At 39.8% G+C, this 72,089-nt stretch overlaps 1 protein-coding gene across 2 annotated transcripts; it reads left to right on the forward strand.

Moving 5' to 3' along the window:
* Positions 1-6,113: 6,113 nt before the first annotated feature.
* On the forward strand, positions 6,114-42,855 carry MED10 (mediator complex subunit 10). 2 transcript variants are annotated; one of them, XM_017814900.1, is made up of 5 exons: positions 6,114-6,303; positions 6,459-6,542; positions 7,880-7,982; positions 11,373-11,480; positions 42,718-42,855. In XM_017814900.1, the coding sequence occupies exons 1-4, from the start codon at positions 6,131-6,133 to the stop codon at positions 11,448-11,450; spliced, it is 438 nt and encodes a 145-aa protein (XP_017670389.1). In that variant the 5' UTR covers positions 6,114-6,130; the 3' UTR covers positions 11,451-11,480; positions 42,718-42,855. The 2 variants fall into 2 exon arrangements, with proteins under 2 accessions (XP_017670389.1, XP_017670388.1); XM_017814899.1 differs by lacking the exons at positions 11,373-11,480; positions 42,718-42,855 and adding an exon at positions 9,129-10,067 and having other exon boundaries at positions 6,118-6,303.
* The last annotated feature ends 29,234 nt before the right edge of the window (positions 42,856-72,089 follow it).

Here is a 72,089-nt window from a genome sequence, read left to right on the forward strand (position 1 = left end):
TAAGATTCCTTCCAACCCAAACCATTCTGTCCTTTTCTCTATTCTATCCTTCTGTGATACTCTAGCCCAAAGTCAGCAGTGCCAGTAACTCCATACCAGCTGTGACCAGGGCTCTGCACAACTTGCTTATTTAAATGCTTTTCAGGGGCATAACCCTGAATGCTGAGTAATTCTTCTTATTTTCTGATTTGTCCTGTTTTGAGCCCATGTGGCCATTACTTCATTTTTCTTGTATACCATGAGTAATAGATCTACCTTATAAGAATGAGAAGTGACAGGGAAGGACACAAACACAGGAGCACAGGTATCCACACTGTTTAACAGTGACAAAGGTACCCAGCCGGCTTTTTTATCCGGACCACCCATATTCTTCCAGAATTGCTTTAAGGTACCTTTCAGGAGCTGGAATACAAATAAGGGCTGCTCCATGCCAGCTGGACTCAGTGCTGGAAAATGGTCCCAAGTCCTTTCATTTGCTACCACACATGTGGTCTGGGAGTCTTAGTAAATGTTACTGCCTGGGATATTCCTATGCCTTCTTTCCTACATTTTTGGTAATGAAAAAAGTACTAGTTTTAAATGCAGGGCCCTAGTTATTCTGAGCTACAGGGAAAAAAAAATTGAAAAAAACCAGCAAAAACCACAGCAATAGGCAAATCAGCCTTACTTGTTAGTATTGTATAATCAGAAGAGTATTTTTCTAAAAGTAATATATATATATGTATTTCTCACACCTGTGAAAAAAAATCACGTGAAGCTGCTTGACGAATATTAAAAGCAACTCTGTGCTTCAGAAGAATAGATCTTAATTTTGCTTTAAATGACATATGGCAGCAATATGGATGCAACATAAACTGAGTCTGAAAAACTGCAACATAAACAGACCGAAAAAACCCTAGATAATTCTACTGATTTCTCAGCATATTTTTGAAAAACAAAATTAAGAATCAATTCTTTATGGGATAATAAAGGCACTATGAAATAAAAGTTTTCAGTATTGCAGATCTAGATGAATTATCATTACACTATGGTAATAATATTCCTGTCCTGAAACATATATGTAAGTCCTTCGCTGTGTTGCTGACCTCCAGCATTGTGAGAACAGACTGTCATCCAATGTCCTCTACCATCAATAGAAAGAGTCTCATGGGTCTCAGTTATCTTTGGATCAGGTCCCAGAAAATCCCCACATCTGCAGGACTTAGAAGACCAAAAACTGTCTTATGAACAAAATTCTGATCCTGCTACATCGTAGATAACTAAATTTAGATGATTTCAATAAGACTGAGATCCAACCATGATGCATAAATGCATCATCCTGCTAACTTGTCGTAAGACGTATTATTTCAAGTCATTAATGAGCATATTACTAAACACCAAATCTGTATGGAAACTGTAATTACAGCTCTTATTCAGCTGCATAATTGACTTTAAAAAATTGTTTATTGTATCACATTATTTTTGTGCAGTAAAATGCGAAAATACCACATGCTTCTGAGTCAGTTGAAAAACATTCTAAACAAAAATACCATAAGCCTGACATATCAAGAGCAAGTAAATGGTATCGTCTGTGCTCTTCACATCTATCTCCCCTGCTTCTCTTCTGCTTATTACCTGTTGTAATCAAAACAGTGAAGGGTAGATGGCTCCCAAAATGGAATTCTTAAGTAGGTGATGCTCTCAGTTAATGGTCTAAAATTTCAACCTCCATTTCTTGGTCTGCAGAATGAGGAAGAAGTGATTGGTGCATTAGATACAATCATGCAAAAGAAAAGTGAGAAAGACAGAAGGAGGGAAAACATGAGTGACTGGAACTTGATGTGTTTTGCTTTCTTTACTCATTTTCCTCCACTTTACTGGCTAGCAGTAGAATACAGGAGATCAGAGGAGAGTCACAATTCTAGAGATGGGCAAACAGATTAATTATTTGCCACTTTTTGTATTTCTGAGAAGTTGATTGTATCAGCACTTTCAGTAATGAATCTTAAACACAAGTCATTTATCTGGAGTATATATACCACTAAATAAGAAAACAGTGAGTTGATCTTTTTCCAGACCTGAAGGCTGTTTAAACAGTCTCAAATCAACCTTCTTATGCTCAGCTTGATAAGAAACCACTATGCAATCTGTCGGCATCCTACACAGCACAGGCCATCCTTTGATGTTCCAGGCAGGCAGGACCTCATAGCAGTAACCCCCCAGATGGCTCCTGCTCAGAAGTAACCAGAAGCAAATGCTGAAGAGCAAAGACAAGAAAAACATCTATAAGACCTCTCCTGACTACCCTCCTGGCCTTGAGCTACCTTTGGTTCATGGAATTTCCTGAGCCAGGTGTGGTTTACACACCTCTCTCTGCCTACCAAGCATTTGTCCCATTTTCCCTTCATCCCAGCTAAGCTTTTGCTATATCCATTGGCAAATACTCCTACAAGGATGATGAACTTTGCATGACAAAAATCACTGCTTTTTGCATGTTTTGAAGCTGTCTCTTCTCGTCTTTAATTTGATGCCCCCTAGTTTTTGTGCTGAAAGACAGTTTAGACTCCAGAGCACTCATGGCTTTGTAGATCCAGTAAAATATTGGCCGTGGGCTCTCTCTCAAGCTGAAGAGTCCCTGTCAGTTCATGCTTTCCTATTACAGAAGCCATTTCATATCTACAGCCATCTTGGCAGCCCTGCTCTGACTTCTTTCCAGGTCTACTCCAGGAAACCCGAAGTATTCAAGGTTGGGGCAAACTGTGGATTTATGCGGTAGCACAATGACATTTTCTGCTTTGTTCTCACATTCTTTTCCTAACCATTCCTAACTCTCCACAGGACTTCTGATCACTGCTGAGCTCTGAGCTGATGTTTTCACAGAACTTTCTGTTGCGATCCTCAAGCCTTGCTCCTGTGTGGTAACGGTCAAGAGGTCTTGAATCTTCATGTGAAACTAGGAGGTTTTTGCTCGCTATGTGCATTGCTTTACACGATCTGTCTTAAAGCCTTTTCAGGTCCTTCTACAATTTCCTACAACCTGTATTCATCTTTAGTCTGCCAAATAACTTTCTCAGAAGCCAATTTTCTCATTGTACCATCTGATCTTTTTTCTGGGTCATCTGTGAACATATTAAATGGCACAATTTTCAGCCTAGTTCCCTGTTGAACTCCTCTGGGATCAATTCTCCCCTGAAAGAATTAAATGTTTACTCCTATCCTGCATTTCCTATCTGGCCTTCAGTTCTTTATTTAGTCAAAGACTTCTCCCCTTATTCCACTGCTTTAGTTCCTGTCGTGGTTTAAGCACAGATGGAAATTAAGCACCACGCAGCCACTCACTCAGCTCCCCCTCCTCCCTTCCCTGGGGAGGAGAATCAAGGTTAAACTTGTATGTTAAGAACAGTTTAATAATTGAAAATAAAGTAAAATACAATAGCAATGGTAAATAATAATGATGATAATAAAAAGGAAACAAGAAGTGATGCACAATGCAATTGCTCACCCCCTGCTGAACGATGACAGACCCCCTTCCCAAACCCAGACTGGCCGTGCTTCTGGGTAACTCCCCCCAGTTTATATACCAGGCATGACATTCTATAGTGTGGAATATCCCTTTGGTCAGTTTGGGTCACCTGTCCCAGCTATGATCTCTCCCCCTGACAGAGCATGAGACAAGAAAAAAAGTCCTTGACTTAGGATAAACACGACTTAGCAAAAAATCCAACACATCAGTGTGTTATCAACACCGTTCTCATTCCAAATCCAAAACACAGCACTGTAACAGCTACAGAGAAGAAATTAACTCTTCCCTAGCTAAAACCAGGACAGTTCCATAAAAGATTTTGGTCAAGGATTTCACTAAAAGCTGATGGAAAATCAAGTAGATTGTATCATTTAGATGGCTCTTATGCTGACCCCTCGAAAAACTCATTAGAGGTTTGCAAAATAGGATTTTCTTTTATGTAATCTGTGCTACTCTTCCCAAATGGGTCATATTGATCCATATGGTCTCTCATTCCATCCTTTATCACAAACCCTGCTTAACTGCTAGTGCAGATGTCCAGCTTACAAGCTAGTAATTGCCCACTCTCTGTATGGAAATGAGGGTTTGAGTGCAATATGGTTATTTACATCATGAGCTATGACATTTTCTTTCTAAATCTTTCTGTCTCTATGTACCTATTGATCAATTTATTTATTGGTCGGACTTTTCTTTCTTTCTTTCTTTCTTTCTTTCTTTCTTTTCTTTCTTTCTTTCTCTCTTTCTTTCTTTCTCTCTCTCTCATATTGAAATACAGGTTTCACTTTTTTACTTTTTATCCCCAGAATATGGAAACACTGCCCAAGTTGGTGATCACGAGAAAAATTTAAAAACTGGTAATATATTTATAGCAATCCTTAACCTTAAAAGCACTGCATACATTTATCTAACAAAATTCATTAACAGGATGACAATATTGTCAAGGCCTAGATTTGATAAATTGATTTCTGCATCCTAGGATTGTTTTTTTATTTCACATTTGCAGAGTACTATATCTTCTTTAATATTCAGTGCTCTTTACAATCACTTGCTTTTTAATTTTAGGCATACTTTTTTGCATACTTAATCTTATGAACTCCTAAATACTGGTTTATATTTTTCAAAGACCCAACTTTCTGCTACTGATCTAGCATGGTAACCCAGAACAGAAACTGACCATTTAAGGGTGGTGTTGTTGTTATTGATACCATAAATGGAAAAAAAAGATACATCCAAGAAATAAGGAACTGCTGATTTTGATGGTTCTCATTGTGGAACAGAAACAGCTGCAAGTTATAGCTACAAAATGCATAAAATACATTAAATCTGTTGATTGATTAGAATATCTGTTCTAGTTAGTCCATATTTGATTCAAATGTTCATTTAAACCCTTCATTGTGAATCAAACCATCATCATAGAATCTTAGATTCATAGAATGATTTAGGTTGGAAGGGACTTTAAAGATCATCTAGTTCCAACTCCCCTGCCATGGGCAGGGACACCTTCCACTAGACCAGGTTGCTCAAAGCCCCATCCAGCCTGGCCTTGAACACTTCCAGTGCTGGGACATCCACAACTTCTCTGGGCAACCTCCAGTGCCACTCTCCCAGTAAAGAATTCTTCCTTATATCCGATCTAAATCGCTCCTCTTTCAATTCATAGCCATTACCTTTTAAAAGTCCCTCTCCCTCTTCCTTATAGGCCTCTTCAGGAACTGGAAGGGTGCAGTTAGGTCACCCCAAAGCCTTCTCTTTTCCAGGCTGAACAATCCCAATTCTCTCAGCCTTTCCTCATAGAGAGGTGCTCCATTAGTCTTATGACCTTGGTGGCCCTCCTCTGGACTCGCTCCAACAGGTCCATATCCTTCCTGTGCTGGGAACTCCAGAGCTGGACGAGTTATCTCCTGACATTACTGGACTGATCTGCTCAGATTCAATCAAAACCAGGCATGCTGGAAACAAGCTATTCATAAAAGATACAGTTATTGTGAAGTGCCATGGGATCTTAAGCATGTCAAATAACCTTTCCACAGGGATAAATGACAGCTAGATTACTTACTATAAGCTGATATGAGATAGGACAAGGAGTAACAGGTTCTGACTGAAAGAGGGTGGATTGAGATTGGGTATTATGAAGAAATTCTTCACTGTGAGGGTGGTGAGGCACAGGAACAGGTTGCCCAGAGAACCTGTGGATGCCCCACCCCTGGCAAGTGTTCAAGGCCAGGCTGGATGGAGCTTTGAGCAACCTGGTCTGCTGGAAGGTGTTCCTGCCCGCGGCAGAGGGGTAGGAACTACATGATTTTCAAGGTCTCTTGCAACCCAAACCGCTCTGCGATCCTGCGTTTCTACATTTTGTCACTACCCAGACGATTCCAGTGTAGGCTTTTATTATGAAGCGGAACGTGCTTCTGTTTCCTACACAGACTACAAAAACACCCAGATCCAGCAGACACAGCACAGCCTCGAGCACGCCCAGACGGACGGACGCTGCTCGTGCAGCGTCAGCCCCGCCCTGAGGGGGGGGCGGGGGCGCGGCCTGTGCCAGAGGGGGCGTGGTTTGTGCCAGAGGGGGCGTGGTTTGTGCCAGAGGCGCGCGGTCACAGCCACCTCCCCGCCTCCCTCCTGCGCATGCGCCCGTGGCCGGAAGCAGGGCGGGGTGGGGCAGCGGCGGCCATGGCCATGGCGGAGAAGTTCGACTCCCTCGAGGAGCACCTGGAGAAGTTCGTGGAGAACATCCGGCAGCTCGGCATCATCGTCAGCGACTTCCAGCCCAGCAGCCAGACGGGGCTCAATCAGAAATTGTGAGGGGCCGTTGCCAGGCCAGGCCGCGGGGCCTTTTCCCCTCCCACCCTCCCCAGCCTCAGGCTCTCCCTGGCTGGGGTGTTGTGTCCCTGGCCTCGCACTCGTGCAGTGTCCCCTCAGTCGGCTAACAACGACCCATTTTTCTACCTAACAGGAATTTCATGGTGACGGGCTTGCAGGATATCGACAAATGCCGGCAGCAGCTTCACGATATCAGCGTGCCTTTGGAAGTCTTTGAGTAAGTCGCGCTGCGCCTGGAAGGGGAGCTGCTGCTGTCGGGTGACCCGAGGTAGCGTGTTTTTGCAGCCTGAGTATTTTCCCTGTGGGCTGCTTGTCTCTTAAGCCTGATCCTTCTGAATGCCTCACGAGAACATGAGCAGGCAGAAGAGGGTAAGAGAAGTGATAAATTAGACAAGTGTTTTCACAGAATCACGAGACGGTTTGGATTGGAAGGGACCTTAAAGCTCATCTAGTTCCAACACCCCCCCCCCCACAGGCAGGGATGCCACCTGCTAGATGAGTTGCTCAGGGCCCCGTCCAACCTGGCCTTTCAGATCTTTTTTTTCTTTTTTTTTTTTCTTATGTTGACTTTTACATATGTGGGCAGTGACACAGATTTTGCCGAATCTAGTGATTTCATAACATCACAGAATGGGTTAGGTTGGAAGAGACCTTAAAGAACATCTAGTTCCAACCCCCCTGTCATGGGCAGGGACACTAATTTAGTAAGCAAGCTTTTATTTGGGAAATATACTTTTACAGTGGAATAGAGTCAAGATTTAAAGTTGGAGGTGAAAATAAAGCCAGTACTCGGGTGTTTAGTTTCAGGAGTGGCAGAGAATTAAAACATTAAAAGAAAAATCATAAGTGTAGAGGAAGAGCTACACACGAGAAGTTCGGTGATGTAGTTGACAATTTACTGGTGTGTCTTGTAAGTCTAGATGTCACTGGTCTGCTGTATTCTAGTGTGTTACTGGCTGTACAGGTCTTTTTTGACTTGGGCTTTCACTCCAGCTGTAAATTTGTGGTGACAATCTTAAATGTTGTTTTCTTTACTCAGTGATGGAATTTCCCTTTGCCAGCCCCTTGTATTGCAAAGCAGAAATACACATAGGTTCGCTGATACAGTTGTGTTGATTTTTACTCTTTACTATAGTATGTGCCTCCTCATCCTTGAATTGCCGGGTGCTGTATTTCTGTTGTGCTTATTACTCACCGTGTCCTAAGCTACTTCATGGTTACTGCCCTTTCAGTTGCGTGGAAAAAGACCATCTTTCTTCATTCATCTGTACTTCCTGCCTGTGAGGAGCTGGCAGATACATATTTTTGTTTGCTTTTAATAGTTTCTTCAAAGCTGTCCAGGTTTTCTGGAAACAGAGTTTTAAAGAAGCTGTTTGCTGGCCATAGCCTCGTCCTTCTTGAGCTGTCTTTTGGAAATGGCTGAGTTAAACTGTGGGTTTTAAAATGCACATTTCAGATAGTAGTAGAAAGAAAAAGTAAGGTAAATAATGCTGTACAGTAGAGAGCATCCTAGTAGGAATTTGATCATTTAGGCAGTATCTTTTCTATTTTCAGATACATCGATCAAGGCCGCAACCCTCAGCTCTACACTAAAGAGTGTCTGGAGCGAGCTTTGGCTAAAAATGAGCAAGTAAAAGGAAAAATTGACACAATGAAGGTAAACTAGAATTAATAAAATTATTGATGCAATAATATATTTGATAAGTATTTGATAATTACTCTTCTGTAATTATGTAGGTATTTTTCACTTGTGCCTTTATTAAATTCTGTTAATTATATGATTTGTATTAGAAATTGCTCTGCATCCATGAATCTTAGTTGATACTAATATAGCCTGTTCAGGAAGGGAAACTTGTAGTTCATCCCAGATTTGGGGATGCAGATGTCACTATGATTTTGTTTTGGTTGCAGTTGTATTACCAGTACAGATATTTTATTTGGGTTTTTTTGCAGGTCTGTAATTCTGATGCGTGTAAATTTAGAAATAAACAAAAGAAAAGGGGTATTTTTCCAGTCTTGAATGGATCTTAGAGAGTTAAAATGTTAAACATGCACTGTAAGCATGATTTAATTTTTATAAAAGTAATGAAAATGCCAGTGTTTGGGGTTTTCTGAGCTTGTACTTTCATCTAGTATGAACTTAAGCATTCTTTGATACTGTTTAACTGCTGGAACTACTGCCGAAAAGCACAGAGAAGGGAGCTTAGTGAATTTTGAGAAAGGACTGTTTGTGTTTCAGGATGTTCTTTGGCTGAACTTAATTAGTGTGGAGTACGACAAATTGTACTGCACAGTGTAGACATATCTCCCTATTCCCTAAGCTTCTCTTTCTTTTGATATGCTCTGTGCTTGTAAATGTTGTGGGAAGAATTATGTATTTCTAAGCCAAGTGTGAGTGTCTTTTTGAAGGTGGAGTGGGTTCCATATCAGATCAAGAGGACATATCCTTTATCAGTTTTTCTTAATAAGATTAGGCAGATATTGCTGCACCAGAGTTTACTGGAGAAGCCCAGCTTCTTAGTATTTCTTAGGAGAAAATGCTAGATAGTTTCTGGGAATTTAAGAGCATTTTAGTCTGCCTAGTGCATTGCTAGTGGATTTCACTTGAGCATTTTCTGTGGATTTTGTAAGCATAACTTTCTGTGTTTGTGTGGTTTTGAGAGTTTTTTGGGTACTGTTATCTTAGGTCACTGAAATGTGAGGCTGTGTTGTATACAAACATTTCTGTTCATCAGATAACATTGCTTGATGAAATCTAAATAAATTGTTCAGATGATGTATATACATTTTCTTCTCTTTCCAGAAATTTAAAAGCCTGTTAATTCAAGAACTGACAAAGGTGTTCCCAGAAGACATGGCAAAGTACAAAGCTATTCGAGGAGAAGATCCTCCTCCCTAAGTTGGCCTTTTATAGCTTTAAAAATATCCCATAAACTGACACCACCTTATAAAAACATTGATTGGAGAGAGGGGGAATCCAGGCCCTCATAACAACTGTACTAAAAATGGCAGTGATGGGCTGTAAAGGAGCCTAATGATTGTTGATGGTTGTGGTCTGAAGCTGCTTTATCTTTCTGAAGACTTCTACTCAGACACTGTAGTTGAAACTTTCTGTGGTAATCTGCTTTTCTTTCCTGAAAGGTTTTGGAGATTTGTAAATGCCTACAGGTCATCAATACAGAGCATTTCCCACAAAGTGCATTTCCGGAGCAGAAAAACACGGTTTTTTGGCCTCTGAAAACTGTGCCTCAGGATTGTGCACTTGTCTGTTTTTAAGAGAAATACATTTATTACAGTTGATTATTTTTCATTTGTAAACTTTGGGGTTTTTTTAATTGCAGTACAAACAGTTGGCTGCTTTTGTCTTGCCAAATTCTGTTGAGCAGGAGCCTGTCAAGGGCTGCAGTTTTCATGTGTCATAATTAGTTGCAGCCAGGAAAACCTTCAGATGTTTTCTTTTGTTCTATGAGCTACAGTGCAGGTGGCTGAGGATAAAGTGAGCATACCTGGGGACTGTCTCCTCAGCAACTTTAATGTTTTGTACAGTATTTAATGTAAGCTTTTGTTTATTCATATTCTGCAAACACGTTGAATAAAAATTTGAAAAAATCTAAATCCTGAGTTTTTCTGTTGTATGCTGCTCTTTGGAGTGTGAACTGAAAGCTGTGAAAAAATAGCATATTCCTCAGTTCCACGATTTTAGAAATAAAATGCGTATCAAAACTTGGCTGTTAAAATTTTACATCTGAAGGTAATGTCAATTTGGTATTTTGGTTTTGTAGTGAAAACTTCCATCTTAGTAGCTGAAGCAGGAGATTTTGGGGATCAGCAATTGTCACCTGAAGTCCTTCTGGTTAGCTGCAAGGTCATCCGTGGGATCTGTCGATATGTAAGGTGGTCCCGACAGCACACTGGGCACCTCACCCAGGGCTCTGGTGTGTGTGCAGAACACTGGGTTTGCAGTGGGAGCAAGAGGAGCTCTTTTAGTTTTGGGCATTTGTGAAGCTGGAAGTGTTTGTGGTTACGTTTGTTCTTCCAGATTTACCTTTTTTTTTGCAACAGCAAATTATTACTTTAACTTCTAGTTGCTAAACAGAGTGGTTTTGGGCAGGAGCTCCAAAATAGCACTATATGCATGTGCTCCACAGCAGACCTGTCTAGCCTGCTAAAGACCTTAACAGGGATTTAGGTATGTTTTGAGTTGTTGGTGCCATATTTTGCTTACCTGAAGCACCATCTGTGCTGTTACCTGCCTGAAGCAGAGCCCATCCATGATGCCAAGCACCACTGTGCCTGACCAAACTTTGATACAGCAAAAGAAAACCAGAAAACTAGGTGTTCCTTTTAAAACTTATTACTTGGCAGTCTAAATGAATTCAAGTGCTGCCTGATACTATCCTGCGCACTTCCTTTTTTGTTTGGTCTTTGTTCCGCCGCTAATCACTTTTTCCTTCACAGTTTTACTGTATGAACTTAAAGCATGTTTTATTCAGCCTGGATTGCCCTAGGTCCCTAAGGCTGTTGAAGTCAGTCCTGTGACTGGCAGGTGGGAGGTATATAGGACACAAGAGGGTAAAGTATTTTTCCAGTATGTATAATGTGGGAAAAAGCTTGAGAGCAAAACAGTCAACAGCAGGTAGGTGAAACTGTTTACAAGGTAGTTCAGAGAGAACATGTAGGGGGCAAGAGGCTTGTAGATGCTGGTCTGGATACTGGAGTATTCTGGCTCCTAGCACTGACAGCAGTTTGTGTGTCAGATTTGGTGGAGTAGGACACTTAAAAACTAGAGCTTCCAAGAAGTCTTGTTTTTATCTCTTAGATTCATAGAATCACAGAATCACAGAATGGTTTGCACTGGATCTAAAAGATCATCTAGTTCCAATCCCCCTGCCATGGGCGAGTTGCTCAAAGCTCTCTCCAACCTGGCCTTGAACACTTCGAGGGATGGGGCATCCACAGCTTCTCAGGAAAACCTGTGCCAGTGCCTCACCACACTGACAGTGAAGAATTTCTTCCTAATATCTAATCTAAACCCACCGTCTTTCTGTTTGAAGCCATCAGCTTTGTCCTGCCATCAGCCTGGAGTCAGAGAGCCATGGAGGCACAAGCATTTCCTCAGCCCTGAGGCCCTGAAAATGTGTGAAATGTCTGCTCTGTAAGTGTATAGTTTGTTATTGTTGTCATTAGTTAATAAATTAAGTACCCAGCTCTGGCCACAGTGAAGATGGTTACCCCCATAACACTGGCACCTGTGCTTGCTGAAGGGAGGAAGGTCCAAAGCTTCCCCAGCTCAGAGAGATGATTTACAGCCAGCGCATGGAACACACACTTTCCCTGGATACCTAGGTCGTCGTGGTAAACATGGTGATTGGGATAGTTAGTGGAGGTGGAGAATTAGGGAATAACATTCTTTAAAGGTCACCTAATCATGAGATCCCAGCAGCCTGTGTTCTGTGAGGAGTCTGTGTAAGAAAACATTTTTTTTGGCTTGAGGGATACATGTATCAAGAATATAAATAAATAAATAACCCCAGAAAAAAACCTCTGCTAAATCATCAGGTTTCACGTTTTGCTCAGCTTCAGTTCCAGCTTTTTGACACTTTCTTATCCTATCATTTTGTCCTTGCTTCACTTACTGTTTCTGGGCTAGCCATGCAAAATATTGCTATTGCTGCAACTGTCCATATTTAGCATAACATAGAAGAGAGGTAACTGTTGTAATTCATGTGTATTTTAGAGAAGAAAAGGTGGCCAGAATAAGTGCCTTTGAGTTTATAGTGTAGAATGAAAATTGCTAGAAACAACCTTGTCTTCCATCTCCAGTTGCATATGGAACAGAAAAATCCAACCTAATTTTTCTCTAGTTTGTTAATTGGTTCTCTGAAAAGGAGCATATGTATGAATCACCCTGATGTATGCTCTGGTTAGATGATAACCTTCAAGACATTTGTTAAAGGAGACTTCCATCTCTCCTCTTTTCCACTCTGCTACCTGGATTGCATGGTTGGAGGTGAGCTGGAATTTTATTTAAAGGTAACATCAAAATAACATCAGTCAGGCAACAAATAGCCTAAAATAATTAAAGGGCAACACAAATCTATCTCAAAGGAAAGTATAAAACCATTCAGGTTTCAAATGTGTCCTTGAATTTTTAGTAAGATTTTGGAAATAACTGGGAATATGTAACAACAGGTAATTACTTATATCCTTATTACATAAAATTAGGAGATACCAGATAATGCTGCTGGGTACACAGATCTTTAGAATGGAGCGTGTGCCCCTATGCTCCATTTAGAATAAACAAAGTCAATATAAAATTCTTTTGCTCAGACATGGAAAGAAATAGATCAAGAAGGTGCAAAGGATTTTACTGCAACCTGTTAAGCCTCAGCATCCTCTCTGTCCCTTTTCCTACTGGAAGGAGAAGTAGTTGGGTGCCCAGCCTTCCCCTGTCCTTGAAACCTCTTTTTGCTCTTTTATGCTTAAATCTTCTCATGAAGAAAACCTAATGCAGAGCTGTGAAGTCTGACAAGAATAGACGTACCTGTTACAGGAGTTGGATGCTGCAGCTGCTCAGCTGTTGGTATATCTAACCTCTTTGGTTTTTTTTTTTCATGCAGATCAAGGCACTGTCGTTAGCCAGTTGTCAGCATAAGATGAAGCACCCGTGTGCCTGAGGCAATCTGTTACTCTTACACCATTCAGAAGAGAGTTTCTTGACTCTCTAGTCATTCTAGGCAGAGCAGTTTGGGTTTCCCTGATTGACCTTTCTAATTTAGTTGGATGAACTGCTAAGTGCTGGGAATGGTTTGATGATTTCACAAATATTTGATATTGTGATGTTTTTATAAATTGCTTTCTTCAATGAGTGCAGTTCCCAAGTAACTGAAAGTGCTTATGATTCCAGTAGTTACCCCAAGTACTCTATAATTTCATCTCTGACTCCCCTCTGATCACAGAAATAGAGCAGATAAACCCTACAGTCCACTTATTTTTGCCCTAAATGATTTTGAGATTTTAATCAGATCAGTTAGAAACTGCTAACTGAACTTGCTGGTTTACTGAAACCTCTCTAAATCAATGTATTCAAAAGGAGAATTATATAAATAAAGCCTTAAAAAATGTGTAAGAAGTGTTCCAAATAGCTTAACAGCAAGTTCATAATGGAGAAATATCCTTGCCAAGAATATTTCAGTATACTCATGTTTCAACACAAAGTAATTTCTTACTCTACTATGATTAATAGCAGCAGTGTTTCTGGGCAGGTGCCAGATGTCCTCCAGCTCTGCAAAGCAGAGAGCCAAGGTGACACGAATGTCTGCCCTGCTCTGTGCTTGCTGCAGGTATTTCAATTACTTCCATATGGTGAAGATCCTCCTGTATATTTTCTTAATTAAAATAATGGAGGAGCACACGTTACAGGATACTTCTGTAACAGGTCTTGTTAATTCAAATCAGGAATCTGTATTTTCTGTATTGTGATATATTTCATACTGAGTGCTAGGTTGTATTTAGTCTCAACAAAATGTAATACAGATAGTAAAAAAGAAACATCTTTCTGCACAGTATGATAATTTTTAAAACAATTCCTTCTCTTCTTCTGAAAAAAAAGTCCCCTTAATGTGCTAGGAAATGGCACTTAAAATTTCCATTCCTGAAGTGCTGACCTGAATCTACTTCACTTGCTGTTGGCAATTTGGTCATTACGTTAAACAAAGTTATCCAAATATTCCTTGAAGGTAGACAAGGCTACTTTTTTATATATTTTGGGAAAAGATTATTCAAAACTAGTGTTAAGCTTTGTTATTTAACAAGTCACTTGGGTCATATTTATATAATTTCTACTGCAAAAAATAGCATTTAATCTTCATGTTAATTGTTGACATTCATAAACTTTTATTTGGAATGCTGCTAAGGATTCAAAATTCCTGGGATGATATAAATGTAATGATATATACCAAGCCACTTCTCTACCATCATGGAAATTTTCAGTCCTAGTCAGTAAACAAAGAGAAGTTCATAATTGTCTGTTACCAAAATCACTGGTAGGTACCATTTTTGTAGGGAAAATATTTTACCCTTAGGCACCTTAGAAATGCACTGCTGAAGTAAGAGATTATCATTTGAATATATGAGAAATTCCATCCTCTAGCTTATTATTTGTTTCAAAGTGTTACTTCTTTTCCATAATAGTCTGTTATCTATTATTTTATTACATTTGACCTATACTGTTTTGAAAGATTCTCTTATATGGTCAATACCCAAGACCAAAGTTTTAGCAGATAAAAATGGCTATAAATAGATCTCTAACCAAACAGTAGATGTCACTGGGTCTAAGACTATTTAATATAATTTCTGGTCATCACATATTAGGTTACAATGAATAATTGAATACGCATCTGGTACTCAATAAAACAAAAGATGGATTCAGTGATACAGCAAATCTTATTTAAGAGAAGTATGTAAAAAAAAAATCAACAACATTTCTTCTTTTAACAATCTTAAGCATAAATTGTAGGACAGCTGCTTTATTGCTTTTTACTCAGCCTGGGAATTTCTCCTCTTACACAACACAATGCAGAAGACGCAGAGCTTCATAGATGCCCTTTTTCCTTGGGCAGACTTTCTGCTTTTATATAAGTGGACTTCCTGAGGCTGTCCCATGTACGTGTAACCTCTGTGATCTCTAGAAGTTGCAGAGCATTAAGATTTCAAGAAAAATCTGACTTGCTGCTCAGCAATGATGGTCTATTTAGATCATGTGGAAAGGAAAGAACCATTAGGAGTCCATGTTGGAACTCACTGAGGAAGCCATTAGTAAAACTCCTTTCTCTCATTTTTTTTTTCTCCAAAATTCATCACAGACTCAGTTACAAAGCTTGCCATGGAAATATTGCTGTTGCTGTTACCTTTATCATTATTTAAGGAATGCAAACAGCCTGATAGACCTGTGAAGAGAGGATTCACAGGCAGAGAAAATTGTGCCTCAACAATGTAGCAATGATGTGTAGATGTGGCACTTAGGTGCATGGTCTAGTGGTGGACTTGGCAGTGCTGGGTTAATGGTTGGGCTCGATGATCTTGAGGGTCTTTTGTAACCTTAACAATTTTATGATTCAATGACATCTTCATCCTGTCATCCTGATGTATATTACCTTTGAGCTTTATAAGTCTCCATGGAATTTTTTTCTCCTCCATGAATTTTTTGGGCTGCCCTCTGAACCCCTTTAAACTGTAACATCTATATTCTCAAAAGTGAGGAATTCCACAGTCCATATTTGCATTATGTGAAGAAGTTTCTTCCATTTGTTTTGAATCAGCCATCCACTAATTTAATTCTTAGTACTTGCATTAGAAGATAGATGGAGGAGGCATCTCCTCTCCTGTTCACTTCACTTGTGGTTGTATAGAATACTGCAGTATTCCCTTCCCGATAATCTTTTTTCCAGGCTGCAGGCTAATCACTATTCCTCATACAGAAGCCTTTTAGTACTTTAGGTCATACTTGCCACTCTTTTCTGAACTGTTGCCAATCTTCATTTCTGTCTTTTTAAAACCTGAGTGCTCTAAGATTCATTACAAGGAATGTTGTTGAAAGCCATCAGGGAATCCAAACAGAGTTCATCTATGCATCATTGCTTCCCAAAACTGACACACACTTTTAGGGAGCTCCAACAGCTTTCCCTGTATCTATGTAAAGCCTTCCCTGCACCAAAAGCTGTGTTAGCTTTTCCCTAATACATACTTTCCCTGATATATAATCTTGCTTTTACTGTTTCTGGGTGATTGAAGTGTTCTTCTTTATAATTTCAGGATTACAAAAGTAGTTGGGCAAGTCAGATTCTTGGCCTACGAAGATATCTGCACAGACTTTATTTATCCAGAACCATGCCATCTAAGGAAAAGACAGTATGCACAGCTTTTAAGCAAACAATTGCATAAAGTATATGTCAGTTTATGTTTATATATAAAATCCTCCAGTATTTTTTCAGAGGATTTGTCAACTTTGATGGAATATTTTGAAATCCTCTTTTCTAAATGATGGCAAAGGACAAGGACCTTAGCAACATGTGCATTTGCTGCATCAGGTACATGTGCTTTTTAAGAGTAAATATTCAACTGAAACTTATAGAGACGTCCTCCTTTGCACAGAATAAAATCAGATTGCTTTAAGTCCTCTTATATATAAAATTAAATTTACTTTCAAAACATCTTAGTAGACTGAGTTTTAATATTGTAACATGTTAACTCACCCCTGTAAACCATCTGGGAAATAGAACAAATGCATTTTGAAAATATAGGAAAAGGAATTTTTATCTCACAGCTTTGGCATTTCTTATCTTCTTATCTGCACTCTTCAGCTGGTCAAGTAAACACAGATGCATTTAAAAGAACATGTGAAAGTTCAAACTGTCATAGCCTGTGGTTGTACAATCATTTAAATAACCACGGATACATGTTAGCAATAATAAATAAATACGTATAAAAATGGTATTTAAATGTACAGATATGGAGTCATCCAGCTCTACACAACCAGGAATTGTGCATTTTTCAGGTTCTGATGAATTGACCACCGTACCACATTGTACATACCATAACCTACTGACATTTTCTCATATAAGAATCCAGGAGTCTTTTTTTGAACTACAATTTTGTATTCTCTAGTAACTTATATTTTTCTAAGTGAATATATGTACTTTGAGCAGTAGTATTGAATGTTCTTCAGAAAGTCGTGGCCATATTGTAGCTCCTTGAGCTGTAACAGCTGCTTTATTTACTCAGTGCTTTAACAATTTCATACAGATTAAAGCCACAGCACAAGAGAGCTATTAAAAATTGAAGGGAATTATAACAATTTTGCTGGCCTGTTTTCTGCAAGTGATCTTATAAACTGCAGAGCTAGAAAACTGCAGAACACTTTCCATACGATCTTGTCCAGTTGTCAGTAGAATAAGAAGGGGTTGAAGCGGGTCCCAATAATCAAATCCATGGTTAATGGGATATGTACTCCCTTCGAAGAAGGCATCCTCAAGATTCATCAATAATTATAAATTGCTGCAAATTATTGAAGCTAGTTTATCTCCTGGGCATAGCAACAGAAAAAGTATTGCAGAGGCAGCAGTATTTTGGGAGATGTGATGATGAGACATAAAGGCTACTCTGATCCATTTTTATAGTAGTTGTCTTTGCAACAGTTCTGAGGTAGCCCCAGTAAGGGTGGGATGAAAGATTTAGATTTGCCTGAGGAATTGACAATATTCTCCCATTCTTCCATTGGTCTGAATTGGCTCTGTTCACTAGAATAAAAATCTTGTTTAATTTTGCGGCTTTTGGAGCCTAGGGACCTGAGGGCAGGCATTGATTTACTGCCTCTTTCACGTTTAGGTGCACTGAACAACAAACTGTTGCTAATTTGAAAGGACGTGTCTTAAAGGAAGATGCTGCTCTGTTGCTGCAGAGAGAATATGCAAAATTGACTGGATTTTTTTATACAGTTGAAGCTCTTATACAACAGCAACCTTTAATATTATTGCAACTATGCTAAAATTGCAAAACCAATGACTCTAAATGTTACATACAAAGAATTAGAAAGAAGATAAAGAAGCTTAAAAAAATGCTTATGTATAAAAGTAGAAGAGACAAGATCATATTACCAGCCCTCCTACATTCCTGAGAAATTCTTAATATTGGAGACCGTAAATTTTCACTCGGGCATTCTTTGACTAAGTTATAAAAGTTGAGCTATGCCAGTTAAAATATTTCACTAAAAGCCGGGCAAAGTCCAAGTGTATGTCTTAGACACGATGGTTCTGATGTACAGTAAACCTTGTGACCCCCAAATTTATGAGAAAGCTCTAGCAGTTATGTGCCTGATCAATGTTATCAAAGTGATGATTCACTGTATCCCTTGTTTTTCTCTCTGCAAGTACCTGATCCATGTTACTCAAGGCAGGCAGGAACCAAGCCAAAATTGTAAGAGAATAGGTCTTGTAATGGCATGCTGGGAATAGCCTGTGAGGGACAGAGATCCATCCTGGTGTCCTTGGCAGCATCCTGGGTAAACACGATCGTAGAATTGTTTTGGTTGGAAAAGACATCTAAGACCATAACCCAGCACTGCCAAGTCCACCACTAAACCACGTCCGTAAGTGCCACATCTATACATCTTTTAAATACCCCTAGGGCTGCAAATATTCAGCAGCAAAGTTGTCTCCTTGCAGAGGTGCACAGGTAAAGCTGAGGTGCAGTGTGCAGACACATTGGGCGATACATTACCTGGAGGGCCCTGTAGTGCTCTTACAGTCCTGTCTGCAGCTCCATGTCCCCACAACATCCATACCCTCTATCAGGAATCGGCCCTGGTGTGGTCCGAGTCTACCATATATACGCCTTGCATGGTTTTTTTAAGACTGAAAGTCTCCTTGGTGCTCATTTATGTGAAGCAGGGTTTCAAAACTGAATCCTACTGTGTAAATAAACTACTGGCAGACTGTCATCGAGAAAATAATAGGAGTGAAGCTGAGGCATGTCCAAAGAGCAGTGCAAATACTAATTTTCACAATGTTCCTCTGGCAAGTGTGGTTCAAGTTGCAGAATTATGAATTGAATGAGAACCATAAACACAAGCTACAGGCAGAGAAGATGTAGGAACCAAGCTCCAGCTGCCTCCAGACCTGTTCCTCAGGTAGACTAGAAGTGCTTTACATATGCAGTACAGATAATCAGAAAATGTGCCAACCTTAAACTGAAAGAGTGCTGAACTAATCAGTATGACAAAATATTTTGAAGCAGCATTAGCTTGCAAAGCTGCTCAAATCTGGTTTTTTTTCAGGCTGTGTTAAAATTAATTTTAATGCATTTTAGCAAGTGTGACAAAAGAATTGTGAGGGGAGAAGTCCGTTAATACAGATCACTCGCCAGATCCAGACTGAATGGTTTTACTGCCTGGATCATAAAAACAACTTTTGCCTATTTAGCAAGATGCTCCAGGAACCAATTTTCTGGAGCCATTGCAATTGCTCACCATGAAAATTGCAGGTTGTGTTCAAGAAAGGGTAAAAACCAGCAGAACCTTTGTGCATTTGCTCCACTTTCTGCCTAGCAGCTTTGGCTGCAGCTTTCTGAGCATCGTATCTCATTTACAAGGTGACCCAGAACACAAAACCTTGTAATTAGCCTGAAAACCCAACCTGCTTTCTATCCCTGCCTGCCAGCCCCCTCGCCTTCTGCTGCCCTTGGTTGCGATGGCAGCACTCTCCCAACAAAGGGGGGTCTCATGCAGAAGGAGAACAACAGAGCCAAGATGCTTAGAGCTTTTTCACGTGGCCAGATAAATACTTATCTGGCTTAAGAGCTGCTTTTTGAATTAAGTTCTAGGGCTATTGTTCACCCTCAAATAACACCTAGAAGAAACCTTTCCTTATTAAAAAGTAAACAAATTCCCAGATAGACTGCAAATGTGAAATCAGCTTCCTTCCCCAAATAGCAGTTGGGAACTGCCAAGTGAGGAGGTTGCTATACAAAGAACGATGAATCAGGTGCTTGACCAGTGTAAATCAGTCTGTTGAGATCCGTAGAACCTCTCCAGTTTTCACTAGGTGACAATTATCATTTGGCACGTTGCATTCATGGTACAATGAAAAGCAGAATCATTCTAACTGATGAGTATTATGCAGTGGTCTATGTACTCCTTTTAAGTATGTGGTACAGATTTCTTAAATGATACAAATCACAAAAGGTCATAAATGAATGCTTACATCTGCAAGTGTATTAAGTGGCTGATCTTTTGAATAATTTCTCCTCTTATCCTGTGTGGCTTTCTGTATGGCATCTCTTTTCATGCCACTGAATTTTTTTGTTTCCCCTGAGGTGTTAAACAACCAAAATGGCTGAACACGCTTTGCCACTTATTCCAGCGCAACAAACTGGAAATTGTGAATTATTTTAACATGTCATTAAAAAAAAATAAAAAGTATTCTGGGATGATTTCAACAGCATTTTTTTAAGTAGTTAACATCTATGCTGACCGGGACTTATTTTAGCTCATAAATCTCATAAGTGTCAAACAAGATACTGTACCTTCAGCAGAACCCTGATTACTATAATACGTCTTTATGTCATGTACTGACAGAGATGCAGATTCAAAAAAATAGGAGGACTTGAGTGGTAGAGATCAGCTTTAGGTTTGGTGATATTAAAACCTCTCAAGGAGGGGGGAAAAACTGAGCAAAGAAGGCTGCTTCTATCTGGGTATCCCAATTTGGATTAAGGGGTTTATATTTTTTAACTAGTGTATGAACATGTTAGTGGCAGGCTGCTGTAAAGTGAAAGACTGAGAAGTACTGTTTCACTAGAGAGTAAATTGTGGGTTCCCCTAAATTCTACAGAGTAGACTGTAATTAATTCTTGAAATAACAGAATTTACCTAATCTCGAAGTTAGTAACCATTACATAGTTGCTTAGCAACTCAGACAATACTAACATCCTTAGCCAGGTAGGATTGAGTTCCTTTTCTAAATTTCTGACAGTATCTTTCCATTCATGTAAAGCTTTGGAATAGCTTCCCTACCTCTTATGCTCTAAACCCAAGGCCATTCCCTTCCTTTTCTCTGCACAAGAGTTAGCCTTGATTTAGGGGAAGTAATTCCACAGAACTGAAAGCTGTGATGTATTTGATGTATTTGATACATCTCTATGACCCTATAGTCTCTTAGAATGATTTATGAGGAAATGAAGATGAATTTTTTTTTCATTAAGTAATTTGGTTAATTTGCATTGATTTTTTTTTAACCTGATCTTTGTCCTGAAACAAACATGTTGCTGATGTGATGGGGATAAATGGAAAACCAGACTTCATAGGGTATAGGAGCAAACTTCCCTTTCATGCAGGGTTCCAGGAAGATCTGAAGCCACACAGAGTGAGCCTGCTGGAAGGCCACCAGGATGGCCATGATGCTGGGGCTGGCCAGAGGGAAGGACCCTGGTTAAAAAGAGGAGTCTAACTGCTGTCTTAGAGTAACTACATCTGATTTATAGAGAACTTTGCACCAGACTCTGGTCGGATGTGCACAGTGACACGAAAGGAGGAAACTTTTCCAGCAACATGGTACAACAAGAGAAATGCCAGATGTGTAAGGAAGAACTTGCATGGTAGTTAAGCAGTGGAAGAGGTTGCCCAAAGAGGTAGTGAATTTCCTTCCTTAGCAATTCTCAAGACTCACCTGGATGGCTTCCAATTGTGTTTTCTGTGATTCCTTCTCAGGGACATGTTATTTGTATTTTTCTGTGATTTCTGCACCGGGACACATTATGGATTCCATTCCTCACTGAAATACACAGGAAGATGACTAGGCCCCATTGTGAGGCTTAGATAATGTAACAGACCATGAGAAAGTACTGAACATAACAAGAGAAACTGCCAAACATAACAAACAGCAGGGTGAGCAGCTGGCAAACATTACAGCATAACACCATGAGAAATAGCTGGATTTCACAGCTGGCTATGGCGAACTATGTGAGAGAAGGACAAGCTCCACAAGTAACTGTAAGAGAAAAACTTCTTCACAGAAAGAGTCCATGGAGATATTTAAAAAATGTGTGTGGCACTTGGGGACATGGTTTAGCGGTGGACTTGGCAGTGCGGGGTTAACAGTTGGACTTGATGATCTTAGAGGTCTTTTCCAACCTAAATGATTCTGTATCATATAAGAATGAGATATAGGTAACAATGTCAGAAATGCCAAATCTGGTTATGGATATACAAAACTGGAACCAATGGGGAAAAAGTAGCTAACGTAATTTGTTTATTTGGCAGGAGACAAGGGTAGAAAAAGAGAGAGATCAAGGTGAGGGTAGGAATTACAAGCTTTGGAAAATGGAGAGAAGTGGGGATAAAAGAAGAGTCATGTAAGGGAGCTGCTGGTTTATATGGCTGTCTGATCAAGTCCTGCCTCAACTGCAGTCTCTCTTATCTTCTTACTCAATCTTGTTCTTTACTATTTTTTCCTGTGCAATCTCACTCTTGAACCCATGCTTGTGTGGAGAGGTCTAAGTGTCAGCAGCTGGAGAAGGGGCCATGGCTCAAAAGGGCCAACAACAAGACAGCACAGGATGCAGACATCCCTCTGTGATGAGGGAAAGGAGATTAGGGCTGGGGCCTGTGAGCTGCCGGTGTGAAGTGGAAGACTTAGCAGAGCTGTTAGCTGATACCTGCTCATTACAGCAGTCACTCCTCATTTCAGGTGGGACAGGATGAGGCTGAAAAGCTTCAGCAGGAACAGAGCTTTGAAGGACTGGAGATAAAGTGTTTTGCCCTGTTCAGTAACATGACTCTTTTAACCTTGACATTTCTGATCCAGACATCATGGTATATATTGCTAGCAAACAAGAGAAAACCAGGAAGAGGGATGAAGGAGATAAGTATGCAGCAGTAGATGTTTGCTTATTCTTTTCCAAATTGCTTGGCTGCCATGGAGATAAGCATAGCACAGATACCAAGAGGAACTACTGTTATTCCTGCACATGCTGTTCTATAGCACTGTGTATATTTATTAAGCCTTAAAAATAAAGTATTTCAGGAGAGATCAAATTTAGGAATTCTGAATTCTCACATCTACAAACTGTATTGTCCTCCAAGAGAAAAAGAAAACTTCAGAAAGCACAGGGCTTGAGGCCAAGACCTGGCTCTCCATATCTGAGATTTTAAAATGAGGCTTGGAGAACAGGAATTTTATGTGTGTTGTAATAATAATTTATTTAATTCTATGGGCTTCATTCTGTGTTTTTTTCTTCTATTTCAGTAAGGCTTAAGCAGCTTAGCAAAAAGGAGGAGATGGTGGCATATTAATGACGTTTTATTTGATATTTGATTCTTCTTTCCATAGAGAACTCTTCCAACAGGAGGATATCTACACTTGACATCTCTGGTCTGGTTCCACTGCTAGGAGGAGTATGTCTGCATGTATAGATATATATCTGCATCTGTTCTTGTTTGGCTTAGTGCCTCTGGATGTCTTAATAGGAATATACTCCTTTTGGAGACTGGCCCTAGCATGGCTTCATAAAACCACAGACATCCCTGTTCCCTCCATGCATTCTGTTCCATACAGATAAGAGAGAAGAAAGCCCATCACCTTGAGAGCCTCTCCAGCTCATAAGAAATATTGAGGAGAGGCACATACTTTAAGCTTGCTCTCAAAGTCTCTTATGACCTCACCCAGGTTGAAGGAGAACATCTAACCCTCAGTCAAGATTCATAACTTTGAATCACCTCTTGCCAAGATTTTCTTAGGAAATACAAAACTACCTTTGGGGTGTATAGGACCTCTTCTGGCTCTCCTTGTCTTCTTGAGGAAACCTGAACACCATGTCAAACCTATACTATACCATCAGGATACCAAAGTATCCAGCCCTTTCTGACAGCAGAGCTCTCCTTCCCACTGAAATGGAAGCTGATGAATTGGTGAACTCAACCTTCATTTGTTGAGAAAGATACCAGGTTTGGCCAGTGTTGCAGTTAAAGCACTCTGCTATGATATGGGACATGATAGGATTTGTAACAGAAACAAACAGTCTGAGATGATGGCATGAACAGAAACGGATTTACATGGAAGCACCCCAAGAAGCATAGAGCACAGGTTGGAAGACTGGCTGACATCAATAGCCAATGTGACAGAAATAAAATCAGTAGCAACTGAGGAAGGTGCTGCTGCACTAAGACAGCATTAGAACTAACTTGACAGCAGAAGACCTGCACTCTGACAGCAGGAGGATGGCTGCATAACTATAGCACACGGCTGCTATATCTCATCCTGATATTTGAACAGAAAGGCAGACTGCAGCCACAAGACACAGAAAATGAAAGAAAATGGGCAGCCACCTTGCCTGAAATTTTTGGGAAGGGAACTTCTGAGGCAAAAGATTATACTTCAATAAGTGGTGACTCCTGAGGGGTGCAAAATAACTGCCCCAAAGCAGTTGTTACCAGCAAAGAGATTTCAGAATACATAGCAAGGATTCAACAGCTGGCACCTCTCGTTCTCCACGTTATGCATAAATGATCCATCCCAAACTACTAATGCACATGTTTATTTGACTAAAACTGAGGAAAGAATGATAGGATGGGTGGAGAGTAAGTTTTACTTAAAATTAATATCACCTTCCTTTCTCATAGGGTCTTGTATTGATTTTCATTACCTTACTTTGAAATGGTTCCAGTCCTTGTTTTGTGAATATATCGCTGTCATATTAGGTATTCAGTAGCTTCTGGGCAAGTGTTCTAAAACTTAAGCTACAGTTGCCATAAATCGCTGACTCAATAATCAGTAATTATTCCAGACAAAGTAGAACAGGCTGAGATACTGAGGGCTTATCATATCAGAATACCTGATATCAATAAAAGGCTCTTCCACCCTTTTATTTGGGGGGGTAAGGTCTGGCAAACTAAAGGAAGATGAATGCACACATGCAAAGGGTTGGTTTGAGTGAGCAAGGAATGAGTAGTGGTATTTGAGTTCTAATTTCTCTACTCTCACTGCAAAAGTCTAAAATAATCTCTGGCCCTTTCCTCATTCACACACGTTTATCACATCCTGTGAAGTGTTTGGTGCAGAGAAAGTCTCCTGCTATCAACAGGATACTTGTGGGTTGCTTGCAGTTCAAAATAGGCCGTGAGCTGCCACTTGAGAAACTGAATAGAGTTTCATGGTAAGAGTGTTCAAAAAGAGCTTTAGATCCTGATTTCCACAGGCAGAGAAACACCATCTCTGGTGTTTGAGAGAGCAGCATTGTCTCTCATTTCAACCCTAGGACTCTTTAATAAAAGACATGACAGCACTGTTTTCTCTACTCACTGTGTTCTCCTTTGTCTTCAGCTCTTGTCTGTGTACTTGGTGAGACCATCCTCTATAGGATATCTTCCCTATATCTGCAGCATGGCAAAGCCATAAGTTAACATATATAACTGTGTGGATTCTTCTTCCACTTCAAGTCACTGGGGTAAGAAGCTGCTGAGAATCCAGGTGTTAACTGGTAGAAATACTAAAGAACTTTATTGGATGTAATTCTTATTTTTTAAGTCAAGAGAAGGCAGAATGTTTTAAAAGGGACTGGCAAGTGCTAAAGGCAAGGTCAAAGTTACCCACTGCTCTTCCTTTGTCCACAGATCCAGTCATTTCATCATAGACAGCAATGAGATTGTTCAGGTATGACTGACCCCTGGTAAACCCATGCTGATTCTTTCTAGTCACTGTCCCCTGCATGGGCCCAGAAATGTGCTCCAAGGGGCTTTGGTCCAGGGTTTTTTCAGGCTGGCCAGCCTTTAGTTCCTGATCCTTGCTCTCAGATCTTTGACCCCAATGGCCTTGACCTTGTCTCTTGACCCCAGTGGTCTCCTCTAGCAGTGTCATTGATGCCCATGTGGATAAGCAGCAGGGAGTGTTAGCCTGAGAACCTTGGCGGTTCCTCTACAGCATCTTGGATCTGAGCCCCTGGCAAGCCATGCATCGATCTAGATAGCAAGCCAAGGAGACAGATGGGAGCTTCTGTCCACCACAAATGGAAACCTACCACTGCTGTCCCCTGCCACTGCGTCCTGTCAGTAGTATGCAGTTCATGCTTGGACAACTCTGATGCTTCCACAGGTACGACATTCTGCTTCTCACATGCTATCAGGGCACCAAACCTGTTGTGCAACTGTAGACCTGCAAGTGGAGAGGGAGCCATGTTCTATGTGCCAGAAGTTAGAGTAGGCGAATTAATTATATTTAATTCAGTAAAGATTATTTTTTAATTATCTTTCCCTTTGATGTTTCACATTGCAAAGACTAAACTCATGCATTTATGCGTCACTGCTTCCAAAAACGCATGCGAATCCTTGAATAGCCGAATGTTTTGCCGTCTCCAGCATTAGAATGGTGGTGGTGGAGGAGGAAGATTATTCCGGATAATACAGGGTCTAAAGCTGATGGTTTGTTCTCTCCTGCAGTAAGAAGGCTCTGAATACTTGACAGAATGCAAGAAATCATCTTAAAGACTAGTAAACCAAAAATACTAGAGATACTGCATAGCATGCTTGCAACTGTACTCTTCCATTAAAATCAGTTTGTAAAGTTTGGGGATTATTTTTGTTGTTTACCTGTTTGTAAGTTAGTTGCTATAAACTAATTGCATAATATTCTCCACATTGAAATATCTGTGGACTACTGCATTACCTCTGCTATACCTGCTTTTAGAAGCTTTTCCCACTATACCTGCTTTTAGAAGCTTTTCCCACATTTATGTTCTTTGCTAAATGAATGAGATGGGAAGATTTTAATTTGGATCCCAGGGTGCGGGGCTGGCCATGAATAAGTCTTGCAAGAAAATCCTTTGAAACTGGAAGAACATGGGAGAAACTTAGAGCAAGTAGATTTGTACCTGAAACTTCCTGGCTTGTTACACAGGTCTTCCCATTTTGTAATACCACATGAACAAAAAACCCAACCCCATTCTACATAGCTTGTACAGAGTGTTTTACTATCTTTAAACCCACAAGACTAGATTTATGGACCTTAAACATAACTAATGCCTGATAGTGAAAACAAAGCATACAAACCCCCAACCAGTTCTCTCCCCACTGGAGCAGGCATGCTTTTTTATGGAGGAAGGGGGGTGGGTGCAATCATGCCCCGTGCGCAGCAGCGACATCCAGCTCTGTTTCTGGCAACCTACAGATGCAGCAGCTAGTATTATAATTACATTTTTTCCAAGAGACCTGAGATAACAAACAGTGCATTAGGTTTTGTGATAAAGCCATGCCCAATGCCTCACCAACACAGTCCATCCTGTTTTCCCATGAAACTCCATTTCTAACTCTTTTCCTGGGTGTGAGGCTCCTTGCTCTGTGTGTGAGCATGCATGGGTGTCTGTGTGCAGCAGCTGGGGTACAGCTGTGGATCACAGGGGCCCCCTGTGTACGTGGGGCAGCAACTCAGCAAACAAGAGCAGGTGTCAGTATACTCCCTTCCAGCTGCCTTCCAGGCAGTCTGCAATTCCACTTCAAACAGCACGTGTTTCCAAGAGGTAAAGAGGGGATGTTCAAACCTTTCCTCCTTGTCCCTGTCTCCCAGAGGTTATGTCCCAAACAGCCTGTGGCCTAATGATTAGGAAACCTTCTGAGGAGACAAGAAGTTACAGTCCCCATTCTTGCACTCTCAGGCAGAAGAAGGAATGAGCCTGAGTGCTAAATTATGAGGCAAATTTTCTACACACTGTTACAGAAGAATGACAGAATACTTTTCAGTGGCTGGAGATCTCTCCTGGAACCCTCTAGAGAAGTATCTGAAAAGATTCAGACTTAAGAGTCATATGTGTACTGAATATTCTCCTCCTTACTCTAAGCAGACTTCAAGATATTCCAGGTAGGATTCATTTGACTAAAAGAAGAGGTTTACAGTTTACGTATTTACATCTGAGTTAACCACATCAGGCTCCTTGTCTAACCAGCAGAGAGATGGATTCACGTTAGTTTGAAGTAAATATTTACAAGAGGTTATCTGTCTGAGCTGACTGTTTATAGGGTCACGTTTGGATGCACCTTAACTCTCTGCGTTTTCTCTATAGGGAGCCTGGACAGCTCAAACCATGCTCTTTGGCTCCACGTTGGAAATTAGATACTTTTATTAGACTTGCGCAACTACTTTGGGGAATTTACTCATGCCTTTGTGTTCTGAAAGCAGGCTGGTGTCACTCATGTTCTGTTTGGGAAGATAGAATGTGTGAAAATATTCAAGGCTGTGAAAAACTCAAATGTTACAGTTGTGCTTTGAATAGCAGACCAGAGAATCACTCTTTGGCCTGTAATGTTCAAGTAATTCTTGTCTAACAATCAGAAAAACATCGTATCATGCTGCTGAAGTGATTTCTCTTCCATCTCCTCTTTCCCTATTCCCTCCTTCCCCTGCCTACCCCCAAAATAATTCAGTTTCCAGCTGTGATTGCTCTCCAGTGTTGAAGGAGGTGAATGGAGCAAATCTATATATGTGTATGCTGTTTTCTGGTATATATGTAGGTGCGGAGGAAGATATTCTGCTGCTTCTTCAGAAAAGTCCTTGACTTTACAATTTATGCATTTCTATGTGGGAAGGCAAGAAAATATCTTTTGATGTTTTTAAACTAAGTTTTCAAAATATTATGCCATAAGATTGTTTGCAACAGAGCAGGTTATTTGGCTATGAGACCTTGTCTCTTTAACCTTGAGTTTCAAGAGAATGTAATGATTCAAAAGTATGGAGAAAATGTAAATGCAAAGAATACGAATAACTTCAAGTTTTTAATAACAGAAGTGGAACAGAGGCAGTGGCTGAGAAGGTTATACATAAAATCATAATCAAGTATAAGACTGGCTTCTTCCCATAGAGTTCAGATTCCTGTCTTCTTGCATCTCCCTCTGTCTCTGTACTGTGGTTGCACATTGCTGTAACTTTCATACTGTACAAATCCTGTAAGCTTCTCCAAGAAGGTGCCACCCCCAATTGCTTGAGCAATAAAACTGCTTAAATAATGCTGCTCTTCTAAAGAAGATTTGCATTTCTGGAGAAAGCTAATTCTGCAGTGGATTAATTATTTTTTGAATTGCTGCTGAGAGGAAAAGAACCTGCAGAGAGACAGCTGAGTTATGAATTTCTCATCTGAGGTTACTTGAGGTCTCAATGTTCATTCCATGCAACTCGATGGATCAATATTTACTTAATTGAGCATATGCTAAGCTGAGTTAGTATGATTTTACTAAAATGCCAATGCATTAATAAGCAAAATAACCAAATTCAGGTTAAAATTTAAATATAATCCATAAATCAGCAGTTTCAGTTAATCGAACACCATACAAATGCAGCAAACAATTGACTCGACCTCTGAACCACTGAGATCGAAGTGTGCAGATCTTGTCTTGGGTAATTGCAGGTAGATTTCTTTCAGTATCTAGGCATGGTGTCGTGGCTGGTTTATGTCAGTAAATAACTGTACTACTTTCAAAAGTGTTTGGCTCACTTTCCTCCACTTCTGAAATCATGGTGGGTATAGGATATAGCCAAAGAACAGAATCATAGAATGGTTTAGGTTGGAAGGGACCTTTAAAGCTCAACCAGTTCAACACTCCTGCAATAAGCAGGGATACCTTCCACTATAGCAGGTTGCTCAGAGCCCCATTCAATCTGACCTTGGCTGTTTCCAGGGATAGGGCATCTACCATCTCTCCGGGCAACCTGTTCCAGGGCCTCATTACCCTTATTGTAAAAATTTTCTAAATCTACCCTCTTTTATAGAATCATAGAATATGCTGAGTTGAATCCAACTCCTTGAACCCTTCAAATTTAAGACATTCAGGTTTAAATGTGAGTACTGAGACAGAAACACTTAAGTTTGAAAAATGTTCAGATTTGCAATTGATCCAGATCCAAAATTTAGTTTAAAAGCATTACCCCTTGTCCTATTGCTACATGCCCTTGTAAAAAGCCTGTCCCCTTCTTTCTTATAGGCCCCTTTTGAGTACTGAAAAGCTGCTCTAAGGTCTCCCAGGAGCCTTCTTTCTGCAGCCTGAACAACTCCAACTCTCTCAGCCTGTCTTCATAGAAGAGATGCTCCAGTCCTCTGCTCTTCTTCATGTTCTTATCATCACAGCCCTGCACTTTCTGCACTAGCCTTCAAGAAATGATTAGTTTCTGCACACATAATCCACTGAAACAGCTTTCAAACAAAACTGCTTTTGAATCAATGGCTGCATTGACTTTTCAAACACCGAATTTACCTTTAGAAAATTGCGAAATTCCATGACATTCCTGTACTTTTAATTTAGTGCCTTCAACAAGTGGAAAGTACTTCACCACAGACTATAAGAGAGTCAGGATGCTCTGCCTTGATGAGCTTCTGGTTGTTCAAGTGGTCTCTTTGATAACTCAAGTCTTTCATCTCATCTTTCTTCGCCAGGCTTCCACAGGCAGGGAAATATTGAGGCTTTGTAAGTCTGTGAGGAAGAGGGAGAAAGCTACTTTTCTTCTGCAGGATGTTTGTTTCTTCTTTGAGGGCCAATGTCTATTTTTGTAAAGTAGTGATACTCCTGTGCAAATGGTGTTAGAAATATAACTTTTCACTTCAATGCTGTAGTATACCAACTCACCTTCTTAACCTTCAAAAATGGGCTTAGAGTGCTCTTACCTTGCAACACTTCTTTTCAGCATGAGCTCTATTCGTGGCAGACTGCCTTATCTCAGGGTTGTAAATTATGTTCGGTGCTCTCTCTTCATGCCTTTGCAAGCAACCTGTCCCAGTCCTTGACCTCAGTTTCAAGACAGCATTTTAACTTGGGGGCAGCTGATACAGTCAGCTTCAGTCTTCCTAACTGCTTTCAGACTGCTTACAACTGGATTGCCTGGGGAAGCTTGGACAGGAAAACCACCCGTGCTGATTTGGACTGGGGTAGAGTTGATTTTCTTCACAGTGGCTGGTATGGGGCTGTGCTTTGGTGTTGTGCTGAACACAGGGTTGATATATAGAGATGTTTTTGTTACTGCTGAGCAGTGCTTACACAGAACCAAGGCCTTTTTTCCTTCTTGTATTGCCACACAGGTGAGGAGAGTGGGGATGCATGGGAGAATGGGAGGAGACACAGCCAGAATAGCTGACCCCAACTGACCGAAGGGATATTCCATTCCGTGTGCCATCATGCTCAGTATATAAAACTGGGGCAAGAAGGAGGAATGGAGAGATGTTTGGAGTGATGGCATTTGTCTTCCCAAGTCACCATTTATGCATTTACACCCTGCTTTCCTGGGGATGGTTGAACACTTACCTGTCCATGGGAAGGGGTGAATGAATTCCTTGTTTTGCTTTGCTTATGTGTGTGGTTTTGCTTTACCTGTTAAACTGTTTTTATCTCAACCCATGAATTTTCTTACTTTTGCCCTTTCAATTCTCTCCCTGATCTTGCTGGTGGGGAAGTGAGCAAGTGGATGTATGGTACTTGAGCAAGTGGATGTATGGTACTTGGTTGCTGACTGGGGTTAAAACCATGATACTATCCTAAAACTGTAAAAAATACTGTTTGTAAGGAAATTCTCTGCTCCAGCCTTCTGGTTGAAACAGGGCTGTGGCTGCAGCATATTAGATCAATCACGTTTATGTTTAAGAAGTCTTGAAAATCTCCAAAATCATAGATTCCAGCTGTCCCATGAATAACCTGTTTCTGTGTTGCACTACCTTCTTGGTGAATATATCTTTTTCTAATATCCACCTTAAGCCTCCCAAGCTGCAACTCAAGTCCATCACCAGCTTCTGCAAAGATGAGTGAGGCCCATCAGCTTTTAGCTGCAATTTACACAGCTGTACACTGATGCTAGATCACCTCTTTGCAAGACCAGCTCCTCTGATCACCTTTTCACAAGACTGAAGTCTAGCTCCTCACATACATTCCGAGTCCCAAACTATCTTAGCTGTTCTCTGCTGGACCCTTTCCAGTTTCTCCATGGTCCTATTTAATTCAAGGACCCATATTTGCACATTGATGGGGATTCATCAATAATACTGAGTGAAGGAAGCTAAGAACTTCCCTCAGACTGCTCGCCATCATCTTAATGTGGCACAGTCCATAATCTGCTTTATTTACAACAGCACCACACTGTCAGCTTGTATTCAGCCTGCCATTCCCTACTGTCTCCCCATTCTCTTCAGCAGGACTGCTGTTCATGCAGTCAGTTTCAATGCTGATTCAGTATTTTGCACTTCTTATTGAACTTCATGTCTCTGTTCTCCCTAATGATTAGTTCAGTGTTGAGTTGCTAGACATTTGTCACAGTCAGCAAAAATCTGCTTTTATAAAAATATCTGACGACTTGCTGAACACATTCACTTTATTATGCCCTCTTTTATGACATGCATACAAGCATCTTCAGCTTTCTGGACTTCTAGCAATAAAGCTTTTGAGGTGCTAATAGAAGTTCATGACTTGTCCTATTGGCTTGCACCTAAGACACCCTGGACAACCCTACTTCTATATTCTGCCAGAATAAATCCTGTGTACAATCACATCACTATTTGTCTTGAGCTAGTTCAAATCTGTGTTCCTGAATGGGGAGTCTCTTCCCTAGTTTATTTTATTCACTTGAAACACAATGTTCCTGTTCATTTCAAACACCAATAGCCTAAACAGAAAAAACTGTGATGTACTGCACCTGTACTGATACATTTCCAAAGAACCAACTAAACAGCTCCCTATTGACCCTTGTAGACAGCAGCAGTTTTCTGACGGTTATCAAAGACTTTCTGTCCTTTGTTCAAAGTGTGTCTTCATGCAACAACTGCATTTTAAGCCCCATCTGCTACTTGGTTGGTTGTGTCTGTAGGGGCCACAGAAGTGGCTCCCTGTAACAATTTAGGAATATCTTCTCTGTTCTGTTTAGCAGATGGTCATATAAGTGTCAGAAGTTTTCTTAAAGTAATGTCACATAAACCATTCAGTTCATATAGTGAACTGTTATAAAAGTTTTCATTTAGTAGAGATGCACAGACCCTGCTCTTCAGAAGTCCAGCAATGATGCAAAGATTCTGGTTTGTAAAAACAATTGTGACTGTAAATACATTATCAAACTCTGATTGTCACTATTTAATGAATTGCAACTATTTAGCACAGGCATAAACAGAAAACAGGTGTTCTCTGCTGCTCAGACTTCATTTCCCACTTTCCTGATTTCTGTTTTATTTGCTTAATGGTTGTTATAATGGCTGCCACCAACCGCTGCCACTTCAGTGTGCTAACCGTGACTCACAGAAGTGCCTCATAAATTACATCAATGGGAAAGCAGATGAGCACATGAAGAGGAGGTGCAAAACTCATTAGTCATGCAGTCTCCTTTTCTAGGGACTAAATTGCCTGACAGAAAAGCATTGTGAGTGCCTAGTGCATCTGTCAAGTCCACCAGATGCCAATCTTACTCTTGCAGTTTTAGTGAAAGCTATGAATCGATATGCATTATTCAGTATTGTAAAACAGGACCTTAATTAAGCAGCCAACTAAAGCAGAAGGAAAAAGGTAATCACCCAATACACAGTGAGTTTATTCAAAGGGAATAACATAGATTTTGCGACTGAAGCAATATCTAGATCATAGTCCCTTTATTTCTTTCTCATACATTATCTTGCATAGTGATTCAGCTGAGGACAGGTATTTAGAACAACAGAGTGAAATGAAGAATCTGTGAGCTAGACATTGATTTTGATCAATCTGCATGAAATAAAGTGCATCAGTGTACTAGATCAAAATCAGAAAAGTACACAGCATTGCACCCTCTCTGTATTGTTAGGGATGAGCCAGCATCTTCATTATAATCTGTGTGATTTCAGGGATTTATAGCATACCTAAGGCTGAAACTGTATAAGACTTTCATAGGGCTTTCCAGGATTTTTTCCTTCATTTATTTTCACAGAAGGGATCCTAGTACATTTACACAGGAGTACAGCACATGAAACAAAAAGTACATTTTTTTATCTTAGCAGCTGCAAAGATGTTTTCTGTGTGAAAGACCCAGACAGCAGAAAGGACTGCAATCTGCTACAACCATTCTCATAAACTGATCTGTTGGTCAGATCAGGCTACCATTTAGCAAACAAGTAAAAATGAAACTTGAAGTCTTTACCAACACTGTCAACAGTAGCAGGTGTCAAAGTGAATCTACACTATCGCTTAGCCAGGAAAAAAGAACTTAGGAGACCACTTATAAGCACCTTAAGAAGTAAAATAATGACTGCGAAGGCTTTAAAGTAACAGTAGATAGGGAACAGAAAAAATGTCACAAACAGAAGAGCTGAGCCCCATAGAATCAGCCAGGTTGGAAGGGACTTCCAAGATCATCAAGTCCAACCCTTAATCCACTACTGCCGTGGTTACTAGACCATGGCACTAAGTGTCACATCCAGTCTCATCTTAAACACCTCCAGGGACAGAGAATCCACCACTTCCCTGGGCAGCCTATTCCAATGCCTGATTACCCTCTCTGTAAAGAATTTCTTCCTAATATCCAACCTAAACCTCCACTGGCAGAGCTTAAGACCATCCCCTCTTGTCTTACTGATAGTTACCTGGGAGAAGAGACCAACCCCCACCTGGCTACAACCTCCTTTCAGGGAGTTGTAGAGAGTGATGAGGTCTCCCCTGAGCCTCCTCTTCTCCAGGCTGAACAGCCCCAGCTCCCTCAGCCTCTCCTCATAGGACTTGTGCTCAAGTCCCTTGACCAGCCTTGTTGCTGTTCTCTGGACCTGCTCCAGCACTTCAATATCCTTCCTGAACAGTACTCCAGGTGTGGCCTCACCAGCGCTGAGTACAGGAGAAGAATCACTTCCTTGGACCTGTTGGCCACACTGTTCCTGATCCAGGCCAGGATGCCATTGGCCTTCTTGGCCACCTGGGCACACTGCTGGCTCATGTTCAGCTTCTTGTCAATCCAAACTCCCAGGTCCCTTTCTGCCTGGCTGCTCTCCAGCCACTCTGTCCCCAGCCTGTAGCGCTGCAGGGGGTTGTTGTGGCCGAAGTGGAGGACCCGGCACTTGGCCTTGTTGAACCTCATCCCGTTGGAATCAACCCAACTCTCCAGCCTGTCCAGGTCCCTCTGCAGAGACCTCCTGCCTTCCAGCTGATCAACACTCCCCCCCGACTTAGTGTCATCTGCAAATTTTTTGATGGTGGACTCAATCCCCTCATCTAAATCATCAACAAAGATACTAGATAGAACTGGGCCCAACACTGATCCCTGGAGGACACCACTAGTGACCGGCCACCAACTGGATGCAGCACCATTCACCACCACTCTCTAGGCCCGGCCCTCCAGCCAGTTCCTAACCCAGCACAGAGTGCCCCTGTCCAAGCCGCAGGCTGCCAGCTTTTTCAGGAGTATGCTGTGGGAGATGGTGTCAAAGGCTTTGCTGAAGTCCGGATAGACACATCCACAGCCTTCCTCTCATCCACCAGCCATGAGCAGGTGTGAGACAGGGGTCTGTCTCTTCTGAAGCTAGCTCTCTAAACAGAGTGCAGTGCAGGTTTTTGATCCCTGGAAAAGAGTAAAAAATATGACATTTTTCTATATGAGGATGTATTGAGTCAGAATCATGTCTAATATGTCCAAATGCTCTTATAGCCTAATACAAACTGGCTTCTCCTTCTCCCAGCACTTGTCTGCATGCAGGACAAACACAAATATAAACCAGCCAAATCAGGTGGCAGCAGCAGGTCCCTACAGCAGCTTCAAGAGTTCTCTGGTTCCAATTTATCCAGATATCTGACCCTGTTTTGTAGCTGACAAATTTGTCTTGTTTACAGCTAACAGAGATAGTCAGTATTTCTTGGCATTACAGCCGGTATACCCAAAAGGACAAAGCCATTTGAGTCCACTTTTAAGTATGTGTTGTTCATGTGAAACTCTAACAAGGTCTAATGGACTGCAGCACTTAGGCAGAAGAAGAAAAAAGGGACATAATCAATAAATAGTGTTTGCTTCTTGGTATCTTTTGACTCTCCACAGTCTTCACTTTACTTTGTTTTTGTCTGTTGTGCACTAATACACTCTTAAATTTGTTTCTGTAGCTCAAGAACAAATGTGCATAGAAACTTTTGTAGGTCAAGATGCCCCTGTATAAACCAGCCTTCTCTTACATTCATTCCAATTTTTTTTTCCAATGAGGATAGCAATTTATCTCAAAAAATCTGTCATGATGCTACTTCTCAGTGTAAGAAATGTCATATAAAAAAATTCAGCAGCTGAACTGCACACATGTGATTGTACCATTAGGAACTCTCAAGAGAAATGCACCAATGAAACAGACCATTGCACAAGGTAATCTTACTATCACAATAATGATGATAATAAGGAAAATACTGTTAATGAGAAGTGTGGAGTTCCTTATTAATACTCAGCAAAGAAAATGCATATTCTACATACTTTATGAGACTGCATTTGCCAAATTGATAAATTGACTACTTTGTATGCCACAACAATTAATAATATACAGATTTACAACTGCCATATTTAGGAGCTAAAAATGTAAACTAAACTTAGCTTCCAGCTAAAATGCTTTCTTGGTAGGTGGGGTGTATTGCTGTGAAAATGTTCACATTATATGTTGTTTACAGCCTTTATATGAAAAATACTCTTCCTTGTGGTAACTGAAGCTTGTAAGGAATTTTCAATGACTAAGGCACGCTGAAGAAGGAGCATTGCTGTGAATGGATAAATCCCTGCCTTCAAAACATTAAACAATATGAAAGCTTGATGAGTACACACCAGTACACTGCCAGTCATGGTGAGGAGCGGATAAGACCCTGCCTGTGTTGCAGGCTACAAATAAGTACTATTGCAGCCCCCCTCTTGTGCTTTATTGAGCACTGTCCCTCTGAGGCTGAAGCCTGGAAGCAACTGGCCAGCCCTTTCCCTTAAGGCATTTGTTAGGTGTAAAAATCATCTCCTCTGAGTAATTTTATCAAGAGACTGTGTCCAGTTTCGCCACTCTGCTACTATTTATGTTGCCTTTAAGAGGTAAGAATAAGAGAAGGATCTTGTTTCTTTCTTCAAGTACTCCAAGTGAAGGTTTAGAAAAATGAAGACAGATGCTTCTTAGGGATAAAAATTACAGGGTGAGAGGAAATGGACACACATTTTGAAGTGTGAAATTCTAATTAATTATTAGGGGACAAAAATGACAATTAATGAGACTGCTGAGAGAATTCATTAAATTTCAAGTTTCAGAATTATTTAAAACTTAACTGGTCAATGCCCTGAATAATGGGATTTAAGTTGATTCTTCTTTGAGGCAGAGTTTGGGCCAGATCATCCTTATTGGTCCCTTTCAACCTATAAAATTCTATAATCCTACGATCCTGCCGATGCCTGCAGAAAAAATAAAATCCTTTCTCACCTCAGCATGGACAAACTATTTAGAATCAATTTTTTAAAAATAGTAGGTTAAATTCTCCAGTGATATGGCTGCATCAGTGAATGGAATTGTATTGAATGTTCCTGAATTCTCTGTAAATCAAGTATCAGTTTTAAAAGCAGATAAATATTATGTTGGAAGAATATCTGTCTAGAACAGTATGACATGCCACAGTTCCTTGTTTAAGCCCTAGATGTATTTACTGGATTTTTTGGCCAATCAAGGTTTAAATGTATTGGAAAGTTGTGTTTAACCTCCTTTTGAATATAATTTCTTATGTTGTTGCAGTAAGTCTGGATTGCAATATCTCAGAAAATGCCTTTAGAATTCAGGATGCATGAAAATCTAATCTTCAACTCAGCCTGAAGCTCTGAAACAATAATATGCACATTTTTATCTCCATTGTTCCTCCAATAATTTGTAGTGAATGTAATTGGACTGAGTCTCTCATACTAATATGAACAGATGTTTTGACTTGTAATATATTGTTCCATATTAGATGCTATTTTTATTACCATTGAAATGTGCCTTTATTGCACATCTCCTTCCTATGAACTATTAAATGATTTAGAAGTCTAGGAGCAGTCTCTAACAGATAAAACAGATACAGATGGGAAACAGAAAAATTTTGTATCATCAGTCAGAGAGAAAAGCCATAACTTTATGAATGAAGTATTTTACACTGGGGAGTGAAGATATCGATTCAACATTTCTTGGCCTTTCCTATTGCAAAATTAACAGCATTAATTATTATGAGATTAAACAGCCAAACCAACAAAGGTCATTACCGTCCACTGGGTATTTCCCATGAATGATTTTTGTCTTGACAAAAAATCCATTGTCTATCATAGAAGCTTAAGTGAAAAGAACCAGACAAACAGTCATTTAAATATTTTAATAAGACTTGAACACATACCTAAATAAATTCAATATTTCTTGTATCAAGGAGAGGAATATCTTAGTCTGTTTTAGAAGGTCTTGGCAAAAGACATGTGGAAAGAAGTAACTTCAGACTCTTCCTTCTACAGTTATGTGTAGATTTACCTAAAGCAGACAGGATTTGGTACCTGATCCCCACTAGATAATGTCATAATTGCTATTCATCTCAGTGTAATTAATGCTTCTACTTGACAGGTCCACAGAGGCATTCTACAGGCATTCCATATCAGGTAAAATGAGAACTCTGATGCAGACATATCACAGAATCACAGAATAGAATGTGCTGAGTTGCAAGGGATCCATCAGGATCGCTGAGTCCAACTCCTGGCCCTGCACAGGACTACCCAAGAATCACACCTCGTGCTTGAGAGCATTGTCCAAATGTAGATTCTTCCCAAAGCAACACTGCCTCAGTGCTCAGCTGAACGCACTCCTTAGCTGTCCATAGCACTGCCGAGAACCAATGCACTCTTCATGTCTATGAAGAGCACCACTGTACATCATTCCAGGGCATTGAGCAAGTTATGCCTTGAAATGCACTGCAAGAGAAGGGATTTACTGGCACACAGTGAGCTCTTGCCGGAGGGAAATCATAAAACCATTATTAGATTTTTCATAGGGAAACCCTTTAGGTATTGTTTTCAGGGAGAAAAGAAATTCAATTTAATGACTGAAATCACTTGTCCAATACATGTAGTACAGTAGAACTAGGTAAAGGTTTATCTCCTGCTGCGGCAGCTCAGTGAATCGGAACAGTCAATCTCCCTGCTCTCCATTGTCGTACCTACATCCCCAAAGGCATCACAACAAATTGACATGGAAGAGATTGGGGCAATTTGGGAGGAGATGGAGAGGGCTAGAAGAACAGTTGTTTGGGCAAGGTACCAGAACCACTGTAAGCAAGACAATGAATGGTGCTGATCCTGAAAAAGCACCATGAGTTGCATGTAGAGGGCCACCACCAGAGCTCAGGACAGGTAAAATGTCTACCAAGAATGATGGACCCTCTGCTTCTTCTCATTTTACCTGCAATCTGGAAAACTAGTAGTACTTCTTGTTTCAGAAGCAGGTTAATCACAAATATGTCACAAGTATGTGATTCATATGGTTATTTTGAAAACGTACTAACTAGAGTTTGGTCAATGCTTTGAATCTGTGCAGTCAACAATTTCTCTTTGATCCATTAATACTACAATTTAGTGGGAACAAGGAAGAAACATCTTGAGTAACGTTGCCTGAGAGCTGGCAGAAGCACTCATTGGTATCTATGAACAGATGGCAAGCTCAATAAATGATATTAAAGCCAATTCAAGAGAATGCAAGATTTTTAGGATGAGGATGTTACGCTCTCCTGTCCCTTTTCCAGCTTTACTTTTTTGACTCTATCTTCCTTCCTTTGCTTTCATTTTCTTTCCCTCATGCTAATTTCATTTGTTTAGTTGTTATATTTTTCTCTCCTCAGGCTCTTTTTCTTTTGCATTTTTTTCCTTTTGGAGACAGGGGGAGGATGGAACTTGTTATAAATAAGGGAAAGACACAATAAGGATGGTGGCAGATAGCACATGCTTAGAGAATACTCTTATCTGTCCTCAAATGAGAATTGCCTATTTAAAAAAAATTTTTAGAATGCTATCTGACTGATTGGTGAATAAAAATTATAGTGAGGCACTATGGCTGTTCACAAACAACTACTATTCACATTTTGGCACACCAGGAGTCTTTCCAAGTTGCCCCTGCAGATGTTTATTTTCTCTTGACCTGCATCAGAAGTGATGCTAAGGAAGTGAACTCCTTAGCATACTAAAGAAAATGGAGTTGTTTTAGATGTTCTGCCTCTCTTCTGTTACAGTGCCAGTTGCAGTGCACCCTCATGAACTGAACCTATAAATTGCTCTTAATGATTTTGTTGCTGCATGCCATTTTTGGGTCTGTTGTGCTTCATATACTTAAGGGTGCAGTTTTATCTGCACCCTTATAAAATGCTCAGAGCAACAGAGTCTAGTCACGTAAGCTTTAATTTCTAAACTGGTCTGTAGTAACATAAACTTTTGGTTTAGGCTCTCAAGACTGCAACTGATACCCTGTCACATATAAGATCTTTGGTAGGACCTTTTCTTGGTTATACTGACAAGCTATGAGCAAAATCTGGTTGGAGGGGACTCAGTAAACAGTGTGATGCTAAGTACAAAAGGAGAAACAGAAATACTGCCAACTCCTGTAAGTTCTGTATGGGTCACAGACATTTTGGATGGAGCTGATACCAGTTCTTTGTGGAAAAAAATCAGTCTTTCATAGAGGTCAGCCCTGATATGCAGTTTTCTCTTAGCAGAGCTTTCCTTCTCCCCTGAGTGGGGAACAGTCACACTTTTGCTTGTGAAAAGGAAGGTAATCAGGGATACAACAGTCTGATCTCAGGATACTACTGGGCTTTAGAACCAGTTTCTTTCTAGAAAACTTTTTGTCTAAGAAAGCATTTCACTGCCTATTATTTTACTCAGACCAACTCAGCTATCTTATTTTAAGGCATATTTCCAAATATTTATGAAAGAGAGGAAGGCTTGACCGAATGGAAAATGAGACCTAACGAAAAAGTATAGGAATCTTTCAAAGCTGTTTAACAACCATGGTTTGCAATACATAGTAATACTACAGTAAGTAAAACTGGTAAAGTGGTAGTCTCTTGATTCCTATATACACACATTGATTCTAATAGTGAATATATTATAAAGAAATACAAATTACAAATATTTATATACTTTCCCAAATTAAAAAAAAAGAAAAAATACATTTGAATTGCATCTTATGTTCCTACAATTTGTTTCTCAGTGTGAGTCTGTGTTGTCAGCTACCAAAATGCCCTTCTAACAGTCTGGAAAGGAAAAGCTGTTTTTTCATTTACATGATTGGAAAGTTATTCTGAACTGGAGGCCTGAAGGAGGAAGCCATTGTGCAGTCTTCCCCTACCTAAGGAGATGGCATGGAGCATGGAACTAGGCTCCTCTTAGAGTGCCCACAGGCAGATTATCAGTCACAAATTGCAACAGGAAGCATTTGGGTTGGATGTAGGGAAGAAAATCTTCAAAGGGAGTCCAGCTTAGCCTGTGATGAGATTGTCCAGGAAAGTAACACTGTCTTCATCCTTAGATGTATTCTAAACTCACTAGCAGAAGGTGAACAACCCAATGGACTTGATGATCTCGGAGGTCTTTTCCAACCCGGTTGATTCTATGATTCTATGATTTAGCTTTGAAGTTACCTCTGCTTAGAGGTCCCTCCCCATCGAAACTTTTGCAACTCTATTTAATACAACAAGAAGAAGAGAGGGTTAAATTGGGTTTGCCCAGTTATCCTTGTCTTTTAGCAATACAAAGTCTGAAAGAAACTAGAGAATGACAATAGATTGGAAAGCAGGCAGCATGATTTGCCAAGTTTAGTTTAGCACATGAAGAGGAACAACATCTCACATCAGGAAAAGAATAGGCACTCCAAATGATTGTTAAGCAACACAATACTCTATGTGCTATGTTGTTTGGCTGTTCTTGTTACCAAGTATTGACATCCTGGAGAGATTTGAAAGCAAAAAAGTCAAAATGATCTCAACTCTGAGAAGATACATGACAAAATAAAGCAATAACAGCCTATATCTTTTATTTAAAAGCCATGACTTTATTCTGGGAATAGTTGAAACACATTAACACAAAACAAAAGAGAAACATTAACAAGGATAAAGAAGATGAAATCACAACAAAAGAAGATAAATTTAGATTTCAGTGCAGAAAACCTTTCTAGCAGTGAGATGTAGTATTGGCTGCCATATTTTAACTCTGTCAGAATTTGAATAAGTATATAACCAGAGTTGCTTTTTTCATTGGAAGAGGCCTAGAGCCATTTAACTGCTTTCTAAAACTAGATTCAATTAGCCAAACTGATTTTTAGTGCACTCTCTTCAAACAATGAACTGCAAAATACTCAATATTCCATCTCCTTTAATAGGGGTCTGTGTGCACTCTTTTGCTTCTTCAAAAATAACAGAATTACTTTATGAAAAGAGAATGCCTGAGCTTAGTCATAGTAATATTTTTTTCTCAGAAAGCAAAATAAAAACATTTAGAATAATAAATAGAAAAAAAAGGAAATATAATCTGGAATTTCTCTGTTCATCTTTGAATACTAAAAATCATAAATAAATGATGGGTAACTGATGATAAAATCTTCTACCACATATAGAGAAGTTACTAGGAACTATTTCAAGCTGAACAACCATAAATTTGTCAGAAATATTTAGGCATATCATTAAAAAAACACCAAAAACCTCACCTGATTTTTACTTAATTTCACAATTATCTTATCTGACTTGTCTGTACCCAATAATTTTTGAAGACATGGGTAAGAGTTCATAAAGTTTTAAAGGTTGGGGGTGTGTTACATTGGGTGGGTGAAACCATACTATTTTTTTTCTCGAATCAACTTTAACTACTTTAATGTTGTTATCTCGTTGTTCATAGGAAAAAGTTTTCAACCTCTGACCAACCATCCTAAACTTACATGGGAACTGGATGTGTTCAGCATTTCCCAGGATCAAATCATACGGTGAAGTCCTTATGCTTTTCTAATTCTCTGTCTCATTACATGAACAGGTGGAAAATATTGCATGCTTTTAAGAGTTATCAATAAATCTAATCTATATTATATACTACTAAGGTTTGAATGCACGTTATACCATCAGAATAAACAAAAAAGTGCTTTTACCTTGCATACAGAATTTACTTCCTATGTATTGCTGCTGTTTTGGTCTTTCTGACTCCTCAGGAATCTTTGCTACCTTACCAGAGTGACTACATTATTCTGTCCTTCTTTTGATCTTTGAAAATGGGAAGTAAATACTCTATTAAGCTTACAAGAAAAAAAAAGGCTGAATTATTCCCTTTTTAACATGCAGACTACAAGATAAACAAACAAGGACACAATTACTGTAGAAATATGACAAGAATGTTAAGCAATGCAATCTTGGAGTATTAATGATGTTCTGTGGGCATGTGCACATATTCCTGTGTGATATGAAAAACCACAGGTGTATGTTTGAAATCTGCATTCTTGTTTCACAGAATGGAAATCCAAATTTCCACACAGGTGAAAATTCCTATTATGGATACAATCTAATTCATCTGATTAGGATACTGCTTTAGCTGTAATAGTGTTAATATCATAGGCCACTATTAAATTAACCGGAAAAGCAAGTTATATGAAAATATAAAGTAATTAATATCAACACAGTTGAGACCCAACCCCCATTGCTGAATTACCTAGATCATCTCTACTCCGTCAATTTTACCATTAATCACAGTCTGGCACATTTTTTGTTTTGTTATCTCAAGACTAGGTCCTTCTTATAATCTCATGGATTTTTATTCTGGGAATTTTTCTGCTGGTTCAGGTGCAGCATTCCTGTCTTGAATTTTAGAACAGTTTTATATCCCTGAATTGGATTCATGTTACGATTTATTGATACTCTGTGTACTAAGCTGGAAATGGTAGAGAAATAATCAATTGGTGGTATTTTTTCTATGGTTGCATTATTTTTAATTTGTCTCTTCTGTATCCTCATATTTTATTATTTCTTCTGATTTTCTCTCTGCCTTCCATCTCCTGAAGCTTTCAAAGAGGATTTATAGTAAGTTTTCATGCCTTTTAAAAGGTAACACTCATATACTGCACAGACAGGATACTTTTACACTTAACCCAGCAGTATTGATCATCTTTCTTCTTTTTCCCATCACTGAGGGATCACAGTGATCCTTGCTCTTTATTGTTTCTTTCACACCACTGTTCAGCCATGCTAGTTCCTTTCTGGCCTTTCTGAAGTTATCTCCAGTAAGTGGAATGCATTCTGGATTTCCAGTTCAATGGATGCTCAGAACACTCTCCCTGCTGCCTGAGAGGGTGGTTTATTTCATTGATAGTTTCTTTTTAAAAAATCATAGACTTAGAGAAGGGTTTAGGCTGGAAGCTCATCTTGTAGTGGCCTGCTCCTAAGTGAAGCAAACTACAAAGTTGTATCAGCCAAGGCCTTGTTCTGGGCAGTTTTAAAAACTTCCAAGGACGGTGATTCTGTCACTTCTCCAGTCAGTGTTTAAACCTGCTATTAGTAAAGATTTCTTTCCCCCTATAAAAGTGCTACTAGTTGTGGCTGTTGTCTCCTATCCTTTTGATGCACTCTGAGAAGTTCTCTTCTGTTGATGGTATCCTTCTTGCAACTGAATGAATGCAGGGGCTGTCTTTGTTGCTCCCACACTCTGGATATGTTATGATCACTCTCACAGAATGACTCTTCAACAGTAATATTCTCAATCAGGTCTTTGTGTGCTGCTCAGAGCCAGGCCAACAGATGTTGATGGTATCTAAATATTAGTTATAATCCATGTCATTTAAGTCGACTATGTGGTCTGTTGTGTTTCTGTAGGGGGCTAATGACTCTTAGGGTGCCTATGTAAATACATATTCTGACACTTTAATCCTCCCTTTAAGTAATACAAGCCTATATCTTTTATTTAAAATAGTTTCATCTCACAGAAAAAGCGGTAATTCCTTACAAGTGACCTTCACCCCCCTATTTTTGCAAATGCAAGTGTATTTATTGATGTACTGCAGGTGGTAAGAGCATCTGAAGAGAAGGACAACAGACCATATTTTAAATATCCAGAAATAAATAAGCTGGATCAATATAGTGTAACAGATTGTTTTGCTCATTAGAAGGTAAAAATAAAAAGGAAACTTGTCAATCTACCAAAAATCTAGCCTTTCAATAAGGATATAATTGGAACAAGCTGTCAAAAACAACTTTGAAATTAAATTCACAGCAGCTGGTACTCAATACATTTCATGACAGGTCATCAAAGATAAAAATTTACCTCTACATGTTACTTCTTTCATGTCTGTCAGATATTTCAAAATGTCCAGGATTTTTAAAAGAATATTAACTATTTCAAGTTAGAATAACACACAAGTTGTACCTTTATCTTAAATGGAGGCTTTTTCTTCACTGGAAAAAGCCTTCATTAAGAGGAATACTTCACTCTAACATTTTTTACTGTTAGTCACAACCCTTTCCTAACCCAGCCCTTAGAACCTTGACTAGCCCTTAGTTTTGCTGGAGCTTTATCTCTCTAGAAATAGATAATTTGCTTCCTTCGTTATAAATATTAGGCAATATTTAGCAATATTTTCTATCATGCAACAGACTGTGGATACTATTTTACATGTGAATGTTTCTTAGGAACCCAAACATACAAATCCAGAGGTATTTAGAAAGACAGAGGATAGTATTAACACTTAAATCTGATAAAGATCATTGCAATTCTGCTCTGTATCTGATTATTAAAAAAAAATCATTATTTTTCATAATACCCTCATTTTAAAGGAACAACAAATAATTGTTTCTTTTCCACTTGGAAAAGTCTCTTTTGATATTTCCTACTCCTCCAGAAGCCCCCCCCAAATAGTATAAAATGCCTCAGGTGACTGTTTTCCTCATTTGAGATAATCCACACTTTCAGACAAAATCATATTTCAAGAATGAGTACATCTGCACCGCATGGAACTATCTGTGATGATTGTAAAGCGGAGTGTGACTTCTGACAGTGACTTCAGACCACTGCTTGACATTGGAAAGCTGGAGTTAGAAAGGAAAGAAACCTTGCTCCCCATGCCTAGCTGCCATGCACCTGTTTGAAGGCTGCTAGAAAGCCAGCTGATTAGGAGGTTTTCACACACTCCACTCTTTTGTCATTGAGGTTGGGGAATGATTAAAACTTGCCAGCTACCTATTTTCTTATTCACACTCTTGTGTTCTGTACCCATCTCCACTTTGTGCTGCATCACCTTTATTGATTCCTTTCGTCATTTGCAAAAAACCACAGTGGTGGGGAGGGTGTGTTAAAAAAGTGGTTAAGGATGGGAGCTAGCAATATGGTCTGCTTAGGTCAGGGGACTGTGCTAGACCTCCAGAGGTCCCTTCTAGCAGAATTTTTTCTAGTGAAAAAGTATTTCAAAGAGCAAGCTCAGGGCAGGGCTCCAGACTAAACTTGCTGCAACCTGTCACTCATAATAGTCTGGGTGGAATTACCATTAGGGCTGGCATGATGCTGTTTTGTTTGTTTTTTTTTTTAATAAATCTTGTAAAATTCAAGTAGTTGCTCCTGTCACTGCTGCCCTGGTGTGTGTGAAAGAGAGAGAAGTAAGCGGTAGGGTTGAAAAGAAGCCATTTCAACTGCACCTCCAGCACCCTTATTCTGCAGCCATGCTAAGGCATCAAGATTCAAAAGGGAAGGTGTAATGTCGTAGAATGACTGTAGACCCTTAAGCTTTTGGTAGAATGGAAGTCTTTATAGGGAACTGGAGTCCCACCATTCAGGCTGTTTTTATGAGCATGTTAGCTAAACCATAGTGCTTTTGGAAGTTTGAGTTCAATACAGCAAATAATGTAAAGTCATGTTGTAAAGTCACCACTTGAGCTGTCTTAGCAGTATTAGTTTCACAAATAATTGATTTAATTAGCTTTTTTTAAAAAAAAATACCGAATACTCAAGAACTAAGCAAGCCTTTTGTCTTTATCTTATGTTATAAGAATAAAACTGCATTTTATGGAATCATAGATTCGTTTGGGTTGGAAAGGACCTCTAAGATCATGAAGCTGACAATTATCACAATTATCACATGATTCACCCAGCAGATAGATAACATTTTATGGAAAGGTCTGTTTCTTTTGTTTTGAACGTAAAATATACTTTTCAGAGAACAAGTGCAATATTTAATTTTGGCCAGTTTCAGTTTATTATATCTGCGTGCAACAGAATAAGATTTTCTCTGAGTTTTCCCCACAAGTCTCTTTGCAGCATTTTGCGGACTGACTTAGAATTACGAAGTTAAATACAGAGCTACGTTCTTTTGGCCTGAAATCTCTGACCTGTGAGATAAAGTGACATTGTTTGTGCTTGAGGACCAGTTCAGCTAATTGTTGATTGATGTCTGTGACACAACTGGTATGCGATTTTGTTCCCAAGGTAACTCTGCCATAAAAAGTGATTCAAAATCAATCATTTGTTTTATAGGGATACAGCAGGTGTTACGTGCTGCACATGGGGAAAATAGACATTTTTACTGAGAGGGTCATCCTTTTATTAAAATATCCTTTCATCCCCCTTTGTGACATAGAAGGCACATTTTCAGTATTATAACTAAAAGAACGTAATGTTTTCAATAGGAAGAATACTCAGGAATTTCTCCTTTGCTTAACATGAGTTCCCTGGGAATAACATGAACGTAAAAAGCTGTAATAAAACTGCAAAGAAATACCTTTTTATTTTCTCTTACCTTCAACAAAACCATGCAACCTTTCCCTGTGCCCCCCGCCCAAAAGCATTGGTTCACAGTAACAGTCAATAAACCACTTTATATTTACAACACACAGCAGAGACCAGCTCATTAAATATGAATCTTAGGCAATTAGAATTGAGTTCATCTCCCACAGAAGTCTGATGGATTTGTGTATTTACAGTCAGAGGAGCTGGACTGCATTTATAGTGCTGAGACTGTTGCTGGGGAAAGCAAAAACTCCTACACAGGCATTATATATGCCTTCTTGTTCATGAGATAACATCAGAAAAAGGAAAGTTAGAATTTGTTCCCCTCACATAGGTGAAGAAAGTCTAATTTTTCATGTGCTTGAACAAGAAACAATTTCAAACACAGACCCTAACCCAGATTATAATTTATTAGAATAAAAAAAGGAAATACAAGGGCATTGGGCTACATGTAACGCTGAAACAAGAACACAGGCTTTGAATTGTTGCTCACTTTTTGTAGCTGTACCAAACAATCCTTGATTTTCATGAGGTTTTACATGCAGGCAACCACCGCAGGATTTGGCTTATTATTTCTAAAGAAAAATATAAAATTTCAAAGGTGGCACAAAAGCTTTTTTAAGTTTGGTGAAAAATACATTTTAAAGAGCTGCACAAATAAGTACTCTCAATTATTTTCTATATATTTTCTGGGTTTGCTTTGTTTAAGAATATCACAAAAGATTTCTTCATCTATACTAAATCAGGATTTCTTAGCTAAGAGCTGTGAAGAAAATCTGTGATTGAATTTCAACAAATTGACTTTTCTTTTAAAGCTGGTTCCTGTTTAATCCAGCCACAAACCAGCATTAGCATAAATTCCTGTTAAACAAGACAAGATCCTGTCAGATTAATTTAATGCTATGGGAAATCCCTTTCAGATTTATTATCACTTTACAAGTTTAAAAATTAGTAGGATTTTTTTTGGCTGCTGTATTACATGGTAATATTTCTTACCATTTCAATAATTTCCTTGACATTATTTTTTTGTTGAAGGAATGCCTTTGTTGCTTGAAGCTTTTGTGAAAGCAGAGTGTGGTGGGTTAGCCTTGGCCTGCAGCCAAACTCCCACCCAGCCACTCGCTCCCCCCACAGTGAAGGGGGGCAGGGGAGAAATGGGAAGAACAGGAATGAGAAAGCTTGTGGGTGGAGAAGTAGACAGGGACATCACTTACTAACTACCTTCATGGGCAGACTAGACTTGATTTCTGGAAAATTAGTTTAATTTCTGGCCAGTTAAAATACACATATAATTACTGATTTTGTAAAGGGTGACAACAGGACAACCATTAAAACAACACCTTTTATCTCCCCTTTCCCAGGCTCAGCTTCACTCCTCTAATCTTGGCTCCTCTCACCAGAGTGGGACAAGGAGATGGGGAATAGGGACTTGTCATCAGTCCAAAACAGCTCTTCTCTGCTTGTCCTTTCTCATTGTCCTGTCCTCCTTTTGTCACCTAGGTCCTTCCCAGGCCACAGGCCTTCACAAACTGGTCAAGCATGAGTCGTTCCTGCAGGCTCCAGTCCTTCAGGATAAGCCTGCTCCTATATTGGTCCTTCATGGTCCCCAGCTCCTTCAGGATCTGTCCACTTGTGGCATGGGATCCTCCGTGGGCTACAGTGGGGATATCTGCTCCACTGTGGTTTAGCTGTTTCCTATGTATCAACTCTAAGCAATGGTATGGCAGAATAAGTGTATGCATTTATCTATGATTGGGTATATGAAGTATTACTAATCAGTAATATTAATTATCAGTAGTAAAAATTAGGTTATTGTTAAAGTGAATTGGTGTGTGCATATAAAATTACATTGGATTTGTAGTAAAAATCTCTCTGTAGTTATGTAAGACTCTCACGCATTTCTATTATTCTGTTGACACAAGGACTATAATTTTTTGTGAAAGTCCTAGCCATTTGAAAAAAAACTACCTTGAACCAAAAGATTAAAGCAGCTACCTTCTCATTCATTTGAGATACATTTGTGTATTCAATTTTTTTTTTTCAATTTCAATCTTGCTTTAGTCACTTAGAAGCTGTCTTTTGTTAATATTAAATAATTGTTTTCTAGGCTTTTTTGGTAACGGTGTATGTATGATCCTGACTACATTTTGGTTATGCTGCAGAGATCTAAAGATGGATAAGATGGATTGCATCTGTCTTTTGAACTATTAGAACATGAAGTATAGGCAAATCAAAGAGACAGATGAAGTAAAATTCAGTAAAGAAATGTATTTCTGTGATATGTCAACAGCCTCAATAGAAAACCTAAGCACTTTTTTAAAGTGACAAAAGTAAATGTTGACTGGCTTTTGCACTCTTGCCCTTACAGGGCTCATAATGTCAAGAGTAAACCTCTGATTCTGCAAAACCACTGTGTGAATTAGGTGTGTCAGATCAGAACTTCAAAATTTATTCTTTCAAAACAACCACTTCAGTACAGTCTGGATGAAACCCATCAGGCTGCACACATTATGGATGGCTCATGTATAGCACCTTATGTAGAGGTGTTATTACATAAATGGGGCCTGGCTGCAATGGAACTCCAATTCACTGACTTTTATGGCAGTGGAAGTTAAAGCCTATTATCAATGCATTTCTTCCCACAAAGCAGGCTAAATTGTAAAAATAACGAATAGGCAATTTTCAGTGCATTTTTATAGGTCTTTATTTCCTTCTTCTCTAAGAGGAGAATATTTGGCTAGAACTTAGAAGTTCTAGAATGTATCGATTTCTGAATGTTGAATTTTTATAGAAGAAACAATTCTAGCTGTACAGAAGCATTGATACTGGCATTATGCTCTCCTCAGAATCCCTGGTATAAGGGACAAATTTTCTCAATATGTCGCTCGCAAGAGATGTCAATCCCTTCACTCTCTTGATGGTTTTAAATGTCTTACTTTTATTTTGGTCTGCCTTTTGTATCACCGAATATGGGTCATTACCTGTAGGTCCTATTATTAATTTCCACTGGTTTTCTACATTCAATTTTTTCATCTCATACTTATTTGCTGTCTTTTTTATTTTTAGTAAATCTCACCTGTCCTGACTTTGCATGGCAAGTGCCAGCAGTTCCAGTGATTTCTTAATTGTTTCTTCCCTCTGCCTCTGCCTTTCTTTACTGATGTTCTTTACAGGATGCATATTTATATTTTAAAAATGTATTTTAAAATATGTTTTCATATTATCAGAGAAAATATTATGTTCTCAAATATTTATTAATAAAGAAATCTATTTTCATTTCTTTCTAGAACAGAACCACAAAGTTAAAGCCTTCTATTAGGCATAGTGATAAATTAACACTACATGTTTCAGACATCATATGTTACGTAATAGTTACTATAATAGTATTATTCCTCTAAATAAGACAACAGCCTTGAGCAATTGCTGCTCATGGGCAAGTAATTTGAGCCTTAGTGTTTTTTGGTTTGCTTTTTTTTTTTCTTTCATTAATAAAAAGTATTTCTTTCTACAAAGGTAATGAAAACTGAAATGTGGGCAATTTTCTGTGGTACGCTAAGTAAAGATTGTTGACCAGATATGCAAATGGTCATGGATGGCTAAAGAAAGTAGGAATAACACCAAAAAATGAGTGTCTGTCTGATGAGCTATGTGGAAATTAAAATGCCATCACCCTATGCATTGTCAATTGCATTATTTTGATCAAGCCATCACTACACCAGTAGATTGAAAAAGAAATTACAGTATCTTCAATTAAATTGAATTTTCATATATGCCTACTGAAAAGACTGCTCCTTTTTTTCTTCTCTTCTTTTAGCGCTTCTGACATCCTGGCTCCAAACCAAACATCTGATTTCTTGTTTGGGCCTTCATTTTACATTGTCTCTTTCTCTGCTCTCTCCTTGTCTTTGTTTAACAAAAAGAAGCCAAGCAAATCAATGCATTGATTTTCTGCAAAAGACTGAGTTTCTACCTGATGTTTCAGATGCCTTTGATCTGAGAACTGTAGCGCTTAATATTTTTTCTTTACTTTTTCATGTAAATAAATCATATCAGTCTCTGGTGGTCTTAGCTGTATGCCAAAGTAAGCATACCCTTATCTGACCAGAGGATAAGGTTATATAAGGTCACAAGAATATCACCTGAGCTATCAACCTCAGCACTCGTGGATGCATCCCATGAGGTCACATGGACTTGTATCTGTCCAGTTTCTTTAAACGTTCCCTGACTTAATAACTCAAATGATGGTGAATTCTTCCTCGATCTAGACTGTCCCACTGCTCTAAGGAGCCTGGTGCTCTCCTGAAGGCTGGTCTTCCTGGTAAATCTGAGGCAAGATGCATTGAGCACTTCCTTCTTTTCTGCATCCTCTGACTTAGCCCATGCAGTACTGAGCCCTGTCTTCTTGTGTTACCTGGGGCTTTGGCTTTCCCAGCCCCACCCTTGTGGGCTCAGACTGTGTTTTTGTGTTCTTCCTGCACGACATCTCCCTGCTTCCACCTCTTGCACACTATTTTTTCAGATCTGACTTTAGTTAGGAACTCCTGGTGCTACATTCCTATTCTAGTCGGAAGCTCCACAAAAGCTGCTGGCTACTTTTGCTTGAATTTCTGCATGTCAGGATAAACTACTCGAGCTTGAAGCCAAGGGTCATTATCTGACAATTTGTCTTGTTTTCTCCTCTCACGATCCTGAACTCCACCATCTCATGGTTATGGCAAATCCACAAGAAGACTGTGGAGCTTTCAAAAACCTGGCAGGCTTAGGCTACTCCTCCTGTGGAAGAGAAAGACTTAAATGCTGGTAGAAATGGCCCACATGCAAGAGAGGGCCTAACATGTTTTGCAATTATTGTAAAATCGTGGTTTTACTTCTTTGTCAGTCTCGAGATGCTATTGCTCTTGGGGCACATTAAATTGATATTATCTTCAAGAAGATTACAGCAAGTTATCTTTATTGCAGACAAGTGTTCTGGCTGCATAATTAGAACCAGCAGCTAATTTTCATTTATGTAATTGCTATAAGATGTGCTTATATTTTGATTTTTATTATGCTGATATTGCTAATAAGAGCTACAGTTTTCACTCTCCCTTATTTGTGTTTCTTTGACCAGAATTCAGAGTTCAACTTTAAGACTTATTATTATTCCATTAAGAATGTCATGCCTCACAATATACAATGCCCGGTTCTATTACAAAATCATTGTGCCAAATCCAATTAGCAAAGATTTTTTGATGAATTAACCTTGTCAGGGCAGAATATACACTGCACCTGCTGTTTTGCTTTAGAGCCAGACTTCAGCCCTCCTACAGTTAAGTACTTGGTTGTTTTGCTGATCCCTTTCAGCTCACTTTTTCCTCCTTGTCTTCAGACGTCACTACCTCCAGATGTCCAAGATTTTTCTGCCTCATTTATATGTATGATTTCCCTCTTCAGTTCATTCTTTCATCATTCTCAGTACTCTCTTGTTGCAGAACTCTGCAGCAGATGTTTGATTTTTTTGCTTGTACCTTGCCTTATCTCCAAGGAGCCTTGCAAATGCTGCTACTCCAGACAGGAAAGCAAGGCTGATCACTGGAGCCCATGAATGGCCAAACGAGAAGGTTATTGAACAATCTATCTGAGGAGAAAGCATGAAAAAAATTCATTTATGTGCTTAAGGTAATCTGACCCCCAGGGTAGCATGAACCTCCATTTTGGTGAGCTGAAAAGTGGCATTCTGGTATGGTGGGAATTTGCATTCCCTCCACTTGTAGCAGTTCCCTGTGAAGAAAAAACAGGAGAGGGAAAGAGTTTGCCTTTTTTCCTCTCTCTCCCTGCCTGGAGGGACACAGTGTGACAAGAGTGAGTACAGACCATGAGGCAGTGCCAGGGTAAATTTAAGAAGTCCGTAAGAGGCTTCAGGCAGACTAGAGACCTGAATGGCTGGTCTGGTGTAACCGGTCATGGCTGACCCCATTCTACTAATCTCACCAGATATTTGGTTGTGACATTGTACCCTGCCTCTGGGTACTAAGGGCCTACAACACTTCCTATCCTCCTCAGCTGCCATGGTCCTTGGTCAGAATCCTGGCCTGCAGCATCACAGGCTGCCTCTTTTGAGGCCATTCCTGGGTGGTCTGCATTTGATGCCAGATTAGTCAGAGATTTCCTGCTCCACCACCATGACCAGTAGCACCTGCCTGGAGAACAGAGGCAGATATGAGAAGTATCAGGGAGGGAAGAGGAGAAAACTTGGACTTGGTGCTGGGATCAGATCCTTCATGGTACTGGGCAGCAAACACAGAGGTCTGCAGTGTGAGCCATCTGTCATCCTTTTAGCTGACAGCCTGCCATGAAAACAAACCAAAGAATCAGTCACTGGAGAGCAGACTTGCAAGGCCAGCATCCCTGTCAGATGGACTGCTGTCTTTCAAGTACAAGGAAGATGGATGCAGCTAGCACAGCAGGGCACACGTGTCTCCTGACAAGGATCAGCTCTGGAGCAACATTCATCGGTATTCATAATGCTCAGCTCCTCCTCCTGCTCCCAATGTCCCTCCATCTCCAACCACTCACAGTGGTTGCCCCAGACCAACCTGAGCAGAGCCCAGAGGGCCCCTGACATGCCAAGGAGGTCTAAGGACAGAGGTGGCACCTCCTCTACCTGCCTAGGAAAGGAAAAACGAAACATGGCCCTAGATGGCAGGAGGAGGAATCTCTTTCAACAGTAAATAGGACTAAAAAAAAAAATCACTCTTCAGGATTTTGGGCATCTCTTGGAGCACAGCATAGTGTCCAGACTCTCCACTGGGATGAGATGTACTTCTCCTTGCAGGAGGAACTCTGGTGTTGGTGCCCTAAGGAGGGCAGCCAGTGGCCACCACTGCACCCTTTGCTGGCCCACTCCTAGGTCTGCCCAGACACTGACATTGTGCAACTATGCCCACAGCAAATGGGTAAAACCTTCCCCCATTTCCAAGGGTGTAGGCAAGGAGCTGTTGCCACAATCGCTGTTTCAGTCGAGTGGCACTGTGCAAATCCAGCAGCATTTGTTGCTTTCCAGAGAACCTTTCTGAGATCAGCATGCATAATATTCCATCCTCTTCCAGGGCAGGGAAGTAGAATCCCTTGGGTCTTGTGTCTATCAAGCTTGATCTTGTCTGGGAGATGCACGTACTTAATCAAATTGTTCTGTAATAGTACCATGCACGAATGGGGAGGGGGTGTGGGACCCTTTGGTATGACATAGCTGGTTGCTATGCAGCTGTCTGCCTCTGCAGCTACTGCTTTTACTGCTGCAGTTGCTATAGGAGACTATCAAATGAGCTTATGAAAGATTTCTTCCCTCACTCTCAGTGGCATATTGCCTAGCTTTGTGTACGCTGCATACCAAGCATCTGATCCCAGCAAAAATCTATCCCTGCTTTCTTCCTTCTCCCCTGCTGGAAACCATGGAAACCAAGCTGACTTGATTCTGCCATGGACAAAGAATAGAGGGGTGGCCCAGAGACACAGCCCTTGTCAGCTCCGCTGAGCTATCTTCATCCTTCACCTATAGGAAAGAGTTAAGGCTTTATTTACTCAAAGCTGAAACTTGATGATATTAGTATTCTAATTTAAGATACTATTTACAAATATTCTTTGACATGTTACTTGCTTCTATATACTCACTTGCCATCACATCAGGCATCCCTAGCCACCAGAGAATAATATGTGGAGAATAACACTCAGATCCGTTTCATCCTGTGAGGTTTTCAAGGTGATGTTTGTTAAATAGCCAGGTATTGGGCAGAGCCACACAAATATCCCCTGCTTGATCCATCATTTGGTGAGAGGTTGCAAGACCGGTACTTTTTGACTCACAGAATGATTTGTTGAGCTGAAACATTTTCAGGGTTGCAGATGGACACACACAATTAGTTTTCTTGGCTGAAGGGAGGGCCCTTCATCTGCCTCAAGAATAAAATAGCGCCCTGCATACAATCACTGGCGCTTGAGTGAACAGTACAAGCCCTCTGGGAGAGGTCAATTGAGTGGTCGTAGCCCTTTTATGGCATTCTCAGACTCTTTTTTCCCCTTCCAGAACAGTGGACCAAGAGGCTCAGCTGAGAAATGGGACCCTGAAAAGGAGCCACTGGATTCCAGCCTGGGTTGCCAATGACCAAAGGTTCCATATTATCAAAGAACTGGGATTCATGCTGAGCTATGCCAGAACCTGGGCTGCAATCTTGATCCTGTGTATGCCCTGTCTTAAACATTTGGGTTTTTGTCATGGCTTCCCATCTGTGTGTAACTTATCTGCCTCAGCTGCTGTGCTCTCTCTCTCTTATGGTAGCAAGAGACACAACAGCTAGTATCCAAATCTTTCTCCAAACCCTCAATCCTATGGGAGATCTTAACAAAGAGAGGCAATGGTTGCCATCTCCTTGGTGTACATAGCCCTTTGTTGTCCTTTGACTATAATGAGAACTAAGAAACTCTCCTTCCTTGAGTGAATATTCCAAGAAGGAAGAAAAAGAGGTGTTTCTCTTGTTGTAGAAAAAGGGCTATGACTGTGTTTGATGTGGTCTTAGGGGACAATCCCTGGTATCAACACAGGCTGGGAGATGAACAGATTGAGAGCAACCCTGTTGAGAAGGACTTGGGGGTGCTGGTGGATGAGAGGCTGGACATGAGCCAACAATGTGCGCTCACAGCCCTGAAAGCCACTTGTATCTTGAGCTGCGTACAAAGCAGTGTGGCCAACAGGTTGAGGGAGGGGAGTCTGCCCTCTATTCTGCTCTAGTGAGACCCGACCTGGAGTGCCGCATCCAGGAAGGACGTTGATCTGCTGGAGCAAGTACAGGGCCACAAAGGAGATCAGACTGATGGAGCACTTCTTGGATGAGGACAGGCTGAGACAACTGGGGTTGTTCAGCTTGGAAAAGAGATGTTTTAGGGGTGACCTAATTGCACTCTTCCAGTGCCTGAAGGGAGCCAACAAGAAAGACTGAGAGGGACTTTTACAAAAGCATGTAGTGACAGAACAAGGGAGAATGGCTTCAAACTGTGACTAGGTTTAGATTAGATATTAGGAAAAAATTCTTTAAACAGATTGCCCATAGTAGTTTTGGATGCCCTACCCCTAGAGATGTTCCAGGCCAGGCTGGATGGAGCTCTGAGGATCCTGGTCTAGTGGAAGGTGTCCCTTCCTATGGCAGGGGGCTTGGAATTTTAAGGTCTCTTCCAACCCAAATCATTCTGTGATTCTATTATTCTATGAAATATAAACATGGAAGAGAGATGCAGTGTCAAGGTCAGCTGGGATAGGGCTGTAAGACTGCCAGAGTAAAGATGAGAGAGGGGCATACATTGTCCATGCTACCTGCTAGGATTGTTCCCACATTCAGACCATGCCCAGGCATAGCTGATGAGTGTGGAGAGGCTAAACACCTGCCACAGGGGCTTATCAAATGTTAACCAGCCTGGAGAATTCTGTATCGCTATTAGATTATGTGCTTGGCACTGCTTGATTCATGTTATGTCAATACACATAGCTCCAGACTGCATGGACTATGTTAACACTGGCCAGAAGATTACAGAAGAGACAGTAGAGGGGATCTACTAAGCTAACAAATTTTCATGCAGAAACAGAGTGAAAATGCTGTGCAATTATCCTGCATAACACAAATGAAGACTGACTTCACAAATCATATAGAAACATTTTCCCCTTTGAAGCAAAACCATATAGCAGCAGGGTCCTGTTCTTGGTCACAGTAATCCTAATTGCAAGAAACAATTATTTTTTGGAAAAGGGGGCAGATAGGGCACATCAAAGAGCAGCAACGGGTAGCTGCTTTCTGAAGGACAGAGAGACAAGAATTAAGAGCAATAGCTCAGCTGACAGGGCAGAGGTCTCACCAGACAGAGCCCAGCCCCACAGCTCCTATGCAAGGGGAGCAGGGCAGGATCAGGTATAGTGGGTTCAACCAAACATCCAGACCCCCAGGTACATTCATGTTGGTAAAGCAGGTCCCAGGTCAAGCCAGAGGGTTAATCTGCAGGACAGGGACTGGGCTGGTGTGGACTAATGCTAAACTGGACACCAACACTCCAGTGACTTGGCTAGGGAAGGGACTGAACATCCAGAGCTGAGCTCTTGGTCCTTGGGGCAGGGTGTTAGGTGGAGGTCCCAAGCAGCACTGAGTCAAGGCTGTAGAGACTTACCCTCAGAATTTAGTCAGGACAGATTGTGCCTAGACAGCAAGTACACAGACAGAGAGCAGGCCGTCTGCACAAAGGCAGAGTCATTCATGGTCGGAAGGACTTCACACAGAGAACAAAGATTACAGAAGAAACAGCAGCAAGAGTTCCCAGTGGAAATCAGTTAAAAGACAGCATGGGAAAGGAATATTACACTGAACTCTAAATTTTTCACTTTTTTTGAGATCATGGGATTTTCTATTTTCTGATTCTCTTTTTTTCTGATTTTCTGATCACTGTTGTTTATTCCTCTGTACCTTTAAGATATGACTCATCTTTTTATGACTGTGCAACCAAAACCGCAGACAGCACTTTGGTTGAACTGTGGATGTGTAAATTAAGTTTTTCTTCTCTAAATCATAATTTTCATTTTTTTATTTTCCTTGGGCAACAAGAATGATTGTCAACAGCTCCAAGATTCCTTTCAGGAGCACCAACAGCTCATTGCTGTACCTGGGCAGTCAGGACTGTTTCCTGTTGACTTTCCTACAGCTCAGTGGTTAGTAACACTGAACTCCCTTTGCCATTTTCAAATGCTAAGATCTTTTTCAAATCTTTGTAATCAGAGAGATCAAGCCAATTTTAATGAGACCAGGCCACGGCTTGATCAAAATAAAACTCCCAAAACATATCTAGCCTGGATATTGCTTTCTCAGCAGTAGGTGTTTCACTCTCCCTAGGTGTATTATTTCTTAATGCAGGCATAGTCAAGAGATGTTAACTGTTTCTTGATACCTACTTAAGTGAACCTTTGATTTTCTGCAAGAATTTTAATGTTAAATCAGAAACTGAACCTAACAAGAGTCAGGACTGCGAGTCTATCCTATCCCTTTAAAATAGTCTGATGGTTGACAACCACCAGGGTTTTTAATACAATCTTGATTGCTTTTAATTCTCTAGTCTCTGAGATTTCTTTCCTTTACATCTTTGAGGTCTGTTGTTGGTATCTTATACCTTTTAGCCTTGCACAGATTTTTCTGTGTGGATTGTAGAGTGGAAAAGTTATCCATGACCTGCAGAAGAGAGTACAAAGAAGAACCGCAATACTGTAGTTTACTCTTTTGGCACTGCTTACACAGAAGGTAGGAAAGGCCTTGTAGAGAGAAGAGAACATTTTTAGTGCAGAAAACAGAAACAAACAAAATTCAGGAAGCCCTTGCTCCAGTGTAGTTTGAGCACAGACACCTCATAGTCATAAGCTAAAATGATTCCATAGTTTGTGAGAATGGGATCATCAGGGTATCCACAGCCTTGTTGTATCAATATTGCATCAAATCAATATTGAAGTTATACTTCCTGCAGAAGCTCAAAAAAAGAAAAAAGTGCCAAACTGCTGAAGGAAAAGACAATAGCAGAAATAGTGCATTCATCAGTAGCATGTCTGAGTTTGTAAAGCATTGGGCTGGGTGTTCATAATTTGATTTGAAATTACAGAATTTGGACAGTACCTACAGCTGCTGTGATACTATGTAATCATTTATGCATTTAAACACCGAGTCCTTACTGACTCAGACTGATTGCAGAATTTTGAATCCACAGCTAAATTATAATTAAAATCATTATATCAGATAATGCAAATGAAAGGTTTTGCTCTTTTTAATCTTCAGCTATTAAATTTTATGTGACCATTCACTTGGAATATACTGTAATGACTTAAAGACTGGTACAAACCAATCATTTGTTCCAGATCTTAGAAGTAATTTAAACCATAGCATTTCTTCCCTTATGAATGCAAATGGTCTTTATTGATCCTATAATCATAAAACATTTACCTCTTTATGCTGTGGTGTGAGATTTTTTCAGATGACAAGCACAAATGGTTAAGTAATTCATAGTATTAACTTTCTCATGTTCTCAAGAGAAACACAGATGAAGAGGCAGGACAAATAATATTGATTGATATTAAATCTAATAACATAATCTTTTACATCTGTGGTTTATGTGCATCTATCATCTTCTTTTAAACTGTTGTCTCATTTTTAATTTACCAGTTTCTCTATCCACACTCCATTTCTCCTCTCTTCCTTACTGTTTTGCTCCAGAGTTCCGAACACGTTACTCATATGGAGTGATCGGGTAGGATGGGGGCTCTCACTGGCTTGTTGTGTCATGTTTTTCCCTTCCATGTCACTTAATTCTTATACCTGCTTTGAACCAGTACAAGAACAAAGACTGTACTCGCATCTGTAAAGAAGCATTAGTGTTACTAACTTAGCAGTAGCACAGTTTGCGGACACACAAACATCAGAGAGCTCTCCTGATTCCATTGTATGACAGAAGCCTAATACAACAGGAGAGAAGAAGCAAAAAAAAAAAAAGTCTCATGAGGAACTGCAGAAATCACTGATATTTCAGAATCTGGAAACTAAAGAATTATGTAAAGGGCAAAATGGGTAATGACTGGTGGGATACTGCACTGATAAATGCAGGTAGCATATATCAGTAACCACAAAGGATTAAAAAAGCACATATTTAAAATGGAAGGACATAAACTCAAGGCTGAAAGGAGAAAAAAATCTCTTTTCAAAAGTTAAAACCATTTTCTATCTCCTTTCATTTGGACAGTAATGCACTAATAGCAGACTTCCAATACCAGGCGTTTCATCATTATGACAGAAGAAAAAGATTGAGAAAACTGAAGATATGTCGGGAAGTTTTGAAGTTAAATACATCTCAGCTCAGTGATGCCTGAGCACAATAACTCTCTGCAAACGTACTAACTGATGGGCTGGGGAACTGAAATGGGGATCACAAGAGAATATTAGGAAATAACTCCCCACAACATCTCTTATGTGAGAAAATTTATAGAAAAGGTGAAGAGCAAAAATGTGATCCAACATTGCTTTAAAGTGTTACAAGACCACAAGACAGAAAGTTGAGAGTACTGTCCTGTAGGACAAACAGAGCCAAAACTGTACTGGTCTGGACAATGAGTCATGATGCAGAGTCATGCTTCCATGAGTCGTGATCCAAGATTGGCCCCTGAAGAAAAAGAGATGAGGCTGCAATTTCTGCCCCAGAAATTCCCAGCCAGGGAAACCCACAAGGCTTTGTACCCTCTCCAGCGCTGTTGTAACTTCACACACAGTTGGCCATAAAGACCATATGCAGATGTTATAAATCATCAGGCTAAACTAAATGGTATGTTATCCACCTTATAAAGTTGTTCTGGCCTTTTTTGTTCACAGAAGCAGCAACTGAGACAAGAAGATTCTTTGAGTTCAGGATGATGCTGAAATGCATATGATGCTGAAATGACAAAGCTTCCTCAAGGGTCTCAGGAAGTATATTTACAAAAATAAGTATTTATGTTAGGCTATCTGACAGAAGGCTAAACAATTTGAGCACAAAGACCCAGTTTTCAGAGGAAAAATGCACCAAGACTACAGCACAGCACAGACTACAGCAGAAGACCTGCACTCTGACAGCAGAAGGATGACTGCATAGTTACAGCACACGGGTTGTGCCTTTCGTCATCCTAATATTCCAACAGGAAGACAGACTCCAGCTACAAGACACCCAAAATGAGGAAATAAAAGAAAATAGGCAGCCTAACATTTACAGAGGATGAAACAGGTTTTATTAGGGGGTGAAAGATGATGCCCAGGAGTCAAATAAGTATTGATTCCTGCAAAGTGTGAAAGACATTTTGACATCGGCCTAAAAACAATACTAGAAAGAATGTCAGCTGTCCTGATTATGCCTGCTTTGTGAAAGCTGTAGCTGGCAGCTTCTGCATGGTGGGGATGAAGAGCATTGGTTAACACACGCTTCGTGTTCTGACTAATTGTGTTTTTCCTTGATGGAAGAAAACTTGCACTGTGTGCACGATAGCAAGATTCCTGTGATCCTCAGATTCCGTTCTTTCCATACTTACTCATGGCTTTTCCTCTTCATCCCATTTGCTAGCAGAGCTTATCAAATTATCTAAAAATAACCATATTTTCTGGTATCTGGAAATTAGCCAAAGGAAATCCTTCCACAGGAAAAAAATGAACAAGAAGCTGCTAAGCAATCCTTTGTACAGAAGTTGCAAGCAACTACAATACCTCACAGTATTTTTGAGCATGGCAGCACAGCAGACAACATCCACACCATGTTCTTCTTTTCTTTTTTTTTTTTTTTGAAGTCCACTGTTATCACACTTCTTAAGTTTTAGAAGTGAAACAGAGGACAGGTATTTCTAATATATATCTCTTTTCTAAAACAGCCAGGGAGGAATCCTTTTCCGTGGTAATCAGCCTTTCTGGTTATGGTATTTAAGGGTTATTTTCCTCATTTTCCCCTCTTTTTTTTCTTCTACATCATGGATACACTTGGTGCCTCTCTTCTTCTAAGATAATTTTCCACAGCCATAGCACGGCTGGGGACAACCAGATCTTTTTATACAGTCAAAACATATGTATTTACCTCTTCAGTTTGTAGCATTTAGAAGAATCCCTTTGACTCTCATGAAGGCCTCCCGTCCCCCCACAAAGATGAAATTTTTTGTGTATGTGAACAAAAACATGATGCGCTGGTGATGGCAGGTGCTAGCATAGGGGTGTCTCTGAGGAGGGTTCCAGCACCCCCTGCATCAGAAATGCCACAGAAGCTGAGAAAATATATAATTCTAAAGAAATGCAAGCAGTGGAAAATAGCCTCCTAAAACATTCATATTCCTGACAAAGGCATAACAGTATTTGGTGTATTTCCAAAGTGCCATCACTACTGATTAAGTCAGAAGATGAAATCAGTTGTTCTGTGAGAAAAAGTGACGGTAAAAAAAAAATAATTCAGGATCCCTCATGACACTGAGATGGTAAAGGTTTGTTCTTTCAATAAGTTTGCCACACACAGATTTAGTATTTCTGCAATTGGCTCCTCAGTACTATGTGCTGCAATGAGGGTAAGCACAGGATTGTTCCTGTACTACGTGCTACTATTCTGTATATATCCTGTGCCATATAAATACACATTTCACTTTTGGTGGAGTTACTCTTCTCCTATCATCACAAGCACTGTATCATACAGGAAATTCCAAACTTCCTTTTTCCTGTCCAAGATGTAATTTTACCTAGTCAGAAAAACAAAGGACAACTTTCTCTCTAAGTGGTGCTGACTATGCTCACTCTTCTCCCCTTTTATACCCAGCATGATCTGTGCCCCAAGACAATAAGCCTCTCTGGGCAGTGTGGCTGTACATCCCCTCCTAACAGCTTTTCCCACCTGAGTGGCACAGAGCATCATGCCTGGGAGAGCTGATATACATTAAGCAAAGCTCTCCACCCAGCTCCAGCACAGCCCTTCTGTTGTATTCCCAATGGATCCTTCATATCTAATTAAGATATTAAATCTTGTTTCATATCTGGTAATAAAGAAAAAAGTATGTTTTTTCTTATTAGGTACTCCTCTGTGTTTCACAACAGCAAAACCTTGGAAAAACAGTCCTGATATTCAGAGGTGTACAGTCAACAACTGAGTAACTTCAAAAGAGTAAGAACTCTTAATTTCCTTTCCATGATCTACGACAAATTTCAAGGTTTCTCTTGCAAGATATCTGTCCACCACTCTATCAATGGGACGGGATGTCTCCTTGACTGTAACACCTGCCTGGAGGGAGAAACCCTGTTCCTTGTGCCTTAATAACACAAACCTCTATACAGCCATACAGCTGGCAGGGTTACTGACTGGGAAAGGCCTGTACACCATTTTCCTCTCTCAGTTCTATTCCCTCTTTGTTACAGTGGGCTGCTCTGCCATCTTTTTCCCGTGGAGAGTTCAGGTTGACCTTAAAATTTTAGTATCTCACCAGCAATAAGCATAAACATTTCTTCTGAAGGGTAAAAATCTTTGTCATGTTCTGATGTTTTTTATTTAAAACTCCAGCTTGTCCTTGGACTTCATTCCATCAATGTCTTCTGGAAAGGTCAACAAAATGCATATTTTAAAGCATACTATAAAAAAAGAAAAAAAAGAAAAGAAAAAACTCTTTAGAGCATTTAAATCCCATAGCCTGGTGGAGTTTCTTAAATCTTAAAGTAAACAAAACTGCAAAGAAACTGTTAATCCAGAAGCTTCACTTTTACACACATCAGATTCTGAGTGATCAGATTTACCTTTTCCTTCAGCAGCTACTTGTTATAAAATAGTCTTTTCAACCTTTGAAAATGTTTCCTGCATTCCCTCATTTTGTGCCCATAGGTCTCTTAACAGGCTTTTCTTTAGTGTTAAATTCTTAAGATTTCTCCAGCTCCCAGCTTATTCCAGAACTGCATTTGGTTATATGCCTTCCTGTCTCAAACATGCATTTAGAATCATTACAAAAGTTATTTTCTCGAGTCTTCCAGGTCTGTAATTTAGAGACTGACACACAAAAGATCTTTCATGCCAAAGAGTAGAAAATAACAATGCTTTATTTTGCCTTTGTGGTTCCTGCCCATATCAGTGGCACTAGCACACACCCCGCGTTTTAAATTGGCACTCAGCATAGTTCTTACTGATCCACAGCTGCCTGTGTGTTTAAGTGCTTTTCTGAACAAATATACTACAATTAGGCCAATTCAAAGACCACTCACCTGAAGTCATCTGCACATATTGCACTCAAATAAACAACACAGAGACCAGCAAGGGGCTATGACCACCTGATGTCTAGCCAGAAATTTCTCTCTCTGGCAAGTTATTCACATCCAGAACACCATGACAACACCAACCTGTAGCAAGGCAAGATATAGCGGAATACACTGGGGTGTCATCCATCTCGAACACATCTCAGACTTTTTCGCTGCCTGGAAGCCCCTGAGTAAAAACCAGCAAAAGTTTTTTGAAAACCATTTGGTCAGACCTTGGGTTTTGGCCCTGCTAATAGTTTTGCATCTGTGCAGTCCCCAGTGGGCATGAAGTTAATTGCAGAACACGTTATTGCCTACATCATCCTCACCTAAAATTATAAATATGCACACCTCTAGCCTGTGTAGCTTAACTGCATGCCCACTGTATCTGCATGTGTTTGCTATAGGAACCAGAGAGGGAAAAAAATGGATTCTAAACAAGAAGCCTGGACAGGGACTTTTTACAAGGGTATGTAGTGATAGGACAAGGTGTAATGACTTTAAATGGAAAGAGAGTGGGTTTAGATTACATATTAGGAAGAAATTCTTCACTGTGAGTGTGGTGAGGCACTGGAACAGATTGCCCAGAGAGGCTGTAGATGCTCTATCCCTGGAAGTGTTCAAGGCCAAATTGGATGGGCTTTGAGTGACCTGGTTTAGTGGAAGGTGCCCCTGCCCATGACAAGGGAGTTGGAACTGGATATCTTCAAGATCCTTTCCTACCCAAACCATTCTGGGATTCTGTGATATGGGATTCAGGACAATCCTCCTTCCTGCCTTGTGAGGGCAGGGACCCTGGGTGTTCCTCCTGCCCCAGGTGGTGTTGCCGGACCGAGGTGGTTCACTCTTTATAAGTGGACCTCATTGCAAGGTTGGGTGCAAGTTCTCAATACAGAACCAGAGAGCCCCCACAGCCCCAAAACCTTTCACATAAGTTCCCTCATGTACTCTGTCCCTCACAGTGCTATCTGCAACTTTTGTCTGCTTCTCACTCTGATACTTATTAAGCCCACCTCACTTTTCAGCAGTTTACCATATTCAGTTCAGCTACCTTCAGCTCAGGCCAGGGCTCTGGCATTTGCACACATACTTCAGGAGGAAAGGTCCAGATGACTGAACTGATTTAAAATGTAGTCATTGGCAGACAGATAACCCCAATTCCTCCATTTGAAGTGCAAAGTATCAATCACATCACAGTCCTGCAAACTTTCACATACATCCTTCCCCACACCACTGCACCCTGCCAAAGACCTAGCAAGGACTCCTGAAAAGCTGACATATCCTAATGGATATTCTCCCTTCTTAAGATCCAGGATGTCTTGAATTCATCACATTTATGTCACACACATTCCAGGCAGAGTTCTTTTTGACCTTAGGTTTACTAATCAAACAGAAACTCTCATTTCCCCTTTCTTTAGCCCTGTCCCCAGCCATGATTCTGCAGACTCAGTCTAGGGTATAAATACTAACGAGTGGCATATATCAAAATCATGTGGACACAGGCTAAAAATCCAAAGTTAATATCAAGATGACTTGATTATGCAAACAGTTATCTAATAGAAATAATCACAGGTTGAAAAAAAAATGCTTTGAACCAAAGAAGTTCCAGATAAATTCCTGGTCTGCTTGAGAGAAAGCTCTCAGTAAGGATAGAAATTTCCACACCTTCTCCATAGGTCTGTTGATCTCAGATAAAAGAAAAAAAAAGAAAGAATGTAAATTAAGAAAAGAATTATCAATATCCATTATACTTTGAATATAAACTTCAGAGTCACAATTCTACCAGAAGCTAGAGGGATATCCCAACCTGAGTTCAGTTAGCTGTCTATAAGCTCTATAGACTACTGCTTTGGTGAAGGACTTTCCCTTTCAAATATTAGAGATTAAGAAGTTCTAAACATGCCCTGGAGAATATAGTTATCAGACATATTACAATCAACTAGAGAGATAAGGAATTCTTCACTGCAGAAGTCAGTATGTTTGAATGTACATGCTACAGTCAATATACTCTGTTGAAGTGTTGCACTGAAATATATTGACAGGAACATGGTGGGAAAATTTAGAACCCCAAATGCTCACCCACAAGAACTACTTGTTTTCATGTTCAAGCTATTAGCAGGCATTAAAGTATCTCAGTAAGCAAGGATTTTGTGGCTTATTGAAAGTAATTAACATATGGAATACACAAGTTTTCTAATGACTGAAGATATGAGTTTCAAAAGCATAGATCTTTTGGAATGGTATTAAATTAGGGTTGTGGATGAGAAGAAAGAAGTGCTAGTTATTGGACAGTTGCTACTTTTGGTAAGGATTTTCTGAGATCAGAGGAAGCAAAATAATCAATCTTTAGAATCCCTTGAGAAGTGTGATCATGTAAGTCCTCAAAATGTTCTCTTGTACAATTATCATTGAAAGGAAAGGAGACCTATCAAACTGTGAAACACCTTATGTTAGTCTGGCAAAATTACTCTAATAAATGTTAATCAGAAAATGTAATGAAATTCTGCACAGCACTGCCTAATTTTATTGCAAGGCATTGATGTAGGCATCGGTTCCCCTACTGGCCAGTCAAAGACCATAAAGTGATGACAATCCACACTAATAATAACACAGAGATCATTAAGAGGCAGCATGGTTTTAATACAAACGGGGAATAATGTAATACTTGCCTATAGCATGTCTTCCAAGAGAAAAAAAAGAGCACCCACTCATCATCATGCAAGGTGTCTCTTGCATTATAATGTTAGCACTAACAATCTCATTCTAGAAATACACCCATTTGGTAGGTTCATATTCCTTATTTCCTCTATAACTAAAAGCAGGATTCTCTCATGATATGTATGTTATCCTCTCCTTCTGGTCAACACAGGTATTTCCCAACACCTGACCTTAAAGAATGTGCCCACCAGATAGCCTCTTTAAGCTACACAAAAACTAAACTTAGTTGGGGTTTAGGTTGGAGGTTTGGTCCAAAATGACTTCTGACCTGTTCAGATTAATTTATTCTTTTGGCATTATTATACTTTTCTCTTTTTTCTCCCTTCCTTTTCCCTCCTATGTAATAGCCTGCTCTTATGATGTATTTTGAAAGAACCTCTGTATTCAATTATCTGTCTAAATAAACCAAACCCTGCTCCTCGGAACAGTTTACTATCTGTTCTCTGTTTTGTGGGACATAATGTGTGGTAATATCACTTTGCTATTTTATCATAAAATTTGAATAATTTTCCCAATTCCACTTGGAATTCAGAAATTAGAGTGGCTGAATCCAGCATGTATTCCCAGCAAGCGCGCGCTCACACACACACACACACATATGCAGAGAGTATGTACTTCTGTACATACACACATGGCTGCCAAACAAATCAGCACAAACACTCAGCACACACACAAACACAAACGGCACCAACAGCCTCATGCTCCTGCCCTCTCTGGCTGAGCAGGAGGGTCTCTTAGTGGGATATACATAGAGGCAGACTGTGTGTGATTTAAGCCAAACTCTACTATTAGATTTTAATTTTTACTTTCATTCATAACAAGATGACTTGATTCTGATGTCTGCTTTGGACAGAGTGAGGAGACAAGGGCTATGGGGAGACTTTTTTTCTTTGTGTCATCCTAGACTTGCACATGACATTGCAGAGATCAAATGGAGAAGTCAGGTTTAGGTTCTCACCAGACAAAGGAGGAGGAAGAACCCTTTCCATGTTAAGCCTGCATGAACCATGCTATCACTGGGTGTTAACTAATGGCATGGAGTAACAACTGAATAAGCTCTGCAATGAACCATAATTTATAAAGCAATTTTAAATACTGTATACTTCCCATTATAAAGTGACACAAACGTGCAGTGAAATTTAGGAAATATTTGCTTAACAGCTGGTTCACACATCAATTTTTCATGTAGTAGTGGTCTGAAGTGACTTTTTATTAGCTTATTTATTTCTGTAGAACAGGGAGAAAAAAAATCACACAGTGTACAAAATGTATTCATATCAAGTTATCTCAGATTTTTTCCTTGCGATACTTAATTTTCTCTGAGCAGTCTTGAATGTTCAGAATACCAGGTAGGACAACTTTGTTTAAACTTAGAAGCTACTAGAATCGTAGTAGTTAAATTCCTGTTTACAAGTGAAAGAGGCAGTAGGGACTGTCCTTTGGGTATGAGAGGATGCAGTAGGAACTGACAGAGGACAAATAGCCTCCTTTCAGTATCTAAAATGCTCAAGGCAGAATATTCTGCTCCTGATGGATAGTTGACTTCATTTCAAAAATGCATTGTTTAAACTTTGAGTCTGGTAGGGAGATTTTTTAAAATAGAAGGGGCTTCCAATTTCTACTCATTCATTATGAAACCCTATCAAAATCTGAAATCTAGACTACTTTCTGAGAATTGTTGCAGCATCTAAAAGGCATTCTTAGAGTTCAGACAAAATCCAGCATAAGCTATTCCTAACTGTAACTTGTTACAGGAGGGTGAACACTAATAACAGCAACATGAAAGCACTTGGACAGAGCACGTGGGGCAAAAGAAAAGAGCCTGGAGGGAAAATGCAACTCTCCATCTTGCATACACTCTGAATAGTATCTTTTCACAAGAAAATTCAGGTAGACTGTTTTCAAACAACAAAATTGCTTTGCAGTGCTTAGGCAGAAAAAATGCTTCCTCTCTTGTGCTTCTCCTACTTATCTTCCACTATGAGCCACAGCCACCTCTTCCATATTACCTTCCATCTTCCATGAGGCCAAGATGCATTTGGGATCTACCATAATGGCACAAGTCATTGAAGATTCTGTCCTTGAATTTGTTGACTTCTTGGCTGTCTTGTGCTCAGGGGCCAAATGGAGGCATTTAGCATAGTTCAACTTTCAATCATCCTGAATTTTTCAGCACTTCAGGACAAATGAGCATTCAATGACACCAAGTAAAAAGGGCGGATGACAGGAGAACCCTGCTCAGAAAGGAAAAATCTCTTTGACATATGACATTCAGTAACTGGACATTCAGTAACAATAACAGCAATCTTTTGTGCAAACAATGAGAAAAGGATAGGGAAGAAACAATCAAAGAGATGAGTATTTCACGTATGGATCAGTAAACACCTATATTTATGAAGCTATTTAACTGGTTACATTTTCAGACTGTACCCAACTCTATTTTTAAGGAAGCCAAGGTATAAGAACCATTTTGCAACTGGAAGGACAAACTACAAGCTTTTCTGTAACCTTTCAGGAATGAAAAGGGTCTGGGAGCTTGAGCTCTTAAAGAAAGGCAGTCAAAGCATTTGAAATTGTGTTTTCATAACAGATGATTTTAAGGTGATTTTAAGAACATTTTCTGTCTTACTGCCAAGACCTACCAAATATAAGTGATGTAAAAAATTGACAGAGATACTGTTCTTCCCCACCTTTTATAATTTAAAAAGAACTCTGTACATACGTTTACAGTATCTGGTTGGGCAAGAATTTTCCCCTTGAGATGTCACACTAAAGATGGCACACATCAACGTTACTATACATTTTCCATACTCTTAACCCACAGCTCAAAACTGTTTACAGTATAAAAATGAACTGAAGAGGGCAGTCCAGTCACAATCTTCATAATTTCCAATGTGACCAGTTTAGCAGTTCAGAATGCCAATGGAGGAAGGAGAAGCAGAAATGTTATTCCTCTCTCTGCCTTTGATTTTTTTTACAGCTCAAATAAAATGTAGACCAAAATCAGAAAAAAGTTTTTATGTATGATTAGTCCAGTGATCAATTCAAAGGATATATAGGCAACTGGCTTCTATCCTTGCTCCAGTGAACGACTTCATATTTCATTACAAAATATCTAGATGGGTATGATGTGCTGCTGCTGAGGACTTAATGGACCTCTGTCCAAAATCAAGAAAAAAAGGCATCTAAAACTGTGTGTTCTGTAACCAAGCTCAGGTCTTCTAACAGCGGCGTATTGCAGACTGACAGCAACCCCCCTCAGACTGGTTTTTATAAAGGTGGGAGGCTTAGGCACTATCTCTGAACCAATTTTCTTGTGTTGAGTCACCTGTATGAATTAACAAGATGAATCCCAAAGGTGTATTGGCATTCCTCCAGTTTTGCACAGCCCATACACAAGTGATCCTGCATGTGCCTGCCAACAAATGTATAGAGAGTGAGGAAGATCCATTTGTTTTATTTGAATATTACTTTGAATACTAAGGCAGTCAGAGATACAAATCCACCTATAAATCTAGACTTCACTTCCAGAAACATACACTTAGAACATGTTATCTAGTACTTGTTTCATGAACTTGAGAGGAAGAGATTTCACTGACATGATGTTGAGTACCTCTGATGTGTTTGCTCCAAGATAGCTTTATTTAAGAATAATTCACTAGAATAGGACACTCACTTATGTCTTATATCTTCCTGATGTACTTTATTCAAGCAGAGGCTTGGCTGTGTAAGCTATTTTAATTAACACTTTAAGCTAAGCCTTCGCCATCTGCTCTCCTTTATAATTACAAATGTAGAGGGAATCTCATTCTCAGTAGTATCATTAAAATTCAAGATAATAAAGAAAATACATAAATGCATGCCATTTTATTCATTCCAAGGGCACTCATTTGCTTTGTTCCTTTTTACTGGTTTTGTCTCTTCTAGGACTCAAAGGATGCAGCAGCACTAAATGATGCCCAAATATTTCCTTGACTGAGCCCTTGAGACTGCCTTTGAAATAATGGATGACTCACATGAGCTTCTGAATCACAGAAGAGAAACTTGTACTGTACCAATATTGTACCAGACCAATGAAAATTTGCTTTAAAGAAATTTCATAGAATTTTGCTATATTAAGTTCCCTAACTTTATCTGTTATAGGGCAAAAGGGTATTCATCAAGAACATAAAAATGAAAACAGGAGTCATACTAGCAAAAGATGTAAAAAATTAATGACAGAAGTAAAGAAGTTTCCTTGAAGTATAGTAGTACATAAAGTACTTATAATTTCCATTCTCCAGATACTTGGAAACCTCCTTAGTTATGGTTTCCTGTGTCCTGCACTGACCCAGCAATGTGCAGAGCAGTCTAACCATCCTTTCCATCAGCAAGGTCAGCAGGAAGAATGCTCTCAACCAGCTGCCCCAAAAGTGTCCCAGTGCAGTACCAAACAGCCATGAGCACTTGTCATCAGCAAGGACAAAGCTAAGGCAACAGCCAACAAACTGCTGGAACTGTGGGGAAAGAGCTCTTTCAGTGGCACTGAACAAGAATATTTTGTATAATAAACCAGGAAACTCTTAGTGTTAGTTCCCAGTATATTCAGGAAAAGTTTAGCTTTTGAACTGTCTTTACTGAAAAAGAGGAGTGTATGAAAGAAGTGATTCTATAATCAGTTTCTTTGCTAATGGAAGGAAACCCAGCACAGGACTGTGTGTACTTGTTAGGCTCTTGGCTCCCCAAAGTCCATCTGAAAGACCCTTTCTCCGACCTCTACACCCAAAGAGACCGTCTAGATACTTTTTCTACTGTTCAAGTACAAAGACAGATAAGGTTCCTTTGCAGAAAGGGCATAATTGATATTTTGAATGAAAATAGTTATACTGGCTATTGAATTACTAGTACTATTTTTAGATGTAAACAAAGAAGATGTCATTCTATAAATTACTGAACAGCTGTTAATAGTAACATTAGAACTCACAGAGGTTTTAACTTGCCCAGAACTAG

Source organism: Lepidothrix coronata, unplaced genomic scaffold (assembly GCF_001604755.1).
Source record: "Lepidothrix coronata isolate B3197 unplaced genomic scaffold, Lepidothrix_coronata-1.0 Scaffold47, whole genome shotgun sequence".
In the NCBI taxonomy this organism is placed as follows: domain Eukaryota; kingdom Metazoa; phylum Chordata; class Aves; order Passeriformes; family Pipridae; genus Lepidothrix; species Lepidothrix coronata.

Coding starts and splice junctions, on each gene's coding strand:
- MED10 (XM_017814899.1), top strand. CDS start 6,131: ATGCGCCCGTGGCCGGAAGCAGGGCGGGGTGGGGCAGCGGCGGCCATG. Junction 6,304..6,458: donor ACGGGGCTCAATCAGAAATT/GTGAGGGGCCGT, acceptor TCTACCTAACAG/GAATTTCATGGTGACGGGCT. Junction 7,983..9,128: donor GAAAAATTGACACAATGAAG/GTAAACTAGAAT, acceptor TTCTCTTTCCAG/AAATTTAAAAGCCTGTTAAT.